At 37.1% G+C, this 72,089-nt stretch overlaps 1 pseudogene; it reads left to right on the top strand.

The window, feature by feature from the left end:
• Window positions 1-34,967: 34,967 nt before the first annotated feature.
• Window positions 34,968-35,811, top strand: LOC127220166 (protein SET-like; annotated as a pseudogene).
• The last annotated feature ends 36,278 nt before the right edge of the window (window positions 35,812-72,089 follow it).

Consider the following 72,089-nt stretch of genomic DNA (forward strand, 5'->3'; position numbering starts at 1 on the left):
TTCATATTCCATCATTAGCTTAGGCACAGGTAGTGTGTTTCCAAGTGAGAGTGATGACACAAAGACGGAAAGAGAGAACAGGGGAAATCCAATAATGTGAGAAGATTGGCACTATGGACAAATGTGCCTTGATCTAACACAAAAATATTGGATGGGCAATGCAGAAGATATGTGACAAATGGTCTTTTGAAATGCTAGAGGCTGAGTCATTTATCCAGCAAATTCTGTCCCATGTCATTCAAGGTTGTGCTTCAACACCATTGATTTTCTCCTGTTTCTGCTTTTCCCAGCATATACAATATGTAGACAATCTTGCTGTATGTAGACCTTGGGAAAGTATATCTTTAAGAACAGAAATGTTATGTAGTAGAAGGGATTCTGACGCAAGTCTGAAATCAAGGGCTATCAGTAGAGTGATCAGTGTTAGGGTTGCTCAGCATAGTATATTTGGGACAGGTTATTCTTGTCAATGTCTTTCCTGTATGTGGTAGTATGCTACACAATATCCTTGGTTTATACCCATAAGGTCAGTGTTTTTTCAACATTCCTAATACTGTGACCCTTAAATATAGTTCCTCATTTTGTGGTGACCCCCCAATCATAATATTATTCCATTGCTACTTCATAACAGTAATTTATCTACTGTTATGAATCATAATCTAAATATATGATATACAGAATATGTGATATATTAACTCAAAGGGTTCTCCACCTAAAAATTGAGAACTAATGCACTAGGTATCAATGCCATTTTGCCAGTTGTAACAGCAAAAACTGTCACTAGATAATGTCAGATGCACCATGGCAATCTAAAATAATTCTCATGTTCAACACCAACATGAAATATTTTACTCAGTGGATTTGATACATCACAGTTCTTCTGATTATCAGTTCACAGAAAACACAAAGAAATCAGGTTATAGATAATCTCTTGTCAGCAAGAAAAAATGGTAAGATTAATTCTCCCTTTCCTTCTTCCTTCATTCTGCCCTCCCCCGGCTAAACCTCCCCACTGCCCCTTTTAGCTTCACACTCCCCATTCCTCTATCCATCTCTCTCTCATATCTTTCCTTCCTTCCTTTCTTCCTTCCTTCTTTCCTTCTTTTCTTCTGTCCTTCCTCCCTCCCTCCCTTCACTCATTCCTAATCTATTTAACATCTAGGTACAGTAATTGGAATCCCTAAGGATGTAAATTTTGGAGTGACAGATGAAGAGTTCATTTAAAAAGTTAAGTTAAAAATGTTGATGATAGATTTGTTATTAGTCTTATCATGGTAGTTTGTTACATTCTCCAGGAGGTCTAAAGCCATGTGGGTATTAAATACTGACTAAAACCAAGATCTCTCCATTTTATGGGGGAAGACCAGACAATAATGATAGTGAAACCTCTGAATTGCTTATTTTATGATATGTACATTTATAATTGACTTACCATGCTTGCTATTTAATTATTAACATAATACTGTATGTATTGTTATGGATATTTTGCAGATGAGGAAAGTGTAGCCTTTGAAATTATAAACTAAGTTGCCCAATCTCTATGAAATGATGGTATTAGAGCTATATTCTTCCTGGCTAAATTTAAAGCTGTAGACAAAACAACTCTGGAAAACTAACACACAGCCATCATTATTCATCATTTCTATAATCAAAATTTTGTCCTAAATATTTTGTTCTAAATAAGCCAAAATCTTGTCATGTCAACATTTTACATATAAACCATTTTCTAGAAGTTTATGTATAATTTGGGGGATAATTTCTAGTTTCAGCAAAACTTATAAAAAGGCAGAAGGCCTGAACATATCCATATTTAGATTTCCAGAAAGGATGGTATGGTGGTCCAATATATTTATAATTTAGAGTGAAATAAGGACACATTCAACAGGAAATGAAGGGCATGATTCATAGTTATGCTGAGACAATGAATAGATATTATCTTGAGTAAATATGGAACAGTGGACAATGCCCATTATGACTAATTTTTTTAAAGGATGATTTATTTATTTTTAATTAAGTTAATCTATTTGGTCATAAAGAAAAATAAAATCATGGAGTGCTGATGAATGAATGGGACTGGACAACCTTGTACTGATTAAGTTCACTCAGGACTGAAAGACAAATATCACAGGATATGTCATATTTGGGGATCATTCCTCTGAATGCTTCAGTGTGAGCATATAACTTGGAGGAACACAGAAGCAGAAGCAGGGATCATGCAGAGAGAAGTTTCTCATCTTCATTTTGAAACATCAAAAGATTCAGTGAACCTGTATGCTCTATACACAGGGTCAAGTAATTAAAATTACCAAAAAGAAATTCAGACCTAAACAAATGCATAGTCTTGTACTTTATATTTCCTACTCTAAATCATTAAATTTCCTAATGTATTTCCAAAGTTCATTCTTTGAAAGAATTTGGTTTTGCTTAAACCATTTTCCTTTGCAAGTTCTCCCTTTTCATCTTCAATTGCCTCAACTACAGCTTTTCCAGCATCCTTCTCATCCTTCTTCATAACATCTCTGTCTCATATATATACATATACATATATATATATATATATATATATATATATATATATATGTATACACATATACATTTGGTTGTTTGGGTTTGGTGGAAGGGTTGGTTTTGTTTTTTTAGACAGGGTTTCACTGTGTATACCAGTCTGGCCTTGAACTCAGAGATCTGCCTGTCTCAGCCTCCCAAGTGCTGGGATTAAAGGTGTGTACCACCATACCTGGCCATAACTTCTCTCTTACCTAATATCTTCCTCTGATTTCCTTCTACACTGAGGTTAATTTGTAGAAGAAGCCAATGAACTTCTACCCACCATCTTCCCTAATCAAGCTTAGCCAGTCCATTGACTTTGCTCGCAGGTTTTACCAAACTCTCTCTCTTAAAAAGTGCTGTTTAACTTGTCCTTGAACTTAAATTTTGGATTCAAAGCATTTTTTATTTAATTTATTATTTTACATGTCCATCCCAGTTCCCTCTCCCTCCCTCCCTCCCTCCTTCTTTCCCTCCCTTTTTCCACAGAAAATGAAAAGCTGTGGATTCCTTCCAGTCTAATTTAGTTTGATCAAGCCAGACCACCTGAAACAGAGTACCAGGTAATCCTACATTCAAAACAGCTGGACAAAACAGCCTTACAGACTACAGCCAGGATTTCTGCATCTTCTTAGAATCCCCCATGACATCGCCCCTTACCAGCAGGAAGTAGTTTGGAAAGAACGACGCCTAAATTCCCAAATATTGTCTATAAATGTTTGTTTTCATTTAAATGGACTTGGTTATATAAAATAAATAAATAAATTTTTAAAAAAGTGCTGTTTAGATTTTTGCATCTCATCATAGTGTGTAACCTGCACCATGACATGCATTCAGTGGTATTAAAAGGTGATGTATGGATATTTTAGCAGGTTAGTTTCTGTTATCTTCCCAGAAAGTGAATGATACTATCTCTGGTTCCCATGATCACTATAACATCTTACAGCAGAAGGCAGAATGCAAAAATAGAGCACATATTAAAAACTGATACAGAATCTCCCCAACTCCAAAATATGAGGACAAACTCCAGAAACTAAAAATGCATAAATAAATAAATAAATAAATAAATAAATACAATTTGTTTCTGAGAACCTTCAAAAAGAAGACAGCCTTTCTACCACATTTATTTTGGGCCAGTGTCACCCATTTCTGACTTTCAAAACTATGCAGTAGTAAATCAAATTGTTTCAAGCCACTTAGTCTTTGCAGATGTGCTACAGCAGCAACAGGAAACTGATACTTGAAGGTCAGTAGCACATGTATGCATGTATGTATGTATGTATGTATGTATGTATGTATGTATATTATCCACCCTTTAGGTAACCTTGCATTTCTCTTTATGATAGTATTCTCAAATTAAGATAAGTGCACTGGACTCAAACTGCTGAGAAGAACATCCACCTTCTCCTGGTTCCTCCATTCAGTACTGCTGAAAGCTTGGGGCATCATGGGTGCAACAAACAAAATGACACCTTGAAAAATTAGAAGAGAGAAGAATGGTGGTGGTGCACACCTTTATTCAGAGCACTCTGGAGGCAGAGGCAGGAGGATCTCTTTGAGATTGAGGCCAGCCTGATCTACAGAGTGAATTGCAAGACAGGGCTACACTGAGAACTGTATCTAGAAAAACAAAAAAGAATACAAGCAAAAGAGAAACGAAAACACCAGATGGAAGGAACTAGTAAATTTTCCTCTTCTTTTCTACTTTCTTTTCTATTTTCTCTCTCTCTCTCTCTCTCTTCTTTCTTAGTCTAGGCATGAAAGTAAAGAAACTGAAAGCCTGGAAACATGAATAAATACAAACTAAAGTAAGACAATGGCAGATGATGTATGTACAACATTATCATAGAGGCTATTGAAAACCTCTCTAGAAATAGATGCACTCAAATTTGATACAGACAAATGAAAATGCAAAAGTAATTTTTTAAAAATATTTAAACACTGTGTACATAGCTTAATTCACAGAGGATTTATTTGGCATTCATAAAGCCCTGGATTCAATACTCAAAACCTTCAAGTACCCCGCATGAACACAGGAAAGGGAGACAAACAACAGAAAGGCAAAATTGAGCATTAACATATCAATAGCTCTATCTATGTATTCACTAATTAAAACCGAAGTAATCAAAGTACATTTTCAATATGGATGATGCGATTTTATTCTAACTCTAAGCAACAATGCTTCAAATACAAAAATATAGTGAGACTAAATATAAGAGTGTGAGGACACACACATACATACAGACACAGAAAATTCAGTTAATTGCTATTTCACCATTATATACAATAGACTTCTGAAACCAGTAAATTACAGACAAAAAAAAAAAAAAAAAAGAAAGCTGGAAAGGTAAACATTTTTTTGTCAGTTACGGCAATGTCCATCTTGAATCAGTAGTCACTTTTCTGTGTGTCCTGTATGTCCAGTTTATACAGCATAAAGTCAAACAATCCAGACAAGAGCAGTATCTTGTCCAAATGGCCAGTCTTGCTATATTGGAAGTAAACTCTATAATGAGTTTCTTCAATGTCCATCTTCCTTTCTGACACAGGTGGTGTTGCCAGGATCAATTCTGTGCCCTAAACCATTTTAAATGCCATATTCTGTAGGTCTTTGAAAGGTCTGAAGAATGCCTATGTATCTCAAATACATCTCTGTGTGTCTTGAAAACCTAACTAACTTAACGCTAAGCTTTGACTATCATAGGTTAATTATCTATAATGTCTACTACATTATACCTTACATTTCTAAATGAGCTATATAGACACAATAGGTAAACAAGAGGAGAAATATACACTTCACCAAATTGACCTTAAATTGTATCAATAAATGAAAATCCATTCCAAAACAAAGTATTCATATCTATACCATATTCCTCTTTTTACATTTAAAAAGATTAGTTGTGGTCATTAACCATTTATAGCCAAGCCCACTTAAATGAAAACAAACATTTGTAAACAATATTTGGGAATTTGGGTGTTGTTCTTTCCAAACTGCTTCCTGCTGATAGGGGGCGCTGTCATGGGGACCCTAAGAAGACTCAGATATCTTGGTTATAGTCTGCAAGGCTGCTATTTCCCAACTGTTTCGAACGTTGGATTACCTGTGACTCTGTTTCAGGGGGTCTGGCTTGATCAATCCACATTAGTCTGGAAGGAATCCACAGCTTTTCATTTTCTGTGGAAACAAAAACAGAAATCCTTTTCCCCAGTAACTTGTCCTTAGACTTCAACTTTGAAGTCAAAGCATTTTTAAAATATATAAATTGAATTAATCCAGCAGCATTTCTTTTAACAGTTGTTTCCTCAGCAGTCAAACGATACAAAGAAAATATAACACCGTATACTATCCAGATTCTCTCTGAGTTTTTCATCTTTGTGTGGCTTTATTATTACTCTTTCTTTTTGTATTTTTTTTCATTTTTTGAGACAGGGTTTCTCTGTGTAACTTTTATCATTCCTGAAATTTATTTTGCATACCAGGTTAACTTTGCAATCACAGAGATCTGTTTGCCTCAGTCTCCCGAGTGCTGGGATTAAAGGCTTGTGCCGACACATGCAGCTCCTCTGTCTTTTTAAAACTATTTTATTCTTTTTTCTCTCCCAAGCCTACATATATTTTAGAACACACTGGAAACCTTTAGCATTTTTTCTTAATGTGAATCTGTCTTTACTGTAAATCTTTATCTTTTTCTGGCCACGAGTCTTTTATCTGGTAAATAACAACATTGCTAAAATGAAAGTCATAGTTGTTTCTGCCTTGGTTTATCAAAGATGGCAGCAGGTAACTTTACTGCCAGCACTGAGAGCTGTGCTTACTATCTTGGTCTATGCTGCCATCCAGCAGCATGTTGATGGCTTGGAGATGTGGACACTGCCATTGCCAGCTCTCCAACACACCAGTAAATTGTTAGCAGTGATGTTTTTTTAAAGCTGTGCAGTGTTTTTTGCTGCTTATGCTGAGTCAGGAAATCTCCCTTAAAGGAGCCACAGAAATCTTTGCTTGTCTCATGCAAAACAGAGTCCAACCCAGAAAAATGCTGTTACCAAGAAGCCTTGCTTTTCTCTGTTTTTTTAAGTTTTTATTAAGTTTTAAATGGAAGTTTTTATTAGCCACGTTGAGGCACCATATGTAAGGAGTAAGGTTTTTCCTCCTGCCGCTGGTCTTGTCCTGCTGCTGCGCCAGCCTCAATTAACACACCGAGACTCTGTATTTGATATAATTCTGTTGGCCAGTTAATTGTTTCTTATCGGCTAGCTCTGCCTTAAGTATTAGCCCTTTTGTTAATCTATGTATTTCCACGTGGTCTCATCTTACCGGAGAACAGGCTGGCATCCTGCTCTCTCCAGACTCTCCATTTTGACTCCTCTCTAACACTTCCTCCTTCCTCCTTGTCTCCTAGTCCCGCCTAGCTTGCTTTCCTATTGGCCAACAGTGCTTTATTCATTAACCGGTATGAGAAATATATTTACAGAATGATTTCTTCCATCATTGCCCCTATGCAAAATGACGAAGAAGAAAACTAGTAATTCCTACTACAACTTCTCTTCCACTCAGTGTCAACCCTAGTCAGTGCAATGAGAAACACAGGGAAACAGACAGGGCATTGGGGAGGTTTAAAGAAAAACTATTTTCTATTTCCAAATGGTAAACTTCTTTGTGTGCAACAGCCCATATAGCTATAAAAAAAAAAAAAAAAGTAAGGAGAGGACTTTGTAGTTTGGGTTCAAGATGTCATCTTATAACTGTCAGATTGGTTAAGAAAAAATCATTGATGATAGCTCATGTTGATGAAGTAAGAATACTCCTATGCTACTGGTGGGCATGCAAGCTTATACAGTCACTTAGGAAATCAGTATGGAAGTCTCTCAGAAAATTGGGAGTCAATGTACCTCAAGACCCAGAAATACTACTAGTGGGCATATAACCAAAGAATGTTCAATCATACCACAAGGATACTTGCTCAACTATTTTCATAGCAACATTATTTATGATAGCTAGAACCTGAAAAACACCTAGATACCACCTAGATGCCCTTCAACTGAAGAATGGATTAAAAAAAAACATGTGGTACACTTTCACAATGGAATGTTACTCAGCAGTGGGGGGAAAATCATGAAATTTGCATACAAATATTTGCACACAAATAGTTGGAACTAGAAAAAAACATCATCCTCAGTGAGGTAACCCAGACCCAGGAAGATATACATGGTATGTACTCATTCATAAGTAGATATTAGATGTACAGCAAAGGATAACCAGAATAAATCCACAGCTCAGAAAAGCTAGGTAACAAGGAGGACCCTCTAAGAGGGACACATCGATCTCCCTGGGTAGGGGAAATAGATGAGACCTCCTGGGTAATTGAGAGCTGATTGGAGGTAGAGAGGAAGGGATGAAAGATGAGAATATAATGGATTAGGATGGTTGAGTTGGAGGGACAGAGAGGGAGAATAATGAAAGAGATATCATGATAAATGGGGTTATTATAGGGTTAAGGGGGAACCTGGAGGCAGAGAATCTCCTAGAAATCCAAAAAATGACTTAGCAGCTAAGACCTGAACTGGCCTTCTCCTGTAATCTGATTGGTGACTACCTTAATTGTCATCATAGAGCCTTTATCCAGTAACTTGTGGAAGCAGATGCAGAGATCCACAGCCAAGCACTCAGGATCCAGTTGAAGAGAGGGAGGAAGATTATATGGACAAGATGAGTCAAGATCATGACAGGGAAACCCACAGAGACAGCTGACTAGAGCTCATGGAAGCTCACAGGCTCCAGATTGGCAGCTAGGGAGCCTACATGGGATTGACCTAGGCCCCGTGCATGTGGGTGACAGTTGTGTAACTTGGTCTGTTTTGGGGGTCCCTAGCAGTAGGACCAGGATCTGTCCCTAGCTCATAAGCTGGCTTTTTATAGCTCATTCCCTATAATGGGATGTCTTTCTCAGCCTTGATGCAGCAGAGAGGAGCTTGGCCATGCCTCAACTTGATATGCCAGACTCAGTTAACTACCCATAGGAGGCTTTACCCTTTCTGAGGATTGGATCTGAGGCTGGTACAAAGAAGGCAGGGGGAGAGAACAGAGGAAAGGCAGGAAAGGAAACTGTGGTTGGTATGTAATATAAAATAAAACATTTTTTAAAGTAAATTTTTTTAAGATTTACCAAAATCTCAAGACACCAGAAAACAATATAAAAAGATACTGAGTTTCTATAAACACTAGCAGTCAGCAATAAAAATACAATTCCACGTATCATAGAAAGATGAATGCAATAAGCAAACCTAAGTTGATAAGATTAAACAAAATGTGTGCATGATTGTCAGTAAGATATCTATAGTGTGTATCTGTATGCATGTGTGCATGTGAGAGAGTGGGGGGGAGATTGAGAGAAAGAGACAATGTGCATTTTGTGTCAGTAGGGAAGAACAAAGGACAATGCATAAAAGTAGAGGTCAGAGGACACCTTGTGGGAGACACAATTCTCTCCTTTTATGTGGGTCCCAAGATTGAATTCATGATGTCAGGGTTGGCAGCAGGTCTGTTTCCACAAAGCATCTGACTGTTCACCAGTAAAATGTGTATAGTTACACATATAATCTCCAGGGTAAGAAATCACAATAATTAAAATAATTCTAAAAACTGAAAATAAAATGAGGTATCAATTATTTTGAATATATGACTTTTTTAATCCTGTGCCACAATTTTATGTCCAAATATTTAATGGACTGTAGATATAAAAACTAACTTTTAAATAATAGTGGCTTTCCTTATCCATAAAGGAATCCCTAAAATGTCCTCATCAGAAAATTGTAAATTATCCTCTGAAAATTACATGACACATTATCTAAGATGTCACATAGAAATTAAAACCTAAATTAATAAATTCAAGTTTATTAAAACTTAACTTTTAGGAAATCTCTTCTATGTCTTACAATTTTGCTAATTAATGTTTTTCAGATGAAAAAATGAGCTATATATTTTCAAAAATAGCATTTATTTTATCTACATAAGAACTTGCATGTAATCTTTTACATGAGTTATAAAAGGCTTTCTAAGAAATGAGAAGCCAAGGATGTTGGTTTGAGTCAATACTAGGTTATCGCTTCTGTTGTTTCAAATATATTTTCATATTTTATGTGTATTGAACTGTTCAATGTTAGAGCAATCCATTTATCATGGGCATAATAATAATTTTGACATGTGATATGCAAGGTCTCTCATTTTATTCTTTAGAAATGTGTACTAATTTTCACTTGTGGTCCTCCATAAATGTTAGTTTAAATTTAATAATTCAGCAATAATTCCTGGGCCTTTTGCTTGTTGTTGCACTGGATTATTAACTACTTGAGAGTCAGAACTGATGTATTTTTTTATATTTTGTTTTTTATCCATTACCATGGGCTAGTTCAGAGTTCTGTTGGCATTTCCTTGATACATTTACAGTAACTCATTCTGTAGACAAATTAAAATTAACCATGATTGTATTTGCTCCCAAGCATATCTCTTGCCCACCCTGTCTGTGTTCTAGCTTAAAATTATTTTCACATTCTATTAGGTATCTATATGTTGGTTTTGTTTTGCTACCTAGGTTAAATATAAACAAATTTGATAATTTCATTGCATGTCTCTTCAATTCATTAATTTATCAATTAATTAATTAATTTGTAGATGTATTTTGTTTTACAAGCATGCATAAGTTTGCCAACATTAACTAGAAATGTGGCAAATATGTGATTTGTTTGGGCACTTTCAAGTGAAATTACCTTGAATATTTTCCATTAAGAGTTATTTTCTTATGGATTTAAATGTACTATTCACCATGTTGGAGGAGAGTTTTCTTTAATTCTCTTTAATTTTACTAATATTTTTTCATTGTTAATAGATAATTAATTTTATATAATGCTGTTTCCCAAATTGTTAATTCCAATGTTTTTGAACATCAACATCATGAATTATTTCAACAAATTTCATAAAAAAAGGGAGGCAACTGGGCATAAAGAGGTTATTCATGATCTAGTAAATGGTCCCATGCCCATGAACACAGTTGTAGCACTTAAATAACTCAATGGAAGGGGAAAGAGAAAAAAAGGGAAGGAGGGAGTGACAGGGAGGGAGTGAGGGAGGGTGGGAGGGAGTAAGGGAGGGGAAGATGGAGGGAGAAAGGGAGGGAGGGAAGGGAAGTGGGAGGGATGGGAAGATGGAGGGAAGATGAGAGAAAGAGAGGGAAGAAGAAAGAGAAAGGGAGGGAGGGAGAGAGAGGGAAGAAGATCAAGAAGCAGGAAGGAAGATGTAACAGAAGTGAAAATTAGGAATATAGGGAAATAACTGAAGGGGATAGAATGGTGGATAGATTTGATCTAAACATCATGTGATATTCATGAAGGATAATTAAAAAATTTAATAAAGAGCAAAAGAAAATTGCAGGTTTTGGAGAGAGGGTTCAGAGGATGTTAAGAGGATGCTGTGTTCTTAAAGAAGACTGGGATTTGGTTCCTAGCACCCACAGGACCATTTACAAACATTTGCATTTCCAAGACCTGGGGACTCAACAACCTCTTTTGGCCTCTACAGACAGACACCAGATATACACATAGTTCACAGGTACACATGCATAATGCAGGCAAGTACTCCCACACATAAAATAAAAAGAGATAAATCTTTTAAAAGTTAAGATCCCAATCGTCTAAATGTAAACTTCCAATATCGTATTACCGAGAAAAGTCTCATGTGGGCACTGCTTTCTTCACTACAGGTCCTTCATATATAGACTTCATTGAACTTTATTGAGTGTGTTCTCATTCGTTTTCATGAGCAGTACTGGTTAATAGAGTTTTGAACCCCACATTTCATTCTGTTTTGGAATCAGGGGTGTGTGAACTTTAAGGTCCATGTTGTAAAGAGTTTCCACCTGTCCATATCTGTATTCATTTTTGTAGCATTTGATTTACTTGGCCCTTCAGTGTTTGACGGAATTTGTCGTAAAATATTCTGTCTGATGCCTTCTCTATGAGAAGAATTTTCTGCAAACATTGATCATTTTTTAAAGAATTTTAGAATTGTTCAGCTTTCTGTTCTATAGTAAGACAGATTTGATAAAATATGATTTTCTTGGAAATACGTTTAAAAACTGCTAAATATTTCAAATTTATTTTTATGAAATAATTGATCATATGTATTTGCTACCCTTTTAATTTCTCAACTCACTTCAGTTACTTTTCCTTACTCATAATTAATATTGAATTATAAATCTTTACAGATACCTTTTAAGTGAGGATATCTTAGTCTTTTTTATCTTTTTCTGCTCCAGTTTTACTCATTGTTCTCCCCCATATTATATAGTTCCGGGACAATACCACTGCATGCTGGTGAGAAAATGAGGATATAAACTACTCAACAATTGAGTGACATCACTGAAAATAATTTGATCTGTCTAACTTACCAATTGGTTCCTGGTAACTCTGGAGGTACATACACTCTTGAGACCTATTGGCCTAAACACGTTTGTCCCAACAGTGCCAAAAGACCAACATCAATCTGCAAATTTACAAATTAGACAATTGAAGCTTTAGCTATTGAAAGTATCCTTACCATTATGCATAGTGACACAAGGGTGGTGATAAATAATGACATCAAATCTACAATATCACCTAGAATTTTTTTTTTTTGAGAAAATCATATGTGATGACTGCATTGAAATCATTACATCACTTTCCTCTTCCCTACTACTCCTCTCTGCTGGGACCCCATTCCTTCTACAATTCACCACCATTTATATATAGTATTACATAAGTTTAGTGTTGTCAGTGTTGTTATTCTGAAATTGTGTTTAAGGTTGACCACTGGAGATTAGATAGCCTGTTTAAGGATTGAACTCAGAGAAAACTGGCTCCTCTTCTCTCAGCAGGTGTTGGCTATCTGTAACTCTTCATCTAGAGCTGGGACCTTTTAAAACTTCCCAATCCACATCAGTATTTGAACTGGTTTGGTCATGATAAAGGTCTTCTTGCACATAAAAACATAGTTTTGAAATCTCATGGCTGTATGAGCTCTGTCATGTCTAGAAGACATTACCTCTAAGCTGGCATTCTGGTCCTCTGGCTCTTTCAATATTTCAGTCCTATCTTCTGTGATATCCCTGTTTATTCTGTAGGTGTATAAGTGAGGGTTCGGTCCCCTCTTCATTTAGTCTATGCATTTTAACCCCTTGTGGATCTTCTTGGTTTCTTCTCAAACTTTAAGATTAAATATAGAACTAGGAACAACCACAGAAACCTTGAGTGCGGGAGGGATCATGGTAGGTGGGAGGAGGAAGATGCTCTCGAGAGAGGGAATTCTAGGACACAGATATTATGAAAGGGGTAAGGGGAAAGCAGTGTATGAGACTTAACCTGTGAGCAAGATGGAGGGTAATCACTGACAGAAGAAAGAAATATAACAGTAAGGGTGTTAGAAAAATTTTTCTTTATAACACACATAAGTGTAGCTATCTTATAGTGCACATATGATATATTCTCCCTTTTTTAGATTTATTTTATTAAATATTGAGATTATAAAATAATCTTAAACTGAACATTTAGGTGATTCACTTTCACATTTTTCTCTGTTCTTTAATATTGAAATATACCAACTTATACTGAAGCATCCTTTCAATGCCTTCTATAATTGCAGTATGTACCCTATGAATTATTTTAGTTTTAAGCTTAGTTTAATTGTTATAATATTTCTAATTATATACTACTTAAAATAAAAATTTTAGTGTCTTAAAATAAGAACATTTCTTATGTTTTTATTAATAACTTAACTTATATTCATTAGAGTTACTATATATTGAGTGATAGTTTGAATGAAAATGGCTCCCATAGGCTCATATACTTTAATAATTGGTTACCAGCCAGTGGAATGTTTTGGAAGGATCAGGGAGTATAGCCTTTTTAGAAGAGGTATGTTACTGACCATGGCTTTAAGGTTTCAAAAGGCATACTGCCTAATGATCATGATGTGAAGCTTATGATCAGCACAATGCCTGTCTGATCACCCACCCAAACTCATGGATTCTACTATCATCTGCAACCACAAGCCCAAAACTTTTGATCATAGTGTCTCTTTAGAGCAATAGAAGAGTAACTGAGACTTATTGCATACACTAAACTAGCCTTAATATAGTTCATTTTATTATTGGATCAATTAGTAAATTTTACTGTTCAATTATTATATATATATAAAATTTATTTATTTTGCTTTTAAGTTAATATGGTAAAATGAATATATTTAGCTAAATATGACTATATAATTTGGATAAGTTTTACATCATATAAATTTTATATTGTTTAATATTTTTAATATTTTTTGAGTAGGCCTTGTTTTTCACATATCTTAATTACTTGAAACTTAATATAACTTAGGCATATTTCTTATATTGAATTTGCTTGCATAATTTCAAATGTTTAGCTTTATTTTCAAAGTATTTCTAAATACATAGATAGATATTATAGATACATATAGATATATATGTATATATATATATATGTATACTTGTATGTCTTGTTTCATTTTGTGCACTGTTTCTCTTATTCTTTGTTAACTTTTGCTTCTTTCCTCTATTTTCTTCAATAGTTAAAAGTTACATATTTATTTTAAGCTTTAACTAATAATGAATTTTATCCTGAATTTAGGAATATAAAATATTAAACTCTCTGTAGTGGTTTGAAAAAAAATGACTCCCCATAGGAAGTGGCATTATTAAGAGGTGTGAACTTTTTGGAGTAGGTATGGCCTTATGGAGGAAGTATATCACTATAGATGTGGGCTTTGAGGTCTCCTATGCTCAAGCTATACCCAACAAGACAATTAATTCACTTCATGTTGCTTAAGGATCAAGATGTAGAACTCTCAGCTCCTTCCCCAATACCACATCTTCCAGCATGCCATCATGTTTCCTGCCATGATGATAATGGATTAAACCTCTGAAAGTATAAACCACCTGTTAAAAATGTTTTCCTTTAAAAGTTGCTATAGTCATGTTGCATCTTCACAGAAACTGAGACCCTAAGACTCCCTTTCTTGATTCTCTTCACAAATCTAAAGTACATTTATATATTTAATAAAAATCACTTATTTCCCAACTTCTCTATCATTTTTATTATCTCATAAAATAACATTCCTCTTTTTACAGGAACTTTTTTCTAAATTTTTACATCCATCACATTTCCCCTTTTTGTTTTATTCTTTCTGTTGATTGTTCTTCAGATACAATCATCCTGTACTTTGGAGCCCTCACCTACCTTGGTGAGAATTTTCTTTAATGAATGCTCTGAGTATACATGGAAAGCCAAGGAAGTAAGTAATAATTCATCCTTTTGTATAAAAAGAAATCTCCTTTTCAGACTCCGGAGGGTTTTGTTCCTTTTGTTTTTCTTAGTTTTATCTTGTTTTGTTTTTGAGACTGTCTGAAAGGTGTCCTCATCCATATTTACCGTGGCTTCAGTTTCCTCTACTGTTTTGTACGTCACTAGCTCTCCATATTTCCCATATTCAATTGTACAGTTACAGCCTGGGATACTTATCTATTCACCAGTTGAAGGACACCTGAGCAAGAACACTAGAAATGAAGATGAAAAGAGGCATTCAACTTGTGGGGTTTCTATGAACATACACTTCATGCCTTTGGTAAATGTGAAGAGGTTTCATGAGCTTACATCCCATCCAAATGAATGAGAACTGATTTGCTAAGTCCTTCTCACACTTCATCTTACCAGGTTATTAGTTGGACCATTTCTTTACATTAATTATACCTGTGGATATGCAGAAAATACCCCGTTGTGGTTTTTGTTTGCCCTTTCTTTAAAGGTCAAGCTGCTTAACTTTACAGCTTAGGCTTATTTGCAATGGATGCATTTTCAGTGCATTGTTTTCTTCAAAATGTTATTGGGTATTTTGTTTACTGGCTACTGAAATCGAAAATGTTTTGATTTTCTGGGTGCATAACTTTGTTAGATATATAATTTGAAATATTTTCTTCAAATTTTTGCTTTATCTTTTAAATTTGCAAGTGGTTTCTTTCATAGAGCCATTTGTTTGAACATAATGAAACCAATTCCCTCTGTTTCTTTGAGGAATCATTCCTTTAGTTTTATATGTAAGAATTCTTTGCCTAACTCAAGGCCACAAGATTCTTCTCTTCTTTTATTTTGGGAGCCTAATAGTTGTGTGTGTGTGTGTGTGTGTGTGTGTGTGTGTGTGTGTGTGTCTGTGTAGAGAGAGAGGTATATACACACATGAGTAATATTAATACATGAGGGTCAGGAACAAAAAGATGAGACCTATGGACACTTCAGTTTATGACTGGAAAGAATTTGCAGGCTATAACATAAAAGGTAATTTGATGGGAGATGTCATTCTGTATATGTTTCTCATACTGGTTAATAATAAAGCACTGTTGGCCAACAGGAAAGAAGATAGGAGGGACTAGGAGACAAGGAGGAAATAGGAAGTAGTAAGGAGGAGCCAAGATGGAGAGTCTGGAGAAAGCAGTATGCCACCGGCTCCCCAGTAAGAGAAATACATAGATCAGCAGAAATGGGTTAATAATTAAGATAGAGCTAGCCAATAAGAAACTAGTAACTGGCCAACAGGATAATATCAAATACAGAGTCTCTGTGTATTATTTGGGGCTGGTGGCGTGGCGGCCGGACAAGACCGGGCGGCGGCAGGCAGAAAAACCTGTACGCCTTACAGTAATTGGGATTAATCTGGCAATCTTTCCAAGTGGACTCATGTGAGACAAAACCATGGATAAGTGCCAGGGGGCTCAAGTTTTGCATGAATAAAAGCAGAAGATAATTATTCTACACAGAGCAAATTCTGAGGTGCTCCCATCAGGTAAGCGAGGTGGGACTTGGCATGGGTCTGCAAGGAGCCCAACAGAAGCTGAAAAGTTGCATCATATGCAACACTAAGAACTAGGGGGAGCATGAAGGTTTTCATAGTGCCAGGTAAAGATTGTCTTCTTACTATTTAAAATAGATGAACTTGTATTTCTTCAGATTTCAGATAGAATACTTAGTTTATTGCCTTCATGGTGCTATAGCAGTGAAAGGCTGCTACAATCATGTCAATGCAAGTCCCAAGGGTCCAAGGGAACAGAGTCCCACTAAACACAGTGTATCTGAGAGTGAAGCCCTGGAAGTTTCCTGGAACAATTATATCTGCACCTCAAGTCATCACACCAATGTTCAAATAGTGTACAACCTACAAAAAGCAACTTTTTTTTTCAATTAGTACAGAGTCATTGGGGCATATGGAAATTGGTGCAACTATTAAGGAAAAATATATGAAACTCAGAGATGGTAGAGAACTTGCATAGGATGCAAAAAGTCGTGGATTTTATTCTCAGCACATCATAAACCAGGAGTGATGTTACACACTGTAGTCCCAACATTGGGAATTTGAGGCATGATGGTCAGACTTTAGAGGTTCAAGGTACAGAAAGTTAAAGGGGAGATTTTCTATATGTCTCAAAAGAAAAAAAGAAAGGAAGGAAGGAAGGAAGGAAGGAAAGAAGGAAGGAAGGAAGGCTGGAGAGATGGCTGAGCAGTTAAGAGACCTATGTGCTCTTCCAGAGGGCCAGATCAACCAGTACCTACATTGTGAACTTCAGTTTCAGACAATTCAATGCCCACTTTTGGACTCCCCAGGTACAGATACATGCAGTCTAAAAACCTCATAGATATGAAAAATAAATTCATTTAAAACAAGGAAGGAAGAAGGGAAGGGAGGAAAGGAGGGAAATAAGAAAAGGATAGAAATGAGGGATGAAAGAGAGATGTACGGTAGAAGTGAGGAAGAAAGAAAGAAAGGAAGGAAGGAAGGAAGAAAGGAAGGAAGGAAGAAAAGAGCAAAAATTTAAGTGAGTGGCTAGAGAAATGGCTTAGTGGGTTAAGAGCACTGGCTGCTCTTCCAGAGGACCCCGGTTCAATTCCCACATAGCACCTCCTCACACCTGTCCAGTTCCAGATGATCTAATGTCCTCAAACAGACATTTGTGCAAACAAAATACCAATAAACATAAAAAGAAAAACTAAAAAAACTAAATGAATGTCCAAGTTATAGAAGTCATGCATGTATCTTCTAATGGAGGCATAATATACCATAAGATTCAAAACAGAACACTATTCAACCTTTAAAAAAAAAATCTTAATTTACAATACATTAGAATTGACATATTTTGTTGAGTGAAACAAATCTCGTAGAGAAAGACAGCATAGATTTTTCACTGACAAGAGCGATCTAAAGACAACTGAACTCCAAGGACAGAGAATGGTGGCCACTAGAAGCAGAACCTGGAGGGTAGAAGGCAATGACACTGAAAGAATACAAAGTTTCCATCATACAAAAGATAAGACAATTGTGAGATATATTTCATTATTTCCTGAATATAATGAAAACATTTGCATTTCATAGTCATCAAGATAGTAAACTGTGAATATTTTCACCACAAAATAATGATAATTATTTGAGATTATGTTTATGTTCTGTCTGAGTAAGGTGCTCCATGTTTTAATAAATATGACATCACTCTGTACTCCATAAGTACATATGATTATGATTTGTCTACTTATAATCAATAAAATAGACTTGGGAATGAAAAACTTGGTAAACAAGGATATAAAATGTTTATTAATTTACCATTGGCATATTTATTATTTTATCGATTTTTTAGAGACATAAATGAGGAAAAACTGCTGTCAAACTTCTACAATTTAAAAGCATACTATACTATAGGAAGGTACAGGATTAACTACTAAATGTAATGATCAGTTTATTGAGATAAACAACTTTGAAAACATTCAAGTTGCAATCAAGGGTGAGGGGGGGAATAATTGAGAAAAAGACATTAACAGAGGGTCAGGACATCTTTGCATATGCTATTGCAATGTTTGTAGAGGTTATTCCTGTATCTGGTACAAAGTTTTCATTTGAAGGATGGACAGAGAAGGGGAAAGAACTTCTACCTGGTTCAGCATTGGGTAACTAGAGAGCTTCTATCACCTCTCGTAAGACCAGAAACTCCCATCACTTTTCTACTGGGATATTATAAACCTTCAGAGAACTAATTAAGATGATACTCATCCACATATATTTATCACCTGTTCAAAGAAACTGTCCTTCTATCTAATAGGATTTGACAACATGTGTTGCTTTCTTCTTTGTGTTTGTAGAGAGTAGAATTCCCTATTGTAGGTGTTCTCACATTTAGCAGAGGAAATATGATCTGCTTTAAAATAAAATAATTAAAGGAAATCTTCCAAGTAGTCTGCTTTAAATTTACTCCTAAAGAGAGAGCCTAGCTAATTCATTTGACATATTAGCCTCTAAGAAACCTATCAAATAATCCTGCCTCCTGAATACATGCACTTTTAGTCTGACTAATCACCCTTCAGAGTAGTATCTTGGAAGCTACATTTTTTTAAACATCATATTATTTGAAGATATACACTAATGTATAAAATCATCACCGAAAAGTGTATTCAAAAGTGGTCAAAAAGAGCAGTTTCATTGGATAATGCAGGATTTGTTCTGACTTTGATGTTCAGGAGAGTTTTCCATTCATGCAGAGAGTGTGAGAAGAAATTCCACATAGATTATATGGTGTCATAAGTTCCATACTTGCTATATTCCTTGGATACATACTTCCCATTGTCAAGAAATTTCATCTATTGAGGTCTCATACAGGAAGGTCACCTGTCTATGATCCCAGACAGTGTTGATTGGTGTCTTATAAACACCTGGATTATCTCAACAGTCCTTTAACTGTATCCCTAATTTTTCAATTCTACAGTCTTTAAATCCTCACAAAAACTGTTAGAGGGTGTATGTGTGTGTGTATGTGTTATCACAAACCAACGAATCCTATGGGTTTCCTGGGATTTTATCCACTATTCTTATTAAGGAGGGGGAGGGATATAAAGGAGGAAGAAATGTAAAATAAAAATAATAATAATAATAATAATAATAACAGTAAGAATGTGTTAAAAAGTAATAAGGAATCATATTATTATCTACTTAAACTTTTTACAATACAATGGGTAATGCATATGCCCCTCAGTTCCAGATGATCTAATATCCTCAAACAGATTTAGATCCTGCATTTAATCTCAGGATCATTGTGGAAAAGGGGAAAAAATGACTGTAAGAGCTAGAGAAACAGGGAGTTTACTGTGAGATGGTGTCTTCAGAAATGTCAGAAGCCACACCTATGAAGTCTCACCAATATGACTGCCTCAGAATGCCATGAACAAGAATGAAACTAAAGGCCATGCTAACATGGACAGGAGAGAGCTCATGAGGCAACTAACATCTGCTGAGAAGATCAACCTTCTCTAGAGATAAGCACAGCATTTGGTTATCCAATATCCAATGGTCAGCCTATAAACATTTTTTTTTCATTTTTATAAGCTATACTTTTTATTTTATCATCTTTTAATTTTATTTATTTATTTATTTATTAATTTTTATTTAATTTTATATAACAAAGTCCAATTAAATGAAAACAAACATTTATACACAATATTTGGGAATTTGGGCGTCGTTCTTTCCAAACTACTTCCTGCTGGTAAGGGGCGCTGTCTTGGGGGATTCGAAGAAGATTCAGATATCCTAGCTGTAGTCTGCAGGGCTGTTTTGTCCAGCTGTTTGGAATGTAGGATCAGCTTGTACTCTGTTTCAGGCGGTCTCGCGTGATCAAACCACACTAGTCTGGAAGGAATCCACATCTTTTCATTTTCTGTGGAAACAGAAATAGAAATACTTTTCCCCAGTAACTTCTTCTTCAACTTAAATTTTGGAGTCAAAGCGTTTTTTTTTTTTTTTTTTTTTTAATTTATTATTTTACTTGTCGATCCCAGTTCCCTCTCCCTACCACCCTCCCTCCCTCCCCTCCAGCCCTCCCTCCCTCCTTCCCTCCCTTTTGACCACTCTGCCCTCTCCCATGCACTCTAAACACCCTCCCTCCCAACCCCCCACCACAATACCATATGTAGGGGAATGCCATCCAGTTGGGGTCATGTAGATCTGACAGGTCCTATGAAGTAGGGACTAGGGCATCTCTCCTATTTCTAGAATAAGGCAGTTATCCCTCCATGGGGGATATGTTTGCAAAGTCCTTTTGTGCACCAGGGATACATCCTGGCTCCACTGTTTGAGGTCTCTTAGACTGCTCAGACCTTCTGGCTGAGACCCATATTCAGGGGGGGTCCGAGTCAGTCCCCTGTTGGCTTCCCAGCTATCAGTCTAGTGGCCCTTAGCTCCTCCTTGTTCAGGTAAGCTGTCTCTATGTACTTCTACCGCATGGTCTTGTCCTCTCCATCTGCTTCTGGGTTCTAGTTCGACTCAGTGTTTATGTATGGGTGTTTGCTCCTGTTTTCAACAGGCATTAGTTGAGGACTCCATGGAGAAGTTAGTTGTTGATCTCACTCTCTGGGAAGGGCATTTATGATAGCCTTTCCTCGGGAGCTGAGCTTGTTAGTTGGGAGCAGTCTTGTAGTTCCCTCGACCTTTCTTTGTGTTCAACTTTATCTTCAAACCAATATTGGCTCCCTATTTTATGTTCTTTCTCTTGTCTCTGTCTCTGTCTCTCTCTGTCTCTCTCTCTCTCTGTCTCTCTCTCTCTCTCTCTCTCTCTCTTTCCTATTTTCCATTACTAACCAGGCTCAATCCTCCTGGTCGCACATGCCTTCCTCTCCTCCCTCTCATTTTCTCCTACTTCTCTCTCCATTAGCTGTCCTCCCCCACTTTACCTGAGGTCTGGGGGACTTGTCCCTTCCCAGTTCTGTGAGGGACTTTATATGAATCTCTGAGAATACAACTTGTATCCTAGTTCCTCTGGTGATGTGAATTATAAGCTGGTGATCATTTGATCTAGTTCTAAAATCCATATATGAGTGAGTACATACTTGTTTCTCTTTTTGTGACTGGGTTACCTCATTCAGGATGGTTTCTTCAAGTGCCATCCACTTACCTGCGAATTTCAAGATACCATTATTTTTTTTCTGCAGAGTAATATTCCATTGTGTAGATGTGCCACATCTTCATTATCCATTCTCAACTGAGGGGCATCTAGGTTGCTTCCAGGTTCTTGCTATTACAAATAGTGCTACTATGAACATAGTTGAACAGATGGCTTTGTTGCATGGATGTGAATCCTTTGGGTATATGCCTAAGAGGGGGATTGCCGGGTCCTGTGGTAAACTAATTCCCATTTTCCTGAGGAACCGCCATACTGATCTCCCAAATGGCTGTATGAGTTTGCACTCCCACCAGCAGTGGAGGAGTGTTCCACTTTCTCCACATCCTTTCCAACATAAGTCTTCACTGGTGTTTCTAATTTTAGCCATTCTGGCAGGGGTAAGATGGTATCTCAAAGTTGTTTTGATTTTCATTTCCCTGATAGCTAAGGATGTGGAGCATTTTCATAAGTGTCTTTCAGCCTTTTTGATTTCCTCCATTGAGAATTCTTTCTTCAGTTCTGTACCCCATTTTTTAATAGGGTTATTTGGTGTTTTGTTGACTAGTTTCTTGAGTTCTTTGTATATTTTGGAGATCAGCCCTTTGTCGGATATAGGATTAGTGAAAATCTTTTCCCAGTCAGTGGGCTGCCATTTGGTCTTGTCAACTGTGTCCTATGCCTTACAGAAGCTTCTAAGTTTAAAGAGGTCCCATTTATTAATTGTTTCTTTCAGTGTCTGTGCCCCTGGAGTTATGTTCAAGAAGCAGTCTCCTATACCAATTTGTTCAAGGGTACCTCCTACTTTCTCTTCTAAGAGGTTCAAAGTGGCTGGATTGATGTTGAGGTCTTTGATCCATTTGGACTTGAGTTTTGTGCATGGCGACAGACATGGGTCTATCTGCAGTCTTCTACACACCCTCATCCAATTGTGCCAGCACCATTTGTTGAAGATGCTGTCTTTGCCCCATTGTATAATTTTAGCTGTTTTGTCGAAAATCAGGTGTTCATAGGTGCGTGGATTAATATCAGGATTTTCAATTCTATTCCATTGGTCTACCTTTCTATTTTTATGCCAATACCAGGCTGTTTTCAGAACTATAGCTCTGTAGTAGAGCTTAAAGTCAGAAATGGTGATGCCTCCTGAAGTTCTTTTATTGTATAGGGTTGTTTTGGCTATCCTGGGTCTTTTGTTTTTCCATATAAAGTTGATTATTATCCTTTCAAGGTCGGTGAAGAATTGTGGTGGGATTTTAATGGGGATTGCATTGAATCTGTAGATTGCTTTTGGTAAGATTGCCATTTTTACTATGTTTATCCTACCTAACCAAGAGCATGGGAGGTCTTTCCATTTTCTGGTATCTTCTTTAATTTCTTTCTTTAGAGTCACAAAGTTCTTATTATATAGATCTTTTACTTGTTTGGTAAGCATTACACCAAGATACTTTATGTTGCTTGTCAGCCTGTAAACATTTACGTACAGGAAATATATACAGATCAAGCAGGTTACAACTATTATTTAAAATATACCCACAACAACATCAGTTTTTAAAAAGAGGCTATGATTTTTGAAAAGGAACAAAGGGGCATATGAGAGAGTTCAGAGAGATGAAAAGGAAGGGGGAAATGATATAATTACATTATAATTTCAAAAATTTTTTAAAAATTTAAAAAGATGCCTAGGAAGGCTAAACACTTATAGAAGGTTGAGACTGATATGGTCACAAGCAAAAAGGCTAGCATGGCATTATCCATCAGAAAGTCAACCATTAACCACTAACCAACCTCCATCAGAGACTCTGGAGGCTGGCCAGCCTGCCTGACACCTTGATTCTAGCTCAGGGACACCGAGTCTAATGTTTTGTCTCTTAAACACTGAGAAAACAAGTTTCATTTACATCATTTTTAATCACAGTATAAAATTTAAACTTCCTCATCTATGTTTATCTGCTCCCGTCTATACACATAAGACCATGAGCTCCATGAAAACAGAAGACTTCTGTGTTTTCTTCAATGCTCTATCTTCAGCTTTAAGTGGTTGGGTGCTTTATACACAATAGACTCCCAATTATTAATTGTTTGAGAAAATTTACAAATGTTCATGTAACACATAGTTCATGCTTCAGTGTTTCAAAAGAAAGTAGCCTAAAAGGCCCATATGCTTTTGGCAGGACATCCTGAGTCAGCATGTGAGTCATAACTTGCACAAACCATACAGCTACATCTTGTGTCTATGGAAATGGATGTTTCATTCTCCTATGTTCAGATGCCTTTCCAGACATCATTCTCATTGCCCAAACAGAGGTCAATGTCTTTTCCCTCTGTAACCAGTGTCTTTTCCCTGGATCTATCTTGATGTTGTCCTTGGACAGGATTTGCTTTTTAAAACCTCCTTATTCCTGATTGCTTGTTCCTGCTTCATGAAAATGGTAGCCTACAGGAAAAGAGAACACCTATACCTTGGAGACCTGAGGAACTTGCCTTTTAATCTCAGGACACATTTATTCAGTGGAAACTCTGGGTTGAAAATTGGGCCGTGTGTCTCTGTACTGGCCTCTTGAAAGTTGTATAAACTCAAATAAGTTAACTTTTTTTTTTTAATCTTCACTGACATGAGGATGTGAAAAAAAAGAATGCATATTTTCCATCACTTAGTAGAATTTATGTGCAGAACCTAGGTGCAGAGAGCTTAAGTCATGCACTCAGGATTGTGGAATGAATGACTGACAGTGATGTGTAATCAAATTCCATTTTGATTCCAATATAAAGCATGCATTGCCCTTAAGTTGGGTCTTTCAGACCATCAGTTTCTTCATCTGTAAAATGAAAATAATGTCCAGGAATGTTTGGGAGACAAAGGCATTAGTAGAGATATTGTAAAATGTGCAATAATGGGCAGACACATTTTATATGAGACATGGATTTGGGCTTCTGCAGTGTCTGCCTTTGCTCTCTGTCATGTCCCTCTCACACAGCCTGTAGGATAGTCTGTTCATATCCTGCTCTCCAGCATAATTTATCAGATGTTCTATTTCAATATCTGGTCATCATTTCTTTGCTCACCCTGAGGGATTTGACTTTTAAACCTATCTCTCACTCTGAAAAGACAAATCCTTTCCATGGAGGAAGAAGGAGTAGCTTCTAGGGTCACATCAGTTGGGCCCATAGGTTTGGAAGCACAACACATACTGAATGAGGTTCCCCTTCACAAGAAATGTGGACTCTCACTTCTGATATCTCATGGAAAGCTTCCTGGGACCTGAATGTCAGCATCTCTCATGGTCACATGAAGCCCCTCAGTCCACCTCTTTCTCTGTAGATAGGACTAGCCCACGCTCTCATCACTTTGCAAGCTGTGCAAACATGTGTGGGCTTGAGGCAGTTCAGCTTCGAGACAGCCCTTCATCTGCTCTCCTACTCTTGTGCAGACACCAGGCCAAGTTCTTAACTGGCAAATCCATATGACAAATAGGTCTATTGGGGGAGATACAGTATCACCCAAAGCTGATCTTGTTGCAGACATGACCCAGAAACACACACCTCCTTCCATCAGAGATGTGGCGCCATGCCAGTGACTCTGACATAGCACTCACGGGCTGCTCCTGCCTAACACATCTTTCTCTTTCAGCAGATGTTCCCCAAGAGTGGATGCCAGGGCATTTCTGTAGCAGCGAAGGTGTTAAAGCTTCAAGGCCTCCAGAATATGTCTGTGCTGACAGATTGGGGAAAACATGTTAACACGCTTATGGTGATGAGCATGTAAAAATAGGGCACAGATGTCTAATTTAAAAGACAAGAAAATTTCTTGGCATTTACATCTTATTAGTCATTACTATGTTTTTCTTGTATTTTATTCACACATTTAACTTTGGGTGTTCCTCTGATTTGCTTTGCCAACTGCAAGCTACCATCCCATAAATCAAAAAGAAAACAACAACAACAAGAAGAAGGTGATGCATTCCAAAAGACAGTGGCAAGTATTCAAAGTGACCAGCGATCTTGCTTAGGACTTCCTTTAGATTTCATTAGAACTGTGTTTAAATTAATGCGTGAATGCATCAGGCCATCTTGACCTAATTCTATGAAAAATAGTAGCTTGGATGCTTGCAAAATATCTTTGGAAGGGAAAAAGAAGGCTAATTTTGAAAATTACCTCTAGGGGGCTTAAGAAATAACCTTGCATTGCTGTACTGGTTAAGACATTGTATTAATATATCAGACAACTTTAATGCATTTGATGGCTTTAATGACTTTCCCCCATCCACATCTAGGGTGTGAAATGCTGAGTAGAATAAAAAACAAGTAATGGTACCACAGTTACATAAATACTTCTTCTACCCATTAGCTTTTTATAAGACTTCCGATTGGGGAGAGATGTTGACTCACAGAGTAAGTAGAGGGGGAGGATTTTTAACTCAATAGACAGAAGGGCTCCAGAATCTTCAAAATACTAGAGCAGCTGGCTGTGCTCAAGTGCAAAAAGACGAAACAAAAGCAAAGGAAGAAAAACTGAAGTCAGATGCATGGATTTCCCCTTCCAAAACAGCAGGCTTTCTTGCAGTCGAAATAGGAAAGAGACTGACGAGCAGAAACAAGAAACCACTGCATGTTAGGAACATCATCAAAGTGTGTGCTAATTAAAGATATAGTACTGAATGATGCTGTGACAAGGATTTTCCAACATCTGTGAGCTCCCAATGCAAAGGCACTTACATGTCCAGGCATGTGTACATGCTTGCACACACGAGAGTGCACATACACACACACACATATACACACTGTACAAACACACCCAGATATTAACAACTATTTTCAGGTAAAAATGATCCACAGTAAGACATAAATACTATTGAATATTTAAGTAACTAATAGTGTGCAGCTAACAAACTATAACTAATTATGCAGCCAAATTCCACACTGTTTATACAGCAGTGTGAAAGTCAAGAAGCCTCCGTAAGCCACAGTGTTCTCACAGGCAAAATGCAGGTGCTGATATTGCCATTGCACTCAGATGTTATAGTACAAAAGTGCTTCTCTGCTCCTGAGCTCAATATAAATACTCAATAAACAGTAGCCATCATTTACTGCTTGTTGGTTTTTGGATGTAGTATCTTCAAAGCAAAGCTCAAAAACAATAAAACAGAACCTTACTTGCTTATGCTTACTAATAAACATTCCCATGCCTTTTCATGCCAGTACTCAGAACGTGCCTTGACAAATAACAAAGCTGGTAATTAATGATCTCCAATCTGCCAGACTCTGGCCAAGGCAGAAATAGGCAGTGTTGTAGTTTCCATTGTCCATTTCAAGCAAGGATTGCTCTCAGAGGTTTCCCAAGTCGCCTGTTCCTGGTTGTGGAAATGAACTTCTACATAGAAGGGCACCCTAAATGTTCTCCTAGATTTTCAGGACATCTGTCAGAAGTATCATCTCCATAATAGAAGTCCTCAAATCTTGAATTTAAGTGAACCCATTCTTCAGCTAATTCTCTCCTCTAGTGAGCTTCTAGGCATATACACCCTCACAACTCAAAGCATGTTAAGCAACATCATCAAAATACTTTCCATCAGTTAAAATAACATATTTGAAAAACTTAGCAGAGTTTCCAAGGTATAGTATATTCTTCATCAATAGCAGCTACTATTATCTTTATTGTTGTTATTAGTCTACCTATAGAAAATCAAACATACTATGAAAGCAATTATTAAAGTAAAAATCACTAATATAATCAGTATGTGCAGTACCTAACTTTATTATAATTATCTCTTGATCCAAATGCTGTCGATAATTCCAGGTTGTTTCAATCACCAATAATTAATTCAAACTTCATAGTAATGTATGAGGTTCTAGCAAGAGTCCAGAAAGGGCCAGCTCTAAGCTATACACTGCAACTGACATCTTCGTGCCTTTCCCTTTACTGAATTCTGTTCATATTTTCCTTTCTTTTTATTAGTAAAATTCTCAACCCTCAAAGGATTCTAAACAAATTAAACTTCAAGCTGAAAATAGTAGCAGGGACCCACCTTCTGCGCACTCGGGAGGACGATGCAGGAAGGATCACCAGTGTGAGGTCAGCCTAGAATTTCAATTAATCACTCTACTGTCAGGAAGAGAACTGGCTGATACTGACTAAGGGGCAGCCTCTTAATTTTTCTCAGTCCTTGTCCTTGGTCATATTTTCTGCAGCCCTGGCTTCCATCAAGCAGCCAGCAAACCTCTTGTGGGTAACATGGGAGCACTTCGCAAGGGTATATGAATGTTCCCTGAGTTATTGCCTCTGTAAATGCCTTAAGAAAGGGCAGAACTTTAAATTCCACAAAGTTTGATTTCAAATGGTCCATTCAATGCCAGAAATTATAACAGGGCATTTGAGGGGCACTGGAAGTAAAGGGCCAAGTGTTAAATTTCTTTCCTTAAAGAGACCACAGTGCTGGGTGACCCGAATATACACATAAAGCAGAGTCATGAATCCAATGGTCCTGTGGGTGGCTACCTACTTTCTTAATAGGAATAGGCAGTTGAAAGACAAGGCCTTTTATATAAATGTGGAGCCACTGTCATCAACTCTTAGAGATCATATGTCCCATCAGACAGAGAAGAAAGCTGTCTTGGTGTAGGTCCAAGGTCATAGAAACTGATGGCAGATGCCTGTTACCTGTCTATAAACAGCAAGGCTTTTCTGTATAACACTTAAATTAATTCTTTTTTTCTTTTCCTAATTCTTTTAACATTTAAAAACAAAGCTCATGAAATAATATTCTGGAAAAGAACACAGAAAGAATGTCAGAGCCAGAGGATGGGGAGGGGTGCTTTGAAATGTTGCGTTCTAGACATGGTGTGGCTATCACACCCATGAACTTACAGAACTTAGCATTATCTGCATAAGACCAAACCATTCAGAATGCCAGCATGAATGAGGTAGATGATTTCTAATCATGTCTCTTTACTGAGGTGCAATTGGCAGTTCATATTTTCTTGGAGAGGGATAAACACTAATTTTTATTTTTTGAGGATATGACATCTGATACAAATCCTATGGCTCATAGGGTGAATTCCTTACCCATGCACAGAAGACTAGCACTAACTGGACTTAGTGGGTTGTTTAAAAAGAAAAGAAAGGAAAGCAGTAAGTTGGGAATGTGATTTTTGTGGTAGGATATGGAAGGTATTGGGGGAAGACAATGGGGGCAGATATTATATTTTATTGTATACATATATAAATTTTTCAAGAATAAAGAAAATTATTTTTAATTATTTCAAAATAAAGGTAATTATTAGCTCAAGAGTCCTGGTTTGGCAACTATGGCAAGATGCATGGGAGAGGAGTGATCAGAAGCATGTATGATGTCATGGGTATAGCAGGATCTGAGAAGAAGGCAGAGATGTGATCTTGTTCATGTACCTGCCCATCTCCAAGGCTTATGGGGGTACAAATACTTAGTGACACTGTATATAACACTATAGCATATGAGCCTTGATCTCTATATCTTAAAAGTCAAAACAGTGTGAAATTCTACTTGTCCCTAGAGCCCTCAGGCAGGAATAGAGTCAAGAAAGCACCACCTTTATCTCAGAAAGAGCCTTCCCCCCCCATCCAGCCTCCAGCCTGGAAGGATTGTACAAGCAAAAAAAAAAAAAAAAGTGACCTCTCTAGAAATGGTTAGCAGACACCAGTCAGCAATATGGAAACTAACAACCTGAGGAGCTGTCAGAAAGACAATGTGCTGCTGGAGTTACGAACTCATTAATTAAATATCACTGTATCAAATGGGCTATGAGCTATTAATTCGAAAACTATTACTGGCTTTGAAGTTAAAATCATAAGCAAAGCAATTAAAAAGTAACTTCTCTATGCGAGTGTTAAGGGAGCATCATATCTGTTTATGTATATCAGCCCTTTAATTGGAGATTGAATTTCTCCCTTAAAAGTAATGATTGCATAAATGATCAAACTACCTGTTTTATTGTGAAATCAGCATGCTATAGTTAGAAGGTAATCTACAGTTTTTTTCCCCCTGATGCACTAATCCAGGCAATAATCAAGCATTCTCATTTCATATAAGTATATAAGATTTTATTTTTGACTAATAAAAATCAGGAGTGTTGAAAGAACTTTATATTTGCTTCGCTTATTTCCTTCTATGAACCCTAACTTAAAGAGCCTCAACCATGCCTAGATCACAGTTGCCACACTTTTCATGTAGATGGTCCTATATAGGGGCAGGTGCTACAGGCTGTGGTACTACTGGAATTGTAGAGCCTTTAGGAACTGTATCTAGCAGGACATCTAGATCACTGGGATATGCTCTTCAAAAGGATGATGAGATGCTGGCCTTGTTCTCTTTCTAATCTGTCCTGGCTATGATGTGAAAAGGCTTCCTTAATCCTGCTGTCAAGCCCAGCCAGTGAGCTCTCACAACAGGTACAAAGCACTAAGTTTATCAGCCATGTATTGAAACTTGCAGATCTAGGATCAAAGATAAACATTTACCTCTTTTTAAAGTCCAAAACTTTGTTTTCCTTAATATACATCTGTGTGTGTGTGTGTGTGTGTGTGTGTGTGTGTGTGTGTGTGTGAATTCAATGTAGTTAGATACATTCATGTACACAAGTGCACATGCATGTTTGTAAAACATAAAAATAGATGTCAATAGCTTTTACTTGATCATATGGCAGCTTTATTTTTTGAGATGGCATCTCTCACTGAACATAAGCACATCAATTTGACTGAGCCATAAGACCAAGAAGCTTTAGGAACCCACCTATCTCTCCTCCTTGGTCCACCTACTCCTATATTCCACCCCAGCCTTGGGGCAACATACCACCAACTATAGTTGTTCCAGGGACTCTGGGAATCCACACTCAGATTCTAATATTTGTATGGCAGGCACTTTACCAATGGTCACCTCATCAACGAAGCAGAACTGAATTCCTCTTCTGTTCAGTTCTCATCTGTTCCTCCCTTGTTCTACTTCTCTACCGATGTAAACTTTTCTCTTTTTCTGGTAATCACGTGCTCTACTCTATCATAGTTTTAAACATAAATGTACAAGCACAAAAACTGCAAAAATCTTGTGGGGAATTGTTCCTTTCTCCCTAGAGAGACATTAATTAAGGATGAAGGAACATTGGCTATGAAAACAAAATCATTTCTTTGGCTAGAGTTAGCATTCTGGCTGTTTAGAAAAAGACATCCTTTGCTCCCTATCACATAGGCACCAACCACTGCTCGTAGGGGTTTGATTAATGGACTAAAACTTATTCTGAAGAAAAATGGATGCTTTTAGTGGACTGGAGACAGAAATGCCTATAGTTTATAACCAGTGGCAAGCCACTCTGAAAGAGCAGCTGGAGACTATATCTATTTAGTTGTGGTTTGTAGAAACTTCTGTGATTTTTTTCCCTTGGTGCATTCTAAAAGGTTCATTTATTCCCCCAAAGTGCATCCTTACTTTTCTGTGACAAAACAAAAAGAATGTGTACAGTCTTCACTTGGCATTGGAAGCCATGGCCAGCAGGGAAATATATTCATTCACTAGGTATTTTTGCAGAGCTCTCTTCACCCAGCAAGATGGACATCCAAGAGGCTTAAACTCAGCACACATTCAGGAGGTTGAGACATAGCACTGAATTCAGTAGATGAATAGTGCTGTCTTTTGTGGACCTTGGGTTCCAACATTAACAGTAGTTTAAAGGTGTGCAACAAAATGTCATAGAAGCCCAGCATGTTTAACATACAGTTTACTGGACAGGCTTAGTTCATCTAAAATACCTTGCTTTACTCATCAATTAATATTAGGCAGTACTGTGGATGGCATTGTTGTATTCCATCAAAATCTATAATCTGACGTTAAATCGTCAATGTCATGGAGGTGGTAACTTTGGAAAGTGATTGGGTTATGGCGATAGAGTCTTTATGAATTACATTAATGCCTTTATAAGACAAGAAATTGCATAATATATCTATGTCCTTACCTGTACGCTAAGAACTTGAGAATTTTGCCATCTGTGAATCAGAGAAAGAGATCTGCCCAGAACTCATCCATGATCTCCTTGCTTTAAGGCTTCAGAATTTAAAGAATTCTTTCAATCACTTAGGTCATGGTATTTTTGTTTTTTATCAGACTGGACTGTCTAACATGGGCATAAAAGGGGTGTAATGGGCTAAGGAGGGTTTTGGGGGCAATGCCACCAACAATACTCTCTACAAAACAGTGTACTACAGTCCTCACTTTTGTATCAAGCAACAGGGGCTTGAATTCCAATCTTTCCAATTAAAAGATGTATGCTATTAAAAATATAACCCTCCATGAGAGTGACTTTTATCATTTGCTTAATGGAGGCCCTACTCAAAAGGCTTTGTGAGGGTATAATTGGATAATATATGTAAAACACTTAACAAGGTGTTTTCTCCTCAGCAGGCAAGTGTGAGCATCCCCATGAGGCTTTAGCTTGTTTTGACAGCCAGAAGCCTGCTAAAGAAATGCTGGCAGACTCTTTCATCCAGGTGCAACCAGAGCTGAGGGTGAGGATGTGGAGAGGGGGAGAGCCTGTCTGATGCCTTCCCCTGGGCTCCTAAAGGCACATGGGTAGTTAGTGTCCCCTGGGCCAGGCAGGGATTTTGTAAGTTTTATGAGTGCTGGATTCTGTAGTAATGTCACACATTTTTCCGCACAGCTCCTCTGGAAATAATTTATACTGTTTACTGAAAACAGAGCCAAGACCATCAGATTAGCAAAATCTAGGATTCATATTTATCCTGTCATTAATGAGTGATGGAATGGGAGGTAGAGGCACAATTATCCCATCATAAAATATTCACCTCATTTCTACACATTTTGAAACAATGGGAGGAAATAATAAGCTGCATTCTTTCTAAGTTTTTCTTCAGCATCAATGTTCTATCGCAACTCTGCCCCTGATTCCTTTAAATACAGGCAAACAAATCAGAAGCCCAACAGAGTGAATGCTTATAAAGCTTAACATTCCTGAACTCTCAGAAGAAATACTTAGTGTAATTTAAAAATGAAAATCTATCATTTAAAAACAATTTGACACTGCATATTTGTATTCTGTATTTTAATAGCTAAAACTCTGGTATTTGTGGGGTTTTTGTTTTTTGTTTTTTTCCAGACCAGCAGACAAAGGTATGTCTCTATTCTCACTGCACATCCACTCCATTAAAGCTAGAAACCACGGTAAGAGGCTGTGTAAGCAAAAGAAGTTTGCACCAGCCGGTTTCTAGGAGAGGGGAGGAGAAAATGATGAAATATAAAAATGTTCTTATTCCCATCTGCAAAATGAATAGGTTCTAACACTAGTAGTTTATCTCATCCCTTGAAAAAAAATACTGCTCCAAGAATCTACAAGGCTAAAATGTAATTCAGCCAGGCCAGCAAGTCGAGGTCATCTCCTGTGGGTCTGACATAATTAATGAAGGCAAATGGGCAGTCCAGAAGGGATTTAAGAAAATTAATTTAATAAGTCATTGTGAAGGTATTTTACATGGTTGGCTCTATGCTAAGTGCTATGGGAAATACAGAAGCTGGACACTACAAGGTCAGTGGCTCAAATAAGACACTCATCCAGGGCAAACACAAAGAGAGGTGACAGGCTCATTAAAACCCTAACCAACTTTAAAAACCTTTAATAAAACTTTCAACAGCTGATTCTATAGTCTCTGCATTCTACCACTTCATAAAATCCATGTTATGTCTTAGATGTCTGCTTTAGAAAGTGATTATGTTAATATGTTTGGGTACACTGCATTAGTGTCAGGTTTGTTTGTTTGTGTTTTCTAGCAAATATACAAACTTAGGTCACCATGTATAATGGCCAAACAGGCATTAAATAGATGCCAACAGAAGACATTTCCTGAGAAAACTGGTTTTCTTCATATTTAGACTGGGATTTACATATATGCATGTATCCTCAATACATGGAAAAATCGGCCATGAGTTTGAAAAAGAGCAAGAAGAAGGATATGAGGAGAGGAGATTATGTAATTATAATTCAAAAGGAGAATAAATAATTGAAAATGTGTTTCTTTTTGTCTGCATTTAAATCTCAAATCAGTGCTTATCACTGGCAGAATATCATTGAAAACACTGGGAAAAAATTGGCAGAATGTAGCCTCAGCTTCTCTACCATGATGCAAGTACAAAAGAGGTTAGACAAGGGGCCAAGCTACCAACAGAGGTTAACAGGAGTCACTCAGTGGGGTAAGCATTTGCTATATAAGCATGAACATGTGGGTTCAGATCCCCAGCATCCACATAAAATATTTTACTGTTTCCTGGTAATTTGGGTGCTTAGAAAGGAAAGAAGGGATTTTTCCATGCAAGCTGCTAGCTAGAGTACCTGAACTGATAAATCCTGAGATCACCGGGAGTGTGTGGCTCAACAAATAGAATGGTGGAAGATACCTAACATTCACATCTGGTGTTCACATGCACCCAAACACACACAAATACACATACAAAAATCACACACATATGCAAGCATACATACAAACATAGGCACACACATACAAACACACAAATACCCATGCAAACACAAATACATAAAATACACACATATTCAACTTAGAAACAAAACTACCAATATCTTCTGTAAATCAGTATCATTTTTCCTATTTTCACATAGGATAAACAATACCTATATATGGCTAAGTAGATTTTAAAAAGTCACAAAACTAGGAACACAATGATATAACCATATGTTATATGGGACTCTGGTCCATGGTCTGACCCAGTACACGTATTTCCTAATCATAAAAAAAGTCAATATGTATATCTTTAAATACTTGTTCTATGAATCATTTTATTTCAGCTAACACATTTCATTGATTTGCCCTGTTATTTAACAAATAAAACTAGGCTATTAAGATGGATCAACATGACTAATCTCTCTCTCTCATACACACACACACACACACACACACACACACACACACACACACACACACACACACACACACCTCTTGACAGGGCTTCATTATGTATCCTAGGCTCACCTAGACCAGGCTGGCCTCAAATTCACAAAGACCCACCTGCCTGTGCTCTCAGTGATGGGCTAAAAGTTATAATACCACCATGTCCAGCCATTAGGTCTTATTTTCACAGATCTCTTTGATACATTACTTTCTTATCATTTACACACTTGTTTTTTAAATCCAGAACTAGATTCTACCTCAGTATTCATATCATGGACATTTCAACTTTCAAAATCTAATTATTCTAAAACAGTGACTGAGAATTTTGATCAAACTTGGAGGTTTCAACTCTTTGGTTTCCTTTCAGTGATTTCCAATGGCACAATTAACAATACAAAAGGAAATAAATTTGAGTTCCTGCGAGTTTCTTCCTTCTCTAAGCACCGAGGCTCTGGTCACCGGCTTCACACCAGTTTCCTTGTGCCATGGCCCCGAAACAGCAATCTGCACTCCTGCCTCAGTCCAAGAAACCCAAATAGGTTCCTGCCGCGAAGCTGGAGGACAAGTAGGCCTCTCTCAGCCTGTGGAAGGGAGGAAAAAGAACAGCAAGAAGCAATTGAACACATTGAGGAAGTACAAAATGAAATAGAGAGACTTAATGAAAAAGCCAGTGAGAAAATTTTGAAAGTAGAACAAAAACATAACAAACTCTGCCAGCCATTTTTTCAGAAGAGGTAAGAATTGATTGCCAAAATCCCAAAATTTTGTAACATTTGTCAACCATCCACAAGTGTCTGCACTGCTTGGGGAGGAAGACGAAGACAGAGGCTCTGCATTACTTGACTAGAGTTGAAGTGACAGAATTTGAAGACATTAAATCGGGTTACAGAATAGATTTTTATGTTGATGAAAATCCTTACTTTGAAAATGAAGTCCTCTTCAAAGAATTTCATCTGAATGAGCGTTGTGAAATCAAATGGAAATCTGGAAAGGATTTGACAAAATGCTCAAGTCAAATACAGAATAAGGCCCTCAGGAAGAGGTAGCATGAAGAGCCAGAGCTTCTTTTCCTGGTTTACTGAGCATTCTGATGCAAGTGCAGATGAGTTAGGAGAGGTCATCAAAGATATTTGGCCAAACCCCTTGCAGTACTATTTGGTTCCTGATAGGGATGATAAAGAGGGAGAGACAGAAGAAAAAGAAGAGGAAGAGGAAGAGAAGGAAGGCTTGGAAGATATTGATAAAGAAAAGGATGAAGAAGAAGGTGAAAAAGATGAAGATGATGGTGAAAGGGAGGAAGGAGAGGAAGATGAAGACAAGGATGACTAGCACAGAAGATTGATGGATTCCAGCCCTCTATTTTTAAATTTTACTTTATTTCTAATTTTCTCCAGTCCCTGGGAGCTAGTTGCAGTCGTTTCCCTCCCCAATCTCTCTTGTGCTCAGTTGCCCTGTTTTTGAGGTCTCTTCTCAACACCATGGTTCTCAACTTATTTGGGGGGAAATACCTAAAAGTACAATGAGAAAAGAATCTATACTCTTTTGTTCTAAATTCATTTTTTTATCCTTGTCTCAAACTATGGATTCAACACTGCCAATGTGCTCTGTGGGGGAAAAAGAAAAGCCCTCTGGCTCCCAGGGTTCTGCTGGAGGCTGGGAGATGCTAGGTCCCTGTGTAGTAGTGCATAGAATTCTAGCTTTTTTCCTTTCTCTGTATATTGGGCTCAGAGATTACACTGCATTTCTATGTGAATACAGACAGTTAGAATTTACCAACATGTATCTGACTACTTTCTCTTGTTTATAAAAAGAAAAAAAGAAAAAGAAAAAACGAGGGGTATAGAAGTTCAGCAAGGGTGGGTTTGAGGTGTCTGGGGGGGGGTAAGTGGGCATTGTGACTACATGGCTTCTCCTTTGGAGTGTTTAATTGTGATGTTTAACAGACATCCTTGCACTTTAAGGTGACACTTTTAAAATAAAATTGTCTCCTAAGGGAAAAAAAATAAATTAGCATAATCACTTAAATAAAAATAGGTAAACCAATAATAATACATCTGAGAAAATAACACATGATTGGATGTGACTGGAAATCCAAGAACCCCAGAAAGAAACCATGAAGGCTTGATAATGCCTAAAAGTAAGTTTTAAGAAATGTTGACTAGGAGCCTATGTGAGAAGTTCACTTTTCTGAGAAATTCTTCCATTTCAGTGACTAAGTAAAACAGATGAATGACTTCTTTCCCTTCTTCATTCCCTCCCTTTCCTTGTGTTTGTCTTTATATGTGGAGCCCAGCTCTAGACTGGAGTACAATAGAAGGAAAAAGGTGACCAAAAGTGTGCTGCTGACTTTGAATCATCAGCTTTCCTCACCTGACTTGCTTTCTTTTCATTCCTGGCAAATAAAAGGTATAGATTCTGACAAAACCATGTCACTAACCTAACTAGACAGAATTTCAGCGATTGATGGAGTTGTATCATGGACCACATCACCCTACAGGGACTATACTAATAAAAAAGAGGGGAAAGCAGGTACCCAGAGCTTTCTCGTGATCTATTGCCAGCATAGAAGGAGAAATGGAAGGAGAAAAGGTGTGATGAAAGACAATGCAGAGAAACAAACACAAAACAAAACAAAAACAAATGTGCATGAAATAAAACAACAATCATCTCTCTATTCTCCTGTCTTCACAGCAAGAAAAAGCATGTATTCAATTCATGAACAAGAACAGAGTGCCATTAAAAGATGTGTCTAGAGAGTCAAAAAATAATCCTAAAGATTAAATATACTGGAAAAGATACAAGTTAAATTTAGCAAAGAAGCTAGAAAGAACACAGGAAAAAGGCAAACATGGAAAATAGAAAAGTAAAAACAAATCAAAAATAATCAAAAGACCAGCACACCTTGTCTAACAACCAAACAATACAAATTCCTTTGAGTTAAGTGCCAAAGAATAAAAGGTAACCAAACAAAGGAAGCCCCAGACATCTCAGAGCTGGCCTGGCAATGCAGCCTGCCTTGGGAATGCTAGAAGCTGGCCTAGCACTCTATCGGGGTGAGAGTAATGTTGTCCTCTGTGTACTCATTTCTGAGGGATACAGAAGAACCAAGTCATTTCTTCATCTAAAAACACACCAGGTAGAATCCGGTATATAAATATTAGATTTTTAACATAAAGATTCCTAATATTTAGTTCCTCTTTTCCTGATATACGAACCTGTAACATCTTGTTCTCTTTTCCCCTAAAAGGTAGATCGGCCTCCGATGCATAAACCATGTATTATTTAAATGGCAGATCTATAAGGTTCATTTTTTTAGAAAATTAAATTTTTCAGTAAAGAAATGCATAGTTTGTCAGATATTATGCTTCTAACAGATATCTTTGAACTTGAAAGTCCTGTTATGATATTCAGTCAGTACCATACTTGATCCAAGATTAAATTATCTAATTTCTTCAGTAGAATTGAGTGGCATGGAACATACACATATGTTAATTCACTCAACAAATATGTATTTAGTGCACACTATGTGCTATGTTTCTATGACAGAATTCAATATATTTTCTAAATATGGAGGTTCAAGTATTTGAATGAACAAATAAATCAATAAGATATATGAAAAGTTTGTTCCAGCTTAATTCAAACTTAAAAAAAATCATAAATTAGTGATCCTGTGGCCTATGCAATTTGGATGGTATAGAGTTCAAAAGAAAAATATTTTAGAATGTTCACCAAGTATCAAAGTTGCTATATTGCATGCACTTCCATGCATTCATAAGTATTACTATACATAATCACCATAATATTCTTACACAATATTTTATCCTTTTTTAACCCATGAGTGAATATAAGTTTTTTAATAGTTAAATAAATTTGTAGAAGTCACACAGCAATTACATCTACAGACCAGATCTGCAACTTTTATTTGTATCACTTGGAGGCAATAGAGATGCCTTCAGAGAAGTAAATGAGACAATAACTTACAGGTACAATAAAAAGATTTCACAAGGCTTGGGAAGATGGTACCATTTATGAAGTGTTGGCTATGGGATTGTTAAACTGTAATTCAGGTCTCCAGAACATATGTAATATCTGGTATGGTAGGCTGCATATGTAATTCCAGAATGCCTACTGTGAGGTAGGTGGTAAATAATCCCAGGGAGCATGCAGACCAGCTAGCCTCTGTTATGAGCAGTTTTTCTACCTTGGTCTGGCCCCAGAGCTGCGCCAGCCCAAAATAACACACAGAGACACTGTGTTACATATAATTCTGTTGGCCTGTTACTAGCATTTCTTATTGGCTAGCTCTGTCTTAATTATTAACCCATTTCTGTTAATCTAACTATTTCCATGTGGTCTCATCTTACTGGAGAGAGGGCCTGGATCTCTGTTCTCTTAAGTCTCTACATGTTGATTCCTCCCTACTACTTCCTTGTTTCCTCCTTGTCTCCTAGTCCCACCTATCTTGCTTTCCTATTGGCCAACCAATACAAGAAACATATTTACAGAATGACATCTCACATCACCTCCTATTTTCTGTCTAAAACATAAAGGTTTTAACTTTAACATAGTAAAATATATAACAAAACAGTTATCAAGTAAGAACCACAGTTAGCAATATTTAGTCCATGAAAATTTAGTAAGATTTAAAGAAAATATTCCATCATCTATCTTTGTGAGTCTGAAGTCCTATATGTAATTTATTTTTAATCCTAACTAAGGAAAACTATAACCATAACTATCTGTCTTCAACTCCATCAAAGACCACAGAAGGATAGTATATAAACTCTAGAAATGACAGAGACAACTCACTGCCTGATCACTCATCTGAAGTTCTTCTGTAATGTTCTATCTTCAGACCATAGGCCATAGGGTGTCTGTCAGTACCCTCAGCAAAGCAGCAAACTTTAAACTGTCCCCCTGTATTTGCAGTTTGTAAGTCACCTTTCTCTGTATCCTGCAGAATATCTCACAGACTCTTTCATGAAGCAGGAATGATGTAGCAATGTCCATCTTGTATCAGCAGTCACTTTCCTATGGTCCTGCATGTCCAGTTTATACAACATAAAGTCAAACATTCCAGACAAAAGCAGTATCTGTCCCAAATGCTAGTCTTGCCATATTGGAAGTAAACTTCATAAGAGTTTCTTTGACATCCATCATCCTTTCTGATGTAGGTGGTGTTGCCAGGAGCAGTTGTGTCTCACTGTCAAGAAAAACCCTAAACCATTTTAAGTGCCATATTCTGAAAGGTTTGAAGAATGACTATTTATCTCAAATACATCTCTGTATATCTAGAAATCCTAACTAACTTAACTATAAGTTTTGACTATCATAGGTAATATATATAATCTGTACTAAATTATACATTACATTTCTAAATGAGCTATATAAACATAACACATACACAAGAGGATATATATATATATATATATATATATATATATATATATCACAAAATAAATGAAAATCCATTCCAAAACAAAGTATTCATATCTATTCTACAATCCCCTTTTTACCTTTAAAGAGATTGGTTGTGGTCATTAACCATTTAAACCTACCCCATTTAAACAAAAACAAACATTTATAAACAATATTTGGGAATTTGGGTGTCGTTATTTCTAAATTGCTTCCTGTTAGTAGGGGGTGCTGTCATGAGGCTCCTAAGACAACACATGAATCCGGGCTTGAGTGGTCTGCAAGGCTGCCTTGTCCCAGCTGTTTTGAATGTTGGATCACCTGGGACACTGTTTCAGGGAGTCTTGCTTGACCCTTTACTACTACTTCCTATTTCTTCCTTGTCTCCTAGTCCCACCTATCTTGCTTTCCTATTGGCCAACAGTGCTTTATTCATTAACCAGTATGAGAAACATATACAGAATGACATCTCCCATCATTGCTTGATCAAACCATGTTACTCTGGAAGGAATCCACAGCTTTTCATTTTCTGTGGAAAAAAAAAATAGAAATCCTTTTCCCTAATAACCTGTCCTTGGACTTAAATTTTGGAGTCAAAGCATTTTTAAAATATATAAATTGAATTAATCCAGCAGCATTTCTTTTAACAGTTGCTGTTATTTCCTCAGCAGTAAAACAATTTAAAGACAATATAATACCATACAGTATCCAGATTCTCTCTGTTCTTTCCATCTTTATGTGGCTTTTTTATTACTCTATTTCTTCTACTTCTATTTTTTCATTTTTTGAGACAGGGTTTTTCTGTGTAACTTTTATCTGTCCTGGAAGTAACTCTGTATACTAGGTTTACTTTGAAATCACAGAGATCTGCTTGCCTCTGTCTCCTGAGTGCTGGCATTAAAGGCGTGTGCCACCACACCCAGATACTCTTTCTTTTTATTATTCTTTTAAAAACCATTTTATTCTGTTTCATTTTCTCTCCCAAGCCTACGTGTATATTTTAAAACATACTGTAAACCTTTAGAGATTTTTCTTAATCTGAATCTGTCTTTACTGTAAATCTTTATCTTTTTCTAGCCATGAGTCTTTTATCTGGCAAACAACAACATTGCTAAAATGAAAGCCACAGCTGTTTTAGCCACAGTCTATCAAAGATGGTAGCGGGTACTTTTACTGCCAGAACTGAGAGCTGTGCTCACTGCCTTGATCTACACTGCCATCCAGCAACATGCTGCCGGCTTGGAGATGTGGTCACTGACATTGCCAGCTCTCTTACATACCATTCAGTTTTTAGCAGAGCTCTTTAAAAGCCTTGCAGTTTTTTGCTGCTTATGCTGAGTTAGGAAATCTCCCTTAAAGGAGCTACGCAAGTCTCTGTTTGTCTCTAGCAAAACAGAGTCCAACTGAGAAAAATGCTGCTACCAAGAACCCTTGATTATCTCTGTTCTTTTATTTTTAAAACTCCTTTTTAAGCTTTTGTTCAGTTTTACATGAAAGTTCTTCAGTCCACGTTGAACACCATTTTGTTAAGATTATATTTTCCCTTGCCGGTCTGACCCCAGAGCTATGCCAGCCCAAAATAACACACAGAGACACTGTGTTACATATAATTCTGTTGGCCTTGTACTAGAATTTCTTACTGGATATCTCTGTCTTAAATATTAACCCATTTCTATTAATCTAAGTATTTCCACGTGGTCTCATCTTACCAGAGAGAGGGCCTGGACCTCTGTTCTCTCAAATCTCTATATGTTGACTCTTTCTTACTAATTCATCGAAATCTCCTTGTCTCCTAGTCCCACCTATCTTGCTTTCCTATTGGCCATCCAATGAGAAAAACATATTTACAGAATGACTTCATCTACATAGTGCTAAATAAGATATGCTGCCTCAAACAAGGAAGACCTGAGGTTGTCTGCTGACTTCCAAGTGCCTTGGCACATACATCTGTACTAGCACACATCCAGAGAAGACAATAGACCCCATGTTTTCAGATTGACAGCCACACCTCCATATTATGTGTTTTACAGGTCTTGGGGTTCATATTGCTGCTGGGTCTACATTGATAATGTCATTTTGTGATTGGCATTGCAGAGAATGCACAGCCACTTAAAATATTCAGACAGCCCAGGCAGAAAGAAACATAACTTTTAAATAAGTCATCCTTCCAGCTTTCATCCCTAGGTCAAACTTAGATGCACTGATTGAGCTTCACAGGATCATTAGATTGGGTGGAGGGTTGTTCTAATTCAAAGAACAGGTTGTTGGAGTAACTAAAGAGCTGTGTGGTGATACATAACATGTATAAGAAGTAAGTAAAGAAGGGTTTTACCTCTGCCCCTGTGTGTTCGGGCCCTCTATCGCCAAAGTTTGAATCACTTAAGTAAAATCATATTCTGTCAAATAAGCAAAGCAGACACTTCAGAACGCCTTTATTTGGGTGAAATCCTGATGGGAAGGGAAGGAAATTGGATGTTTTAGAAGTACAGAGTTACCTGTGACACCCCTAACTCCCGTGAATTAGTAGTTATTATATGTGGAGGAAAACACAAACTTTGTTAAGACTTTTCCCATCCATTGTGAAATATCAAAACTCAGCTGTGATGTAGCATTTAACTGCACATCGAATCAAGAGTCCAGTAATAGAAATTGCCTTTTTTTTGCAGTAGAAAACAGGGTTAGCAACCAAAATAACACATAAAACAGATCCCCATGGAGAAAATTGAAGGCTGATTCTAGCATATAAAGATGGAGGATGCAATTCCTGTTCAGTGAAAAGCTTTTTTCCTGGGGTTTTAAATTTTCCTCTTGATTATGTGTGGAATCAAGGGGTGTCTTGGTGATTGGGCCCAGGTATGGCTCTGAAAAACACAAATGGGGCAGACCTAAACTGACAGGGACAGGCTTTTTTTTTTTCTCCACCCAACCAGCAAGTATATAAGTCTAAACAGGAAGGCAGACCACTAAGTGGCCTAGAATCATTTCTAGATTCTACAGACTCACTTGACTCAGACTGTATGCACATGTCAGAGTAAAGAATAGTTCAGAACTGCATAGGAAGGAAGAAAAATTATTAATCTATCTAATTACAAAATGTGTAAATGTCATCCAAACCTTGTGTTGGTGAAGAAAACAAAGAACAACAACAACAACAAAAACCAGACATTTTCTTATACTATTACTTTGTATATGAATTAGAAAGCGTTTGCTAGGAAATAAAAACGTATATACATAAATAAATATTTCTAATGGAAACAAATGAGGAACAATCTACTTTCCTCTAAAGCTGAGGGCTCCCGCATCTATTAGCATAGTTCAATATACACTGGGCTTTTAACAAAGTTTAAAAGCAGAGGACATGGACATAAAACCAAATTCAAAGCATCATAGATGGATGTATAGTGATTTTTCTTTCTTTCTCTAATTTAAGACCTGACATATTAAAAATGTAATCAGTTGAAATCTGTCAGAATCTGGACAATGAGGAAGTGGGTATCTCTGCTCCTGTAGCACTCTTTGAAATCTTTGCTTCATCCTGTGTTAAGCTTCAACAGAAAGGCACTTTGAAATAGCATGTCTCCTCTTTAAGTGTACATCCTTTCCTATGGGTTGATACATTTTTAAAAAGTGGATCCCTGTGTAATCTTAGGAGAATTCTCTAATCAACAGTCAAGTCCACCTCGGTTGCTTCTCCTGAGTCTAGAGTCACTGTCCCTGTCTTCCACTATAAGAGAAGACTAGAGCTGTGTGTCAGAGTCAGTGTCTCATCCTGTGTAAAAATATGCAAGCAATGGGGACCCTTCTCAGGATGACTTCAACTCTGCACAAGAGCCTTGAGTCAGGAAAAAAATACTTCAAGAGACTCTAAGAACAGCTGGATTATTCAATTTGGACAAAAGGGGTTTTTTTTTTTTTTCTGTCTTTGTTGATGAAATGCTCTAGAACCATGTCTTCATCAGAAGCCCATATTAGAAAGATGTTTCCTGAAGTACTTCCTACTGGTTTATGTTCGCTGGAAATCTGCTTATCCCAAATGCCAGAATTTATGGAAATCCTTAGTTTGCCACTTGTATTTATACCTTGTTTGTTAATGCATGCCTATCCATTTTTATACCGTGAATATTATGATGAAACAAAGAGTATTCTATAAGCTCCCTTTCCATCTTCCCTCTCTTCCTCCAACCCTCATTTTCCTCCTCCTATTTTCTTCCTTTGTATCTAAGTTTATCTAGTTTCAAAACAACCATTTAAGGGGATGCTGTCAAACATTATTGTACCTTAAAAAATAGTTAACACAGATGTAATTGTCCAGGATCATAGTGTATTGCCTAAGAATTCCCTTATATGTATACAGTATACATTCTAGGGTTTTCATCTTACTACTGATGCTCTTCTATTTTTTCAGTGTTCATGGTGGCTTGTGGGGCTACAGAAGAATCCGTGCTTCTGATCCAAATGTGTAATATGCCTTCTCACATCAGGGGAAAAAGTAAACTATACAAAGAAGATCCTCATAGAACTTGAATAAGATCTTTTACTGTCACCAACAAGACATGAAATACATACATCTGTATCTTTATGCTCACATAGTTCTGTAAATCTATTGATCTACATATGTACATAATGAACAGACACATATACATACATCAACAGCTGACTATTGCAGGTTGGTCTGTAGACTATTCATGTTAAGAACAGGGGCACTTCCATCTGTTTTCAGTAGTAATCAAGGTAGGTCCAGTACATTTACATTCAAGGGGACTATCAGTATTTTAGACTAAGCAAACACTGATCAAGTGTTCAATATTGGGCCCCAGTCTATATAATATTAAACAATTTCAAATTATATTACTTTAGGAGAATTTAAGCCCACAGGAATGATTTTTTTACATATATTTATACATGTATGTGTGAGTTGATGCAACTTCATAATTTATATATGGAGAAATATATATGTATATATAAACACATACATGTCCATATATATACATACATATATGTATATGTATATATATATATATATATGGAAGGAACAGTAATATATATTCTTTCTCATCGTGAAAACAAATAATTATAGCTAAATACCTTATTGATAGTTTTCATGTCACTGCTGTCTAAATGAATAAACATGTTTATCGCATACTTATGGAATTACATTGTCAGCTGTGTGATCTCTTATGGAGAAGCTAAGATAAATTCTAGTAAAGCATTTTCATAGAGAAGTTGATAGTGACCTGAGAAAGCTGGTTAGAATATCTAGATATACAGTTTTTGTGAAATTTGATGAAAATAGCAAAAGGAAGTGGGCACGAAGTCTCAACCCTAAAAAGAAAATATTTATAGTTGATAGCTGATAGAGGAGGAAAAATCTGTGTTGCTAAATGGGGTTACACTGTTGTATCAGCCACAATCCAGTGCAGACTCCACACTCAAGAGTAACTGGCCAACACAAGTCAGGCCATGAGTTTGTTTGTTTATTTTTGTCTTGTTTTAAAGGAGAGAAAGAGCATGAAGTTGAAGGACATGGAGGATGGGGAGGGATGTGGGAAGTGTTGGGGGAGGGGAAAGAATATGCTCAAACTATATGATAGGAAATTTTCTAAGAATAAATAAAAATACTATTTTAAAGGCACATTATTTCTTTAGAAATATGCAAACTGTGCATCCATAGACTTAGGAAATAGCCCATTCATTATGTTTGATGGTTGGTAAAAGTATTTACATTTTTGATGAATGAAAAGCACTCTGCCAAGACTATTCAACCACCAGTACCACTGACTACTGTGAAATGTATTCCAGACAGTCTTTGTGGGTCAGTGGTTATTAACAATCAACCACCTAAAACAATATTTACCATTATTGCAAATATGCATTGTTACTTCTTTTAGGGCCATTACAGTGGAAACATTTTATGAGTAGCAAAGTAAAAATGATTTTCACCCAGTGTGAAAATTCAGCCAATAAGAGATATATATTTATTTATTTATTGGTTTTTTTCTTACTTATTTATTTTAACATTTCTTCATCAATAATAGAGAAAAGGAATTCATGACAACCTTATACAGAAGCTATGTTTGGGACTTCATATTTAATTTAAAAAAAAAAAAACTCTTACTAGATTGATAGACATGGAAATTGTTGCTTAGTGTGTTGGTATGTAATAGTAATTTTTTCCCCAAAACAAATTTAGCAAAATAAAACATATACCACTGAACATTTCAGCATTTCTAAAACACATGAAGCCAGCCTTACATGCCAATTCAATTCTATTGCCTCTCTTCATTAAGCTTGAAAGCATATTTTGTGTTGCTTTTAGCAGCTCCCAAAATTTCTTTGTCTCTTATCATAGCACCATAAAAGTCCCCACCTGACAGATCATAAATCGTTCTCATATAGCAGCCTGTCCCCTGGTATACTCAGGCTACATCCAATTCTCCAGACATGCGACTAACAGCATTTATGCACTTCTGCACAAAACTTACTTTCAAGATCTCAAAACTGCTTGACCCTGTCCTATCAATTCATAGCAGGGAATGGCCCACTTTCGACAGAGCATTTATTCTCACTGAGAGGGGAAGGAGAAAGGTTTTCCTCAGTGATGAAACACATTTGGAACAATAAAGAATGGGTTATCAGAAGTCAAGGATATCTAGCCACACAAATATGACCTGGATATTTAGGATTTCCACACTTATTTTAAGATCTATGATACTGATTTTTGCAATGCTGCCTCTTTGGAGCTTGGAACTTGTGCATAACTGCTGTTTGCTTCCTCATCCCTTATGCAATGTTCTGAGGCTTTACTGTCCAGTGCAACAATATCCCACCCTTAATAAGACACACATATATGAGTACAAAATGACTCTAAATGCATATTTTTCAAACTAGACAATAGAGTTAAGCAAACAGAAACTTGGGTAAAGAGAAGGAAAAAGAAATCCTTACCTAAGAAGTAAAGAGTAAGTAGAATTTTGGGGGTCACTCCACACTTACCTGGCCATTGGGCAATGGGCTAGATTTTTAAAAAGCGCATTGTGATTTTGTAGTTGGTAAGATTTCAGGATGCCATGAAGAGTGGGGAATGTTGAAGAATATATAGTCATATCTCAAAGGGTGATTTTTGCACTCTAACATAGATTTTTAGGATGTTCCCTGTAAGAGAGAATAAAGAAGGGATATGAATGAAAATTGAATTGTTAGGTTCTCATATACTTGTATAAGCCAATAAAATAAAACAGAAAGCAACTATGTTGCAAACTTTAACAAAAGTTCTCTACATCTCTGAATATATGAGAAATTTTGGTGATCCACTCACCAAGAGATGAATTGAGTTTCTCTGATTGTTCAATTTTTTTTTCTTCAACTGTTTATGCTTCTTTCAATGAGACAGTAAGCAACGGGTTTTCATCATCAAAACTGAGGAAGCCACTTTTATAAGGGGATTTGCTCTATATTGCTGCTGTCAGAGACATCAATCTGCATGTAAGGAAGCCTTGGCTTGCCTGTGGGTTGTGAAACACATATTTCCCATCATTCCCTACCCTGATTTGCAGCATCATGATAGATAGATGTACTAGTGGTTTCATCCTTGATTATCCAGCTACCAGAATATCCATGATGTCACCTGACAGCTGACCTAGGATACATGAAAGAGTCCAGCAAGAATCTACTACTTCTTGCCAGAGAAAATCCTCCTGTATACCAGGCCTCTTCTTTGCTGAAAGAATGGAAGAAAGGAGGGAGGAAGGCCAAAGAAAGAGAGACCCAGAAAGACAAAGAGACATGGAAATATAGAAAGCTACTGCAAGTAAGAATGCAGAGACACACTAGAGCCTGAACATTCTCAAATTCTGTTCTACCACTTTCTGATCCTCCAGATCCAAGAAAAATAAATGTGTACTCTATAAAGCACCAAATCTAAGGGGTTTGGTTACTGTACCCTTTCTTGACAAAGATACAAGGCATGTCACAAATAAAACATTTTTATAATATTCATCTGGTAAGTCAGTCTGATTCCACTTACAGTGATGTTGGAGATGATGCATTGGCTTGCTGAATCTTTTGCTATTGAATTCATTGTTTTAATGTAAATTCAATGTAGGGATGCTAGTTTCATATGAACTGTTTACAGTGAAGAGTTAAGTTGAATGATTCAGAGTTTTGAGTGAAGCTAAAAGGAAGAAAGGAGGGAAGAAAGGAAGGAAGGAAAGAAGGAAGGATGGAAGGAAGGAGAGGGAGGGAAGGAGGTAGGGGGGAAGGAAAGAACCCACCCTCTGGGAAGTAGGTTGACTCTATAATCAGCAAAAGCTCAGTGAGACTTCACTGTTCACCTTGAGTGCAATGGAGTCTGGTGAACAGACTCAGGAGAACTTGACACTGGCACAAAGATGCCAAAAAAAAAATGAATTGCCACTAGACTACCAATGCCAGACATCAACTCTACATTCTGTCTCACCAGTCAAAGGAATGAAATCCATAGAAAATGCACTGCTGGAAAAAAAAAAAAAAACAAAAGCTTATTGAGTAGTAAGGAAAGAAAAGAAATCCAGACAACATAGTGAAGGTGCCACTATTAGATTAATAGTGACCATAGGCACCCAACAAGAGGAGTCCCAAGGATGAGTTGCCAATGTCCTACAATTTATTTACAAAAAGGAAAAATATATTCCACAATGACGGGGTCTATAGCCATGAACTGTCAAACAGTTAACTATGGCTACATCTTTGGTTTTCCTAGGAATCAAAATATCTTCAGTTATGGTGATAAGGAGTTGCCAATAAGTTAGCAAACTGTCAGTGTAAGAGTGGAAAACATGGGACTCATCTTGACTGTTGGTAATGGGTGAATAGCTAATTTGTGACTGCATTATCACAGGTAGCAATAAGTTGTGTCTCCAAAGACACAACTCTTCCTAGTCATAAGTTAGTTAATACCTTTCCTTAATCTAGCTTGTCTGCTCCTCAAATAGAAAGACTACTTAGAGTCTTGTCATTTGCTCCTACTTCCACTTTTTTTTTAATTTTAAACAAGCTTATTTACTTGTCAATCTCAGTTCCCTCATCCTTCTTCTCCTCCCCTGTGCCCCTCCCAACCCACATCCCATCCCCTTTCTGCTCCCCAGTGAGGGTGAGGCCTTCCATGGGAGATCTTCAAAATCTATCATTTCATTTGGAGCAGGGCCTAGGCCCTCCCCCATGTCTACCCACACTTTTTAGAAACAGCCATGTTTTTTCTTTTATTTTCTTGGGGTCCTGACTAATTCTCTTGATGCTTCTTGAAGCTATCACTCATCTTTGTCAATGATTGAGAATGAGCTGCTGAAGGCAGCCCTTGCTCATTTTCTGCACGTGTATAGTTTATTGAGGATAATTCTAGCAAGGCACTTGCATCATATCCAAAGAAAAAAAGCTTTGAGATAAGCCAGATTGTGACATCAGGGACTTCTCAACTCAAAGAAGGACCCGTGACCTGGCAAACTCTATAGCTGTATTTACCAACTAATCTTACTTCCTGCCTTCTACCACTGACTGCCCTGTGCAGGTGACAAGTGGCAAACAGCTCAGAATTTCAATGCCTTCTTTGTATTGATTTCTACTTATTTTGATCATTGCAGTCTTTTCTCTTTACTAGGAAAGTTTTTAACCAAGAGAAATGGTATTCAGAGCTGACTTCTTTCTACATTGTAGCATTTTAGAAAACAGTAGTAAGTTTTAAGACAAGTGACAGATAAGGGTCAAAAGAGGACTGACCCAGGGCAAGTTATAGGAAAACACATCAAGGCAGAATTGTGGCGAACAGGAAAGCCTGCCATGTAAGACTGTGTTTTGCCTTTCTATCTTGGGCTTTCAGAATGATCACACCCTTGGTCAAGAGAAATCAGATTTCTACAATTTCAACAGAAAATTTAAGAGTAAGTCAGGTTGTATTTTGAGTCCACTCTAAACACAACAGGACTGCAAAAACGTCTGGAGCCTTTGAAAACTATTCTACTACCTACAGTTTGCTTGAAGCACTTGCCAATACGTCAGCAACTCCAGAAGTGATGGCATGTCATCATATTCCAGGCTCTTGCAAAGAAAAGGAAAAAAAAACAGATGCCTGAAACCAAGCCAGTTTTGTTGACAGATATTATTTATTAACACATTTTCTTTTGTTGTCAACATATTTTATTTTCTCAAATTCCATATCCCTCCTATTTAGTGTTTCAACATGGCTGTTGACTATTGATGTCTATTAAGGAGACAATTGTCTATTCATAGTCTCCTTCTGCTGCCAGCCAATACTCCCTAAGACCTGTGATTTAATATTCTTAATTTGATCATATTATAGTAAGTTATGTTTAAACATAAAGTCCTTTTTAAAATTATTAAGTTTTCAGTTGAGAAGCTCACACATGTATGTAACGTGTTTTGACCAAAACTACAGCTTAGTCCCTTCCCTCCAATTCCACTCATACCTCATACTCCACTACTAATATTCCCTCCAATCCACTGAGTCTACTTGGTCCTGATTGTATGTGCATGGGTAGAAGATAATCTACTGGACTGTGGCTGGTCTCTTACAGGTCCCACTGCTAAAGAAATTTGAAAATTCCCTACCCCAACAATCTTTAATACCAGTAACTCTTTAGATAGGGGTGGGACTTCATGAACTCTTGCTCAATCCATGATGGGATTTTGGCTGACTTGTGTTGAGCCAGTCTTAAGCATTCACTTATAGCTGCTACGAGTTCATTTCTGTAATGTCTCTGTCATACTCATCAGATGCTCTTTTTTTTTTTTAATTTTTATTTAATGTATTTATTTATTTATTTATTCACTTTTGCTACAGGCATTAATTACCTCTGACTCTTACAGTCTATTCTACTGCAATTCCCTAAGTCTGAAGGAACAGGGTAATATTTAGACATTGCACTTGGAACTGAAATGTCAAGTCTCTCATTTTTTACATACTGACCACTTGCTGATAATTGCATTAATCACCTGCAAAGGAAGCTTTTCTGACAAGAGTAGAGACACAATAATCTACAGGTATAAAGACAAAAACGTAGGGGGCAGTTTCACACCATATCCATTTAGCAGAATAATAGTCCTAGGCTATCACCTAGGGTCTAAGACCTAGCCAATCATGGTTTTTTTTTTTTTTTTTTTGCTACATTTAAAAATAACAGACATGAGTTCCATTACATGGAACAGGTTTTAGATCCAAGAAGGAAATGGTTGGTTACTCCCCTAACGTATTTGTTACTACTGCACCACAGGGCAGAACATGCAGGTCCAGTTGTTATTGGAACTCACAGACTCACCACTGCATAAGACTCTTCATGACTTTTCTTTTGTGGTAACTGTGAAAGCTAGACAGGAAGGATGAAGTTTCCAGGTTGTTACCAACTTGATTTTTCCATAGTTGATAACTCCAATATGTGTAATTTCAGATGTTAGGGCTTAACAATCAAGTTTGGTGGTGGTGGTGGTGGGGTAACCAGAAGCAATGGAAATAGCCTTTAATATTTGAAGGATGTTTATTGGAATCCAGTGGCTAAACACTTTAAATTGTCAACTCATGCTTGACACTAGGAATTTTATTAACAGCCTGTGGTGTCAGGGATACTGTTCATTCCTCCTGTTATATGGTACCTTCATTTAAATTGTGTGTGTGTGTGTGTGTGTGTGTTTTAAAACGTTTCTACAGTACTATGTAGTCAGATATATAGTATCTTCAGCACCTACAGCACTGACCACGCCCTTTTGGGCGTGGTCACAGGGATGGACATGGAGGGTTAGGTTAGGTCTGAGGTTCTGGACCCCTGCTCACTCTCTCTTAGTTCTGATCGGGTCACTGAGATCAGCCTGGGTGTGGATCCATAGAGCGGGAACTTGCGGGTCATTGGTTTCTTATCTAAGTAACTTCTTGTATCTGTGCATCAACATCCGGCAATAGCAGAAGGTTTCCATATGTCTGTTTTAAAGGTCTTTAATGTTAGTTATCTCTCCCCAAAATTCCTCCTCTACTACCTACCAGATTATTTTGCTCTTCCTCTTCCATTATTCTCATTTCCCACTGACATAATCTGTGTTCTCTCTCTCTTCACTTGAACCACCCCCAAATTCTCCCTGACTAATTTTTTGATTTCTATGGGAACTCCAATTTAATATACTGTATCTAACAATATAAAGTTAGCAGCTACATAACCTACATATGAGAACATCATTTGGCATTTGTCTTTTTAAGATCTAGGTTATCTAACTCAGAATTATCATTTCCATCTTAACAATTTACCTACAATTTTCATAATCTCTATGTTATTTACAGTTGAGTAATATTTCATTGTGTATATGTACCACATTTTCATTATCTAATATCAGTTGCTGGACATCTAGGCTGTTTCCATTCCCTGGCTGTTCTTAATAGAAACATTCTAGATATTATTGCAATAATATTAATTATAAATTCATGTGATCATCTAATTTTTCTTTGTCTATATAGTATCTAGTAGTTTCCTATTATAAACAGTTACAATTCTTCCAATTTTTCCTTGTTTATCTTTCCTTAGTTCCCCAAATATTATTTTCTTCCAGTTTTCACTGAAACCACCAATATTATTCCTATTTTGTAACAGGTTATTAGTCTGAAGCCTGGGCTGGTCTTTAACTGCGTTTTTTTTTTTTTTTTTTTTTTTTTTCTGTAGCCTCCCAAATGTTGTGATTATGGCTAATAACCACCATACTTGTCCACCAGTGATTCACAATGTTATAACTAGATATACCATATTATCTAGTTATTCCAGTCCTGGCCATATTTCTTAAGGACTCTGTATCTTTAACATTGATTTAATTGACTTTTTTTTTTTTTTAACAAATCACACCAAGGTTTATAAAGACAATATTTTTTTAATGCATTACACACTTTGACCCCCAATTCACCACACTCCTGTGTGGGGTATGTATGCATATCCATGTGTGTTTGAAGGCATTTATCCATTGTGTATTTGAGCCAGTAAGCAGATTTTACCTAGGATGCAGTCGGTCCCTTAGGAAGGAAATAGAAGACGGTACATTGTTGACCAAGGCCTCACAGGTTAATTCAAAAGTGAAGGTGAGCCCTGAACATATAATTAAATACAAGCTTTAAAATTCTCAATACAAGGTGTAAATTTACCTAAGTAAAAGTTACACAAATGAAGCACAAGTCAGTATCAATATCCTACAAACTTTCTAGTTATTCTAATATCTCTTTAAGTAGAGAATTTTCAGCCACTGTATGAGCCATTAAAAAAAATTCCAGATATTCAAAAACAATGCAAATAGTTAATAACGGAAATGAATCCAGGAAGTACAAAGATATCAAAAAACATTGTAAAACAGTCACAAATTCCTCATATTATAATCTATCCTCTAATGAATGTTTATCCAAGAGCTACAGTATCAGGGTGGTAAATTTATGCATATGACTTGCTTTATTTTAGAACTTCACATTCTCACAAGAAAATTCATACATTGCTAGGAAAGAAAAAGGTGATTTATTAAGTGTTGTAAGAAGCCTTATTGTTTGAGTGAACCACCAAACTTTAGATAAAATCTCATGCAGAGCAGCAATATACAATGTTATATTAATATTCAGTCTATTTTAATATAAAATAATTCATGAAATTATGACTAAACAACTCAAAATATATTTGGAATTGAAAGGAAATGTAACTTTAGAAGTAAGATTACAACTCACAACTTTAAAAATCATTTACTAATTTGGCATCAGAAGTTTTGATACTCTTTTTTTAGTTTCTCAAAAATTATAAACAAGAATTATAAACAAGAAAAAAAATAATTCCATTAAATGCCAATACAATCTATAACCACTTTATGACTATTGGTATATTAAAACTAGGCATATTAGATGAATATTCTACTATTAGAAACAAGAAACCAAAAATTTAAATAATTAGAAGTTATTTGCTACTCATTAGAGTCAAGCACCTGAGAATGTGAATCACACATGTAATATTCTGTAAAAAAATGACATATATATGATTAATATTTAAGAGAGTGATATATAATCTACCTTCTTTTAATCAAAACCTTGAAATGCAGTTTCATTATTCAATTATAATCTACCTTTATTTTTAAAAAATATTCCCTTCTGCTTAAATGGATTTCACTATGACCACACAAACTATTCCTGAAAAAGGGTACCTGAGGGACACGTGCTTGCTTCTTCAATAACAAGGACTTTAGAAATACCAACTTTTGTTTTACTTACACAATGGATGTTGTTCCTTTTGTGGGGGCAAAACACTCATGGCAAAGCATCACAAAGGAGTACTGTTCTCCAGAATGATACTTGCCAGAGCAAACCCATTAAATTTGCACAGAGTTCAAGGATGCTTCCCCAGAATCCTAAGAGCAGTAATAAACAATAGGGCTTTTTATGGGCCATATTAGTATAGAAAAATATTCTGCTAATAATAATAGTGGGGTTTTGTGGCATGCTGCTTCTAGAAATGGCAATCACATTGTCTGTTTTGTGTTCCTTAGAGTGTGCTATCCTCTACAGAGGACCTTGGGTTCTGGGCAAACAATTATTGGCTGAGAGAGCAGAGGCTATGTCTGAGGACATACATCTCAGAACAAAGCTCTTCTGTGCCTCTTTACACTAATCAGCAACCATTACCAATGGTTTTCCTAATAGGTAGTCCTACTTCTCTCCCCTTGAACTTTGCATTCCTTTTTTTTCTTTCTGATGGGGAAATCTTCCCTCAATTACTGCCTTCTATTGCCAGAGGGCCCTGTGTATCCTCTCTCCTTACTTTATACATCCAGCTGGGCAAAGTTTATTCTGTTTTATGTACCATAATCTGTCATGGCTGATTTTGTTATAACAAGATCTGAACAGATGGGGAATGGTTTGCTCAAGAATTACTTGCAATATGAGTGACCTATAGAAAAAATTGGAAGCTGGAAGGCAATCCCTGCAATAAAATCCCCAACTTGTTAACCTCCCTGTAGGATGCCCATGTATCTCACCCCCACATGAAGGTGATTATGATGAATCCCTGGACCTATAAAGAAAGCCAGTCCTCTGGTAAATAGCATACACACACAAACAAAGGGACAAAACAACAACAGAGGGAGGCACTAACAATTTCTTCCTATAACTGTCTGATAATTTTTTTTTCTCTATCAAATGACACATACTTGAAAAACACAAACCTCTCAGTTAACATTGGAACAGAAATGTTGTAAATAAGGTAATTTCTTTACTACTAGAAAATCTCCAGAATTAGACAGATTCCCATCAGCATTTAATAAACTTTTTTTAACACCTACTGAGTCCATTTTCAGAGTTCTTCAAAGTCCTTGCTAAGTATACCAAAGGAGATGATCAGAAATCCATATGGACAATATGCTGTCTCAAAAGAGAATTTTAAAAATTATTTTAGGCAATTAGGGCACCATAAAAAGGCTAATCCAACTGTCTTTCATAAGAGAGAAAGAGCAATGAAACCATCAGAAATTAATAGTGGCTCCACTCCAAACAGACATACATATGAAATGTAAAATTGTTGTTTACATAAGTTCTCTGTGGCTTTGTTTTACAGAAACTGCTCATAGATATATAGGTAGATAGATAGAGAATATAGATAGATATAAATAGATAAGATGTATAGATAGATATAAATAGATAAGATGTATAGATATAATCTATCAGACATATCAATAATATACTATATATATATATATATGAAATAATCACTTCTTTTCAAAAACTGGCAACATTAACCATATGATCTTTGAACAGTATTTATGAGCCAATGACATATTCTCTACAGAACCCAAACTAACATGACTGAAGAAAAATAAATAAAATCAAGCAAAAGGAAAACTACATTTTAAAAATAATGTATAACTGTGTGTGGTCCACACTTCATTCTTACCATCCACCTCATTTCTAGACCCAAAATCAGGAACATTATCTTAAGAGTGTCCTTCCATACATCCAGGTGAGACACACACTCATGTGAGGTTGGGAAGGTAATAAGGACACGGAGGACATTCTTTGTGTGCAACACATCTGAAGCAGGCCCTCTCACTGGGACCTGGAACCTTTAGGTTTCATACTATCATACTAAGGTTCCTGTTTCTAAGGAATAAATCATGTTATTACTTCTTACAGATCTGTCCAACATTTGTATACTCTTCCTACCTGAAATTATCCACCTACAGAATGTCTTTTCCTGCAAATTTCACTCTTGTCAACATGCTTAACTACAATGCAAATTCCTTTTGGTGGGCATGGGACTCAAAGGCTACCATCAGATCACTACACTATTACCTGACCTATAGAAACTAACATTAAAAACAATGGGTATTTTGCTAGTCCTGCCTGAAGCATTAGGCTGTCTGTCAGTCCATGCATATGCAAACAGTCTCTCCTGCTTAAACCATGTTCATTCTTGCTGGATGGGAAGTCTAAAATCCTTATGCTTGCTATTTCAGCAAGTGTTTACTGACTGGGGTGGGAGGGCTCTCTTTAGACCCTCTGTCATTGTTGCTCAATTGATAGACTCTATAATGTTGATATTTCATTCATACTATCTTACTGAAATCAGCAAAAGAGGCTAACTGTTGTTTACTGACTTATTTAGGTCTAAAGCTACTTCATCAGTTTTCTTGAGAGAAGCTTTTTTTGTGGGGGAAGTAGGGGTTTAGCTCAGTCCTACAATACCCTTCTATACTCACTGTCTTTAAATCGAGTCCCCGAGTTTCAAACGTAAACCTCTTATATTTTGGTATGTGTCCTGCTCTGAGTTGTGGAGGATTGGAAATCAAAGGTTTTCTTCTTCAGGAAACTTGCCGAATGTGACTCACTAAATTTGGCTATCATTTTCTGAAGCTTGCTCCTCTAGAAAACGTGAGTCACCCGAGAGAGATGACATGGAGCATTTTAACAGCTTGTTGTCTCTGGTAGTTAATTATACTGCAATACAGAAAACGATAATGCCTCTCAGTTCAGAGAAAAATGAATAGCTTTGCTACATTTGAAGAAGCTAGTAAAATTAATCTGCAGAACAGTAGGCATTTTGCCTCATATGTATACCTTCCCTCCTTGCAATTTATTCCTTCAACAAGGACTTTTTGTTTGTTTGTTTTACCCTGTAAGGTGGGCATCCATTTAATGAGAGTTCCTGCAACCATTTTTTTTTTTTTTTTTTTTTTTTTTGGTCAGATCTTCCATCCATGAACAACCTATGGATATCATAAATCCCAATGAGAAAATAAGGGTGATTAAGCTAATGGTTTTGCTTTGCTCAAAACCAATAGGAAAAAAAGCCCCTACAGATTGAGCAGATAAAGAAGTTAAAGGAAAGTATACTTTCACTGGGAGCATACAAAAAAAGTTAGCTCCCTTCCTTGTACTCACACATTGGGAAGTGGGAAGGGAAGAAAGCAGAGAGAGAGGTATGCATTCACACACAAAGATACATCACATAATTGCACAGCTTTATTAGCATATCCATGGGTTCAGAATATATTGCAAATACACATAATTACTGAAAATATTTGCATATTGTTTGATACCTTCCTTTCTTTAATTTTTTTTCTTTTCAGATTTAGAGGACATTGGTAGGAAGGAAACATGGAGGGAAGGTTAAAGAAAGGGAAGGAAAAAAAAGATGAAGCTGATTCTTTGTTGTATTGTAAAGGGAAATTTAATGTTCAGGAATTTAATGTTATTTCCAAATGATTACTTTTTGACTGGGTCTAGTTATTTTACCACTATAGTCAATGTTTCCACGTTGCACATGGCATGACACTATTTTTCTCCACAGCATTTATTAATAGTTATCCTGAATTCACAGATCATATAAAGGATATAAAATGTTTTATCAACAATTCTATTTCCTGGTTTTCACTAGCCTTGACTTTATTTATTTATTTATTTTTGAACTATTAGGAATATTTGGAGCTTTCTTCATTATCATCTGAACCTCTTAATTTCCGTTTCTTCCATACATTTCTATTTAGGGATACACTCCTGTTAATTTCTATTATTCTGTTAATCTCTTATTCACTCTGTGTTCCTTTTTTTCTAATTCAGTTTTAGTGTCTATAACTTTTTTGGATAATCTTCTCCCATAACTCTTTACTGTTTCCCAAAGCCTCTTTTCTTAACAAAATCTCATCAGATTTAGAGACTGCTACCCAACTTTCCTTTGAATGTCATTCTCTTACTTCTATTTGACTACAAGACAAAGAACAGAACCTGCCTATTGAACCCACTATGTTTGGTTTTACAGTGGGACTTCTCATAAGTTTGTACCATTGTTCCCTCTTCACACAGACCTCACAGTCCTGACCACCCTTCTAGAGAATCCTCAAGTTCATACCCATTGAACTCTTGGTGCTAACCTCCTCAATTTTAAGTTCTTTGTTGTTGTTTAGTTAGTTTGTTTCCATTCCTGGTACCTATCTTTTTCAGCATGTCACATCCTCTATGAACATAAAACAGGGATTTGGGATAAGCACTTACTTTCCATATAGACTTACTTGGTTCTTAGTATGTCCCTTCCTAGAAATCCTCTTCCCTACTTTCGTAGTTTGAAAGAAAATGACCCCCAAAGGGAATGGCACTAACAGGAGGTATGGCTTTGTCGGAATAGGTATGGCCTTATTGGAGATGGGCTTTGAAGTCTACTATGCTCAAGCTACACCAAGTGATACAATTCACTTTCTACTATCTGCAAAATAAGATGCAGGACTCTTAGTTCCTTCTCCAGCACCATGTTTGCCTGTATGCCACCATGTCATACCCTGCTGATTATGAATTAAACCTCTAAAGGTGTAAGCCACTCCATTAAGTGATTTTCCTTTTTTTAGTGTTGCCATGGTCATGATGTGTCTTCAGAGTAACAGAAACCCTAAGATACCTAACTCTTCAACTCTGTTCAGCTTCCCCCTCTTATGCCTGAGTCAGTTTTTTCACTGTTTTTATCTGCATATACTCTATATACCCTCTACATCAATTAGCTTCTATTGTTGCATAATATCACAATAGTTATAAGGCAATCTTTATGATTGTTTGAAAATTTCTTGGGCATTCCTTTTCTTTGAAAGTGGGATTTCATCAAGGCTCTCCATACATCCTTAGTTAGAAAACCAACAGGAATATAGCCCAAACAGACATACATAAGAGAAGTAGAAATTAAGAGGTTCAGAGGAAGAAGAAAAACCTGTTTTCTTACCCATTCTCCCTTAAACTTGGAGTTGCAAGTTGTCCCTTCCTTCCATTTCTTTGCTGTAATACATGTTCTATGACTGTCATATCACATGTTTTACTTAGGTTTCAAGATGACAGGTTCCCATGTTTCTGTAGGAATTATTGTGGAGTTAGTTTATGATAGACTTAAGAACATAAGTCCTACCTTTATCACAAAGAAAATAAAACATATAGGTGACATTGTAAACAATCTCTCTTACAAAACTGCCTTGGAAGAAGTGATGTGTGGATTAACTGTAACTCCATTGCAACTCCCCTCTGCTTTTACACATCTCAGACACCCAGTCCCAGTGGTGCTGAGGCAAGTGACAAACACCAGGACATCCTCTGTCAATACATGTAATCATTCAAGTTTGAGCAGCCTCAGAGGGTTTCAAAACCAGTACCACTCATACTAAAGTCCTGCCTACTAATTAATAGAAGGCTGAATCAGTAGCTGTGGGAAGTTTACCCCCTCACTGTTTCCATTGAGTCAGGCAGTGAGACATCGCCTAGGCTGTGACAGTCCAGCAGGTGTGCTCTGAGGGCACATGAGAGTCTTTGTTCAACTCCCAAAGCTGTTTAATGTCTCCTTTCTGGTGAGAGGGGGTTGAGCAAGCATGTCAGGGAAGAGAATGAATCACTGTGCAGGATCTTCATCAATCTTGCCCGCGGCCTTTTAGAAAAATAGAGGCTAGTAACTGGGCTAACTCTAACTGTGTTACAAGGGCAGTGTATTATCACAAAATTACTAATTTGTTGAGGCGACAGTACAATTTACACATCTCCAGCCCCATCTCTAATTGTCTGACACTTATTTGCTGCAGAAAAGAAGTGCACAGCAGGAGAGGTCTGAGAGGCAAGCAAATCAGTTAAAGCCTTTCAGACACCACAATGGCTAAACTCCTGCCAACCAGGACTTCACAAGGAGAGGTTTCCCAGGGGCAAAATGGGAAAAAAGGAAAGAAAAAAAAATCTGATGGGAAAGGAGGTCTCTCTCTCTCTCTCTCTCTCTTTCTTTTCTTTCTTTCTTTCTTTTTTTTTTTTTTTTTGTTTTGTTTTTTAAGACAGAAATCCCTATTTGACAGAGGCAATATAAAAATTGGGGCAATTTTGACTTTTTCTCATAGGGTTACTGTGAGGGAATTTGACAGTACTAATGTACTGTACTAATGAGGAGCTGTTGTGAGAGAATTTGAGACAATGGGGAAATGGTTTGCAAGCTCAAGTGTTGAAGATGAACACTGTAATTCCCCCATCTTGATAGAAAACTCATTGACTCTATTCTGAAATTCCTCCTGTTTTCTTCTCTTTTTCCATGAATACCACCCACATGCCTATCAAACCTAGACTTTCTGAATCTCATCTGTTTCTTTATGTATTTTTGGCATATAGTCCTATCACCTGTCTTTGAAAGACAAATAAAGTTAAGGAACCCCCCACCCCCCAACTTGAAATGAAAGACAGTCTGACCTGGAAAGCTAACCCAGACCACTATAGTTCCCTGGAATTTGCTAACCTTCCCTCACAAGGCCCTAAAATAGCAAGATACCAAGAATTCACACTGCCCCTCCTGTCAGTGAGTCAGTAGGTGGTAAATAGGGTCCTTAAGAAACAAAGAGATAGCTGCAACTCCAGATTGCCCAGACAAGATTAATTAGCACACCCGAGGCCCTAAGGTCTGCTGACCCTAACAGTGTGAGACCATCAGGCCTCCAAGTCCCCTCCCTAAGCTTGTGGGTTTTGCCTCTAAAAAACGCCAGTTCTTTCTAGCCTGCTTGCTGAGGGGGCCCTTTTTCACAAATGTTTCCTGTTCATTAATGCCTCTTGCATGTTGCATCATCTGGACTGGCCATTGAGTTCTTGGGGGTACCCACCGAACTGAGAGATTCCTCATTCTGAGGGTCTTACATCTTTACCATCATAAAGGTGGCTGGGAGATTTATAAAATAATGGAGCCCAACACTGAATGGTTGTGAGAACAGCCATGTATAGAAAGGTGAAGGGACTCTCATTCTTTCAAAGCTGAAATGGAAATTCAAGAAAGCAATGGCATCAGGATATATCACCTATGAAATTAAGTGTAAACACCAAAGTGCAGAAACAATGTTGCAAAGCTAGAATATTCAACACTTCAGGGAGATGACTCAACTGCATGTTGAATTAAAAGGCACCACAGCAGATAAGGAACCTGAAATATCTACTTAGAGTGTTTAAGCACAAGGGCACACTCCCCTCTCTGTATGGATTGAAAGACCAAAAAGTGAAGTTAAATGAAGGACGGTCTGACCTGGAAAGCTAACCAATATCTGTTCCTTGGATTTTGCTAGCTTCCTCTCACCAGGCCCTGAGATGACAAGAATTCACACTGCCCCTCCTTTCTGCCCCTCCTTTCCTGTGAGTCAATAGGTGGTAAATAGGGTCCTTAGGAAACAAAGAGATAGCTGTAACTCTGGTTTGCCCAGACAAGATTAATTAGCACACCCTGAGGCCCTAAGGTCTGCTGACCCTAATAGCAGACCATCTGGCTTCCAAGGGTCACGTACTCAATGGACAGAGGGTCCCACCCCTCCCTAAACTAGTGGGTTTGCCTTTAAAAACACCTGGGCCCAGGGGAGGGGGCTTCTCTCTAGCTTGCGTGCTGGAGGAGCCCGTTTGCGCAAATGTTTCCTGTTCATTAAAGCCTCTTGCGTTTTTGCAGCAACTGGACTGGACATTGAGTTCTTGGGGTATGACCGAACCTGGAAGACTCCTCATTCTGAGGGTCTTACATGGATAAAATTAACATTACAAAGTAATGGTGTGCTCGATCCACTGTCAAATAGTGTTCCCATATAAATACACTTGGAGATTTCAGCAAATGAAGAATTCTGTCCTGATGGTGAACATGCAGGAAATCATTAGGCTATGAGGAAGACCTTCAAGCACAGCATGGGTAAATACATGTATAAAAAGGGAATAGCAGTGGCTGTAACGGAGGTGTCAGTCTGGAAGGACCTTCTCTTAGGGCAGAAAAAATAAATGGCTTAAGTGAAAGTAGAGGGTGTGTGGAGGAGAGAATGGGGGGGGGGGTTAAAGACAGCAGAGATTCTTCAACCTGAGAAGATAGAGATGAACCATAAGCTCTGAAGAAGAGTGAAGGAGCCTTCAACATCTCACAGCTTCCAGAAACCCAGCACCTGCTGCAGCAAGTTAAAGAAAAGTTGTGTAGCCTCAGGCCATCATAGAAACGCTATGTCTTGCCAGAGGTTGCCAGTTACTAAAGTGAGAACTTTGTTCATTATAATTCCCTAAACTATCCAGTGTTTGTGTACTTTGAATCAAATGAGTTTGTTGAAAATCTGCTTTACCTAGTGACAACTTCACCTTGTTGAGTCATCTGTTTTGTCTCCAAGAGGCTGCAAAGGGTAAGCAATGGGGATGCCTTTCCATAACTCCAGTAACATTTTAATTAATTCAGGATAAAACAATCAAAAAACTAATTGGAAAAAATGGTTTAAATTTACCCTCTCTCAAATAGTTTGCAATAAAAATAATTTGGGTTAAAAAGGTTGCATATTGTATACTCTAGAAAAATGTATATGGCCCATTGTGGAGCCCAAGTTCACTTTGCATTTTACTGTGCACATCTCATAGACAATGGCTATAGAATAGAGCTTGTATAAATAACCAAGAAAGTGTCAAATGACGAATCAGAACCAGTTCACTTTGTATTAAGTCTTTGTCATTAATTCAAGGATAAAAATGCAAAATAGTTCAAGAATGCACAAGAAAGGAAGAAAGAAAGAAAGGAAGGAAGGAAGAAAGGAGGAAAGAAAGGAACTTTATTTCAACAAAGGTAAATGCCACTTACACTCCAGTTTGTTGTAGCTGTTTATGTTTAACGTTAATCATTAATATTTTTATAAGAATACACATAAGCTTAGGAGGAATATTAGCAAATGAATAATTCACTCTTAAAATACCTGAGAAAAATATACAAATAATTTGTAACAAAATTTAAACTATTTATTCACTTTATATATAGATACATTCTTCCAGTTAATGTTAATCTAGTGTCAATTATGAAAAAAAAATTACCCTGGTTCTTGGATATATATCAACAAATAAAAACAACCTTTGCCTTTAGAAGGAGACAGAGATGGTAAAATAAGAAATCACAAAGTCATTCAGTGTTTTATCTAGCCTGGAAAGATAGAGATTTTCAGAAATATGTTCTTAAATAAGGTGGGTAAGGAAAACCTTATAACATTGTAGGTGTGTGAATGAAACACAATGAAAAGAGGAGAGAGCCCCCCCCCAAATGTATGGAAAGAGATTAGCATAGGCAGAAGGATCAGCTAGTGCAGAGGCCTCAGCAGGAGAATACTAGCTACAATAGATGGAAACAAAAGCCTTTGAAGTTGGGTCAATGGGATGAGGGAGAGTGGCAAGTGGAACTGAGGAGTTTACCAGACACTGGAAGGCAAAGGATAGAGTCCCTTGCATTTAGGAAAGTTAATGTAAAAGAAAGACCTCATTTAATTTCATTTTCAGAGTATTTTAACTACACCAGAAGAAGCAGATTAAAGACTGGGACAGTGGAAGTAAAGCAAGAAGAGGAAGGTTTGGAAAAGGTTGAAACAGACTGTAGGAGCTGAAATCACAATGGGTGAAGGAACTGAATGCATTGTAGGTAGACTCTGAAATGAAGAGCAATAAAAATGTATTGTGTACAGAAGAAGTAAGGAAGAGAAATTGGGTGATAGCTCTAAGTCATTGCCTTGATTAATTGCACACCAGATCCCCTTGGGAACCATGAAGAAGTAACACAAGATAAACATCTCGCTACAGAAATGACACATAAAGATGCCTGGAAAACAAAGTGGGCCCAATAAGTAGTCCCTTCGTTATAACTCTAGATTCCTGAAAGGTCTGAGCTAGAGAGAAAACTATAATGGCCTTCTGCATGAAGATGTCTATTCAAAAGAACAGCAATGGAGGAACATGTCTAAAATGAATGCACACAGAAAGGGAATAATAAGGGAAACTCAGAGCATTCCAGTTAGGAAGCTGAATAATTCAGGAGGAGCCAACCAAGGAGACTAGAAATATAGACCAGGAAATTAGAAGGGTTTTTCACAGAAGTCACAGAGGCCAAGTGAATGTTACAGGAAAGATGCTGTGATAAATTACAGCAACTACAACTGATATATCAAACAAGACACAGACTGAGAAATGGTGACCCAGATCTCTAATGCAAGCCATTGGTATTTAGAGGGGAAAGTACAGGTATAGAAATAAGGACAAAAATCTGAGTGCAGTGAATCTGAGAGAACATGACAAAAGACCAGAATTATATGGGATACAAAGTAAATACATGAGCAAGAAGCAGGGAAGCAAAGGTTCTTCCCTACTTTCTTCTGAATGGAAACTGCCAACTATATAAAAAACAAACAAAATTTCTTGTCCTCAACTGGGTTAAACTTGGTAACATAAAAAACAAACAAAACAAAACAAAACAAAAACATTAATAAACAAATATCCTGATGTCCTGGGTTATTGTCTAGAGTGGAGTAATACATATAAGAGTGTAAGAGAATAACCCACTGTGCTTGCCCTTATACACACTAGGTAGCCCATCCCAGGCTTCAACTCTTGATCCTGTGGCTATACTTCCAAAATGCTAGGAGTCTATCCAGGAACTATGACATCTGGTATAAATTAATTATATTATATTAACAGAATGTAGAAAAACAAGTGCCAAGCACCTACATATTTGTATACATATGTGTGTGCAGTGGTAGGCAAAGATACTTCCAACCCTAGAAAAAAAATAATTAAGACAGTACAAGCTTGGTAATCTTCCTGTTAATCAGACTCCTATATTTGTTGTTTCATATTTTTAAAAAAGAATCAAACACAATATTAAGGTCTCTGGAAATGGTATGTTTAGTTTGGTTTACTGTATTTTATTTAGATGAATTTATTCCTTTGTGTGTGTATATATTTTATTTTGGAATTTCATGCTCTTTTATTCATGGAGCCATTTACCCTTAACTTCACTGCTACATACTAGTCATGGTAGTATATAGATGCACTACTGTTAATCGTATAATTACTAGACAATTTTCAGATTTTTTTCATATTTTTTTCTCCAAAATAAAGTTTCACTATACATTTTTGATACACAATTTATGGTATACTTTTACTAGCACTTGGGTATACATTCAAGAATGGAATTCTAGGTTCAAATCGATAGTTGTGTTTGGTAATGACCTATTGTTCTTTAAAGTTATTGCATTAATTTATTCAGACTAAGAACTCATGTTTCTAATTTACATATTGGAAATTGGAGCTTAGGAGGAATTGGATGCATTCATCTAATATGATATGGTGATTTCCAGTTTTGAATTTTTTGCCTGTACTTGGTACTCAGACAACAATTTAATCCATTGTAGGGTTTGCAATGGTAATACAATGCCAGTTCATTTGCATTTATATGGCTATTAATTATATTTAGCATATTCTCATATTTTTTATATCCCACTTAGGTTTCCTGTTTTGCACTGCTTGCTTTTATTTTCCTTTCATGTTTTTCCCCAGGCTCTTAAGAGCATTGTCTTTCTTGGTGGTACCGCCTTATGAGCTACTCTGTCACCTCACTTCTAAGCACAATCATGGAGCAAACCTGAGAAAACTTCTACAGAAAAATAAAATGGTATAAATGTTTTGCTTTGCTGTTTCACATTTATTAATTGGGATAATTTCATCTCCCCAAAAGAATGAGGCAATGCAAGAGTCCTTGTCCATGCTTCTTGACATCACAGGCTTTAAGGGCCATATGTATTAACTGGGAAATCTGACTACAAGATTGCAGCCCGCACTTGCCTTGTACTTCATCACTCCAAATGATGCCATTCCCAATACAGAACTGACAAGTACTCATGCCATGCCTTGGTTCTATATCCCCAATCCATTAGTATTGGCTCGGGGTCAGGTTTTTGAATACCAGATCAATTCTAATATAGTTACATTGACTTCTATGTCTATCAGAGAGTAGATAGAAAGTTGAGTGAGATCAATAAATTCCAAACAACAAATAAGAAAATAATACACGGAGTATATGAGCCAGTTAGCATGCATGGATTTCTCAGGGCTGGGCATTGATTTAAATACAGGTAGTTCAGAAATGATGTGCTGGTGTTCATATCTGAAATCCAAACTGAAATCAAACCCTCAAGCTGTGTCTTGATGAGAACAAATAGCAAAAAAATAGCCTTTTACCCACATTCTTGCTTATTCTGAGCGTTAGAACTCCTCCAAGTCTTTTTTTCCATGTGTTCATGTAAAACAGTTTTAATTTCATTTACTACAGAATATATGGTTCTTTGTATCTATCTTCCAGGTTCAACAAATTTATTTTATTTTTAAAGTTCTGTATATTTCTGTGTGCCTATGTTATGTGCATTAATACAGATACTATTAAAAGACAGAATAGGCCACTGGCTCCTTGGAGTTGGAGGTATAGGTGGTTATAATACACACTACTTAGGTACTGAACCCAGGTTTTCTGAAAGTACAGGAAGCCTTCTGAATTGCTGAAACATCTCTCTAGTTTCAAATTCCATGAGATGATACTCATCTACCCCTCAATTCTAATAATATTTACCTTTTCTTGCCTGCCTAAACAACCATCTGGCTCTAACTCAGATTCTACTGAAGTTCATGACTATTTGTAGGACTTCTCCATCTCTATGTCTTAGAGGCACCTCAAACTGCTAATATTTTGCAGGACTCATCATTTAACTTGAATTTACGGGGTGCTAATTTTCTGTGCATAATTTTCTATTTGTGTTGGTTACTTCCATAGTCAGAGCTCCTGAAGGTCTAAAACTGACATGAAGCATCAGTTCTCTGAATACAAGAAAATTCTCAAGCAAAGAAAATCTGTTGTTATGAATAGTAGCTTGTATTTATATATCTTGCTAATTCCATGCCAGTCAAAGATACCTATTCACACCCTTCTCTTTTGCAGCTGAAGAACTGAGTTTGGCCATTTCTATAGTCCTTTCTTGTTATCCTCCACGCATTTTGAATATAAATTCATACTAAAATGAATATTTGCTTTCAAACAAACAAAGAAACAACAACAACAGTAACAACAAAATTGTTCTGGCTGAAAGATTGTTGACCAATATGTACTCTTTTACTTGTTTTTTGTTTGTTTGTTTTTTCAAGACAAGGTTTCTTTGTATAAATTTGACTGGCTATCCTGGAATTCACTCTGTGGGCTAGGCTAGTCTTGAACTCACAGAAAGCCACCTGCCTCTGCCTCTTAAGTGCTTGAATTAAAGCCTGTGCCACAACTACCTGACTCTCTTTTCCTTCACATCCCAGTGCATCACATAATGGCTTCTTGCTCTGATATACAATTACATATATCCTAAATCAGTCTGCTGATGAGAAATCAGGTTTCTGCTAAATCTTGAAATACCAAACTTGACAATTTAATGGAGATCATCATTATTAGCGGAATAAACAATTTCTGTATGGAAAACACAAAGCATAACCTTTGTGCTTTGCAGATGAAACTCACTTAATTGGTACTGACTCTTACAAGGGTGATACTATTACTGGGCTGAATATTCTCCCTCTGCAACTCAACATCCAAGTCTCATGTTTTACCATGATTCAAGCCCAAGAGCCTGATTTCAATTGTCAGGTCCCTTGCCCTGAGGCTCATCACTTGCTCCAGACAGTAAGCAGTACTCTCAATATATAAGAAGGGCAGGGAGAACAGAAGGGTCAGTATTTTACTTCATAGCTTTCATTCTACCATCCGTGTTTTGACAATAGATACTTTTCCAACCCAAAATCTATAACTACCACAGGTATCTGACCCTACAGCTATAACTCTCCAAAGGGCCTATTAGCCACTCTCTCCCTAGCCCTTTCACACTTAAGCAGGGTACATTGTTTTATTGCCTGAGTGCTTTGCGATCCATTATTCATCATCCTTAAACCGACTCACAACTTTATAAAATATTCCTTTTATTAAATTCCCACAAATGGCCCCTTTTGGGTATACCATGATGATCTCTGGATCTCAGATATTACAAAGGAGGAAATTAAGGCAGAGTAATATTGAGCTACACACTCTATGCAGACCAAACAGCTAGAGAGTGGCACAGTGAAACTCAAATTCTAGCTGTCTGGCTTGCAATCTGCTCCTGCCACTACACACTGCTGCCTCAGGGTCTGCATGCCTCCAAATTTATCCAGACAACTGCCTTTTTAGCTTTAATATAGGCCCGAAATGTCTCTTTGCCAGATGAAGTCAATAGTAAAGGCGTATTCCCTTGCCAGGAGAGAAAGATCACAGATCTATTTCAGAAAGGATATGGGCAGAGTTAACCATGAGAAAGAAAATGAACTCATGAGGACGGGGTTTTCATATGATCATCTAGTCTGTGTGGCTCCCTGCTTGGCATATCCACAGGAGAGACAGACAGGAAGGAATTTAAGGAAAACTAGACACAGCACTCATTTTAAAAAAGAAGGGGACAGAAAGAAACAGAGTAAGTCAAAATCCTAACTGCAATTCTGAGTCTGGGGCCATTCTTTTGTCTGAACTAAAACCAAGAATGAGGCTGGATTTAACTCAGGAAGGAACTTGGAAAGGCAACTGTCACCAAGTTATTCAAAGTGGCTGAAGAGACACCCCACCACAATCCTAGAGTAAATCATTCAAATCATTCAATTAAGTCACAGTTAGATAAATTTCAAGGCCTGATTCTACAATTTAACTGGAAGACAACATTATTTCAATGCTATTGTGTTACATACCTATACAAATTAAGCACTAATCTACAAAACTTTGCTAAAATCCTCCATAATTTTGATTTGTGTGCATGCGTATGATTTCAAGAAGTATCCCCATATAGCTCTGGTTGTCCTGGAACTCAGTATATAGACCAGTCAGGCCTTGGACTTGCAGAGATCCACCTGTCTCTGCCTCCCACATAAGGGCCTGTACACCATTTGAAAGATGAATGATAGGAGCTCCATATGTCAGGTGGGGAGAATGGGATCATATAGTGAAAATAATTTTCTCAAAATCTAAACTTAAGTTGTCATCTAAAGTACAAGCACACATTTACACATTTATAGTGTAGTGTGTGTGTGATGTGTGTGTGTGATACACACACACATCTCACATACACACATAGAAACAGAAAGAGACAGCAATATACTCAGTGATATTGATTATAGAGTAATTTTGTAAGCCAAGGACACAGTAAAGAAACCACTGAGATAGATGCTTCATGTATGAGAAAGAGATTATTTACTACTACTACTACTACTACTGATAAGAGAGATAGGTCATCTCTGAGTCAGGAAGAGAAGAGGGAGAAAAGGCAAGGAGCAGAACAGATTGGCAATTGCTGGGCCTATGGGACAAGATAGTAAACATAGTGAGAGAGTCTTGCTAGTTTTAAAGGCTATGTTGAAACAGGAAAGCAGTCCAGTTGGAACAGCCTTGGAACCTGTGTGGGACTCTGATCTATTGGAACCTTGTTTGAGTTCTGATGAAGGCTTGTTCAGATCTAGCCTGAGCTAAGTCCAGACTGCCATCCTGGGGCATTGGGACCCAACACATTTAAAATCCAGTCCCTTAGAAAAGGTAAAAATACATCATCTTGAGCTTGACCAAACTTCTCCCATTTCTGTAATGTATCATTTTGACTGAATTTTGAGGTTATACAAACACAACCAATAAACTTTTTTCTTTGTGTAATTCCCTTACAGCAATCAAAGGTAAAGCAAGAATAGAGTATAATTCCTAGGCTATGGTTGGCATCTAGCTAAAACAGTTAAGCTGCTAGCTCTATCAAACACTGGCAATTGCATGCTCTACTTGGCTTCATGTAATTCATACATTTCTAAAATATTCTATAGCCCAAGAGTGTGAGCAAACCATCTTCTTTTTCTGATGATTTCTAAGACTGCTTAAGAAGAAAAGCCTCAATTTTTGATGAAGTTCCTTTCATGTTCCTCTTTTTTCCCATTCTTGGTCAACTTATTCAGTAATGAAACAAGCACTTCATTCATATTCATTTTAAAATAAGATACACTTAACAGAATCCAAGTACTTAGTTTTAGGGAACACTAAATGAAACCATGGGATCTGCTGCATTGGCTTTTTCTTGCTGCATAGTTTTGTTTTGTTCCCCCCCCCCCAGAGGTAGAGAGATTGTAGGCTTTTGCTGTTGTAGGCAGGACTGCTAACGGTGTTTACAAAACTGGTTGAGAAAACCCATGTCTGTCTGACAGCTTTTTACCACATCAATTATAAATGCATTTTCCCTTGGGTGGTATTATCTCTCGCCCAAGGAATTTTCCACTGTCCTAGAGCATTTGCTGAGGAGAATTGATTAGGAAGGCTGCTTCCCAGTAGATGGAGAGAAACTGCAAATGCTCCCATTTGTTGGTGTTGTTGCCCTCGTAGCATAAGTACTGCAAGAATGTGAACAATTATAGCTGAAAAAATTCAAGCAGAAGCTGATATGAGAGAATTGGAAATTTGCCCCTGCAGAGCGGAACAGACCCAGAGAGGGGAAGCCAGAATACATCTTCCTCAGCAAAGCCATGCTTGCTAGTGAGGGAATTACATACTTCAGCCATCTGCAGAAAAAGGAAGGCTGCTATTTGTTTAGGGCTGGGGGCTGGAATTATCTGGATTGGCCATACCAACAGGGCAGTGTTTTTCTGATTGTAGATTATACAGACCCTATTTTAATATTCTCTCTCTCTCCTTCTTCCCTCTCTTTCCTTTTTACCCTCCCCTTGTTCCTCTCTCCTTTCTGTCTTTGAGCATGGTCAAAGATAGTTAACTTAAAATATTAGAAAGATGATTTCCTAAAAAAACTATTTTAAATGACTGGATATTTTTATCAGTCCTATTCAAAACAACTGTTCAAATGAACACATTTATTTCCTTATTTTCATGAAAACATTTTGATTGGTTGTTCCTGAATATAGGCAGCAGTGGCTTAAAATGTTTTCTTTTTACAGATTTTTATTTTACATTTACCTTGCAATGGCAATGGCAGTGACCACATCTCCACGTGGGCAACATCCTGCTGGATAGTAGCATAGATCAAGGCAGTGAGCATAGCCCTCAGTTCTGGTGGTAATAGTACCTGCCTCTATCTTTGATAGCACACAGCTAATACAGCTATGGTTTTCATTTTAACAATGTTATTGTTTACCAGATAAAGACTCGTGGCCAAAAAAAATAAAGATTTACAGTAAAGACAGATTCATATTAAGAAAAACCACTAAAGTTTTGATGGGAGATGTCATTCTGTATATGCTTCTCATACTGGTTAATAATAAAGCACTGTTGGCCAATAGGAAAGGAAGATAGGAGGGACTAGGAGACAAGGAGGAAATAGGAAGTAGGAAGGAGGAGTCAAGATGGAGAGTCTGGAGAGAGCAGTATGCAGCAGCCAGCTCCTGGTAAGAAGAACACGTGGACATACATAGATTAACACAAATGGGTTAATAACTAAGGCAGAGCTAGCCGATAAGAAACTAGTACCTGGCCAATAACATAATATCAAATACAGAGTCTCTGTGCATTATTTGGGTCTGGCACTGCGGCAAGACAAGACCAGGCGGCGGCAGGCAGAAAAACCCATACTCCTTACAAATGACGCCCACGTGGTTAAAAATGGTTTTAAAAAGACAGAGAGGAGCTGGGTGTGGTGGCACATGCCTTTAATCCCAGCACTCAAGAGACAGAGGCAAGCAGATCTCTGTGATTTGCAAACTAACCTGGTATGCAGAGTAAATTCCAGGACAGATAAGAGTTACACAATGAAACCCTATGTCAAAAAATAAAAAAAATAAAAGTAAAATAAACAGAGTAATAATAAAGCCACGTAAAGAT

This window comes from Phodopus roborovskii, unplaced genomic scaffold (genome assembly GCF_943737965.1).
Source record: "Phodopus roborovskii unplaced genomic scaffold, PHOROB, whole genome shotgun sequence".
In the NCBI taxonomy this organism is placed as follows: Eukaryota; Metazoa; Chordata; class Mammalia; order Rodentia; family Cricetidae; genus Phodopus; species Phodopus roborovskii.